The 72,089-nt window shown below is 44.0% G+C and overlaps 1 protein-coding gene across 1 annotated transcript; it reads left to right on the top strand.

Annotated features, from left to right (window-relative positions):
* Positions 1-23,377: 23,377 nt before the first annotated feature.
* On the top strand, positions 23,378-51,912 carry LOC310776341 (adhesion G-protein coupled receptor G7-like; the record flags this gene model as incomplete). Its single annotated transcript, XM_083636537.1, has 14 exons — positions 23,378-23,381; positions 25,574-25,659; positions 27,637-27,777; positions 33,438-33,514; positions 33,838-33,986; positions 36,781-36,965; positions 38,602-38,754; positions 39,161-39,273; positions 42,317-42,669; positions 43,410-43,491; positions 44,355-44,513; positions 45,257-45,425; positions 48,446-48,516; positions 51,909-51,912. 14 exons carry the CDS (start codon positions 23,378-23,380, stop codon positions 51,910-51,912), a joined length of 1,746 nt encoding a protein of 581 aa, XP_083492663.1.
* Between the last annotated feature and the right edge of the window lie 20,177 nt (positions 51,913-72,089).

The raw sequence follows: 72,089 nt of genomic DNA, 5'->3' as shown, positions 1-72,089 counted from the left end.
GAGCACTGAAGGAGTGCGTGCCCGTCCGCATGTCCTCGACTGCCCACCGCCCGGGTGGGGTCGTCAAAAGGGCCTTTCTGTGTGGAGTTTGCATGTTCTCCCCGTGCCCCCTGGGGGTTTCCTTCATATAGGAACCCCTCACCAAAACATGCAATATCCTGGTCGCTGAAGTGGTGCCTCCTCTGTTCATTCGGGGCGCCTGTTCGGGGGGAGGGGAACTCGTTGGAATAGCGTGATCCTCCCACGTGCTATGTCCTACCGGTGAAGATTCCCCTGTCAGGTGAAAAGAAGCGGCTGGCTACTGCCCATGTCTCGGAGGAAGCATGGAGCCAGTTTCGGCTCTCCCCAGATCGGCAGAGGGTGGAGCAGCAACCAGGATAAATAATAAATTAAAATGAACACTAATAGGGGATAAAAATGGGATACAAAAAAAAAAGGCCGCACAGCAGCCGAGCTACAGGCAAGGCAAGGAAAAATGTTGCTTTTGCCTTTCTGAGCTCTTTTACAACCCTGTTCCTCAGTGTGGTAAATAAACACCTCTCATGGTCCACCTTATTCTTGAGAGCCATCTTGAGAGCATGGTCCCTTTGCTTCAGAAGTGACCATATTTCATCATTTAACCATTTAGTCACTTTGACCTGGTTCCATAGGCGATTCTAGGCTTTCCAAAGGTAATAGTACTCCGACTGGGGGCTATCTAGGGGGGGCTGTGGCCCCCCTGGACAAAGAAATGTTCTACATTTTAAAGTAAAATGCATTAATCTGGTGCACTCTGAGAGCAAAATGAAGAGGCTAGATATGATACTTGTCGCAGAACATCAATTTTGGTTTATTTGGTAAAAGTGGAACTGTATCCCTTCTGGTTTTCTTCATTGTTCATGATTTTGTGGAAAGCATTCACTAAAGAGTCTATAGTGAATGCTGCAATTAACTTGTGTTTACTTTTGCTACTAAACCAACATCAGGACATCCAAGCAAGTTCTGACAGAGAGCAATGCCATTGGACCCATTGGACAAACACATTTGCATATCCCCCAGCATGCATTGTTCCTTCCAAACTTTTGACCACAAAGTAAAGTAACCACATTAAATAAGTGGTGAGTGGAAATAATCATTAGCCTATTCTTAGTTAAACATGCAGTTTTGGAACATTCAATAAAGACAAATAAAAAAATAGACTATGACTCGACACCCTAAGTGATACACACATCATGTTATGAGAGTGGTATATATACCTATCACACTAATATCCGTTTTAGTGTAGAATGGTTAGTTCCTTGCTCTGCTCTCCCAAGGCCATGGCACACCAATCAAACATTCTCAAACGCACGCCAACAAACACCAACAGACAATTGTCTGTGAATGTTGGCAGATGTTGGAGATTGTTTGAAAGCATGGCACACCGACCAAACATATTCAGCACAACAGTCCCAAACATGTAAAAAAGAAACACCAGAAAAATAGAAACTGCACTGTGTTACAGCACATAGAAGATGGCTCAGACTGACAAAGTTAGTTATACATCTGTCAAGTAATCCAATGATACACCCAGTTTAATTCTTTTGTAGCGACAGATGGCCTTAAACGCCACACTCACGTGACGCTTCTTGAGAGAGAGGTGAGGTAACTGCATCTTTCTGCAGACTTTATCGAGGGACCATGAAGGCGTCATGTGACAGGCAACGCTAGTTGAAGCCTGGAGGTCCTGCTGATGGCAGCTGCAACAGTGTTTTCTCTGCTATCAACCTGGTTAATCTCGCTATATTCTTCATCACAGCGGGTCATTACCCACTGTGCACTTAATCGTGCACTAGTTCTGCATAAGCACCTGCAGCTCTCTCCTTATTTTACTGACGTTCTCAGTGATCACACGGCTGTTTACATGTGTTTCTGAACGGCTAGCTAGTTATTAGCATAGCTCGCTGTTAGCCGTCATGGATGTTCTCTCTCTCCCTCATTATGTAACCTTGCTGCGCATAACATTACTTATTTGCGGGAGTGCATGGGAGAAGTCTCCCGCTAGTGTTGTTGATGCCCAGTGTGATGGCACATGGTTGGCAGAGAAACGTATGTTTGCTGCGTCGCGTGTAACGTTAGTTTAGAGGAGGCTCTGCATCTGACCAAACTGACCAGACAACCGCATGCATTAGCCGCGCATGCGTGAGCTCCGTTTCCATGGATACGCGACTGAAAACATGGGAAGTTACCAGACAACAGCGAACAGCGAACAACGCCGGATTGAACAAGTCGAATCCTGGCAAACATGACAGAACATCGCCGAACATCGCCAAACACGAACAGACAAGGACAGACAGCTATGGCACACCAAACGAACATTTGTCTTTGTTCGTGTTTGTTTGTGTTTGTTTGAGAATGTTCGTTTGGTGTGCCATGGGCTTAAGAGTGCAACAGACAAACAACCATGTCCAAACAACCATGTCCAACCCTGTATGTGGGAAAAGGAGGGGGCGCACACCAGTTTGTTGTTGTTTTGTGAGGGCTACAGAGCGCCCTAGCCGAACTGGCGACCCAGGCAGGAGGCTGCGTCGCCTGTAGCGTGAGCCGGCCCTCATCAACTACCGTTTATATGTCAACATAAAAAATCATCTGGCCACTAGGGGTTGCACGGGCATCCGGTGCACCAACGTACAATCGCCTATGCCTGGTTCTGACGGCTTGCTATCTGAGTTCTCTATGACTTCTTTATTTTCCCGATACAATAGCCCAGTAATACTCAACTTGCGGCCACCCAAAAACCATCTAATGCCACCCACAAAATACTCGACATCCAGACGAATCCACATGTTATGCTAGCTCGCTGGGAAGCGGGTGTAACATAGCTCCAAAGTAGGCACAGTTTTTGACAAATGTAAATGGCATGACTACTCAATTGGGTCCCTTGACCTCTCACATCAAGATATCTGAATGAAACTGGGCTAATTAGAACCACATGAGTCTTAGCTTTACAGCCATGTCTAACATATGTCAGCTACATAGGGTATATGAGCTCCAGGGTCCTAAAGACAGTATGCTGCATGCAGTGAAAATATGTTATTCTTGCCTTTTTTGTTTCCCTATTTCTGCACACTGTGGTGCCAAAACAGTCATGGAATTGTAAACTTTGGGTATGAGTCCTGTGAATCCAAAGAGCCCAATCACATGAATGTGTGGTGCAATATGGCCTCACAGTAACCATTTCAAAATGTGATGATACAATGTTTTTTACTTCTGTCTTTTTTACTGTGTAAAATGACCTATTGTGAGCTCTAGGATAATTTCATCCTGAACATTTACAAACAAAGTTAGGAAATTCCCCTTTTGTTATTTTATTATTTTACTTTGGTTTATGCCTACAAAGCAAATGTTACTTTGTACTTGAGTTCTCCCCTGGAAGTGATTTTGGTATAGTATTTTATATTGTATTTAAGCAAGCAGTATTCTATCTACCATTCTAACTGTATGCAGAATATATATAGCGAGACGATTATCTTTTCATCATTGTAAAGCAACAGAACAGTAAAGAGGATATTAATGTGATGTGTGTAGTTCTTCAGAGATGTAGCCTCTTCATTTTGCTCTCAAAGTACACCAGATTGATTCATTTTTACTTTAAAATGTAAACGATTTTCTCCGGGGGGGGCATGCCCCCAGACCCCCCTAGGGCAGTGATACTCAACTTGCGGCCCAGGGGCCAGATGCGGCCCGCGACAGGGTGCAGAGTGGCCCCCCGACCATTTTCTAATAATTTCACATTAGTTTTCATTGTGAATTTGAATCTAATTCACAATAAAAACTAACGTGAAATAAAGTTTGACTGAGCTCCAACTAAATTGTCAAATACCGCTATCTGCTCACTACCCAGGCACATGTATGTATTTAACCTAACTAACTTAACCTAACTAACTATCCGTGTGCACAACATTATCAGACTAAACTCCAGCTGACACTAGGCATGGGTCGATTTCCGGTTTGACCGGTCCGGTCCAGTGTGTACGAGCCGGAACCGGTTTGATTTCATGCAAAAGGCTTCAGACGGAGGTAGGGGAGGAGCTTCAAGGTTTGAGTGACAGATTGAGGGCGAATGGCATTACGAGAATGACTCACAAGCTTGTTTTAATGCTTTTCCATTGGTTGCATTTTGTAAAACCCACACAGAGACGTGAAGGGTGACCAGTGGCATTTGTTTCATTCTGCTCCGTCTTGTCTCTATGACCCTACAGAATGGACGGTTAAAGCTCTCTTTCTGACTTTAAAACTGTTATCAACAACATATATATAACATAACATTCGCTCTAGTCTAGCTGGTCTAGCTGCTGATCATGAGGATATCCGACTTGTGTCACACTGTCATTGTTCCCCGGAACAAACTAACTAGGTCCCCCCCCCCCCCCATCAAATTTAATAAGTTAATATATATATATATATATATATATTAGAATTGTCGAATTAGAATAATCGTATTGGACAGTCGAATCCGATGTCGACTGGCAGAATCCTGAGTCGAGGACAGCCCCTAGTTACATGTGACAAAGGTCCTAACCTGACGCTGCCAGATGGACGGTATAGCTCCACATAGGTTTCACTAAACCAGTCGATCTGGGTTTGAAGTCACCAGACCCGCTGACGGAGGCGGGCACTTTGTCCAAGCTACTTGGCAGGTGATTGGATGACCCATCTGTCTATCACCGCTGGTGGGTGTTAACTTCAACCAATCAGATCGCGGAAGGTGCCTGTGGATGATCTCCGTGGTATTCATTGATTGAGTCCTCGCGGTCGTAAAGTCACCTTCGAAGCATTTAGTTAGATTATAACGAACTAGTTGTGTGGCTTAGCCTTCCCAAATGTTGAGGGTCGTTTTTTAGAATTTAATACATAGAATTGGGAACATTACATTCAATTTCATTCAGACTGCCTGTCACTTCCGCGATGTTGACGAGTGAAAAGAACTACAAAGACCATGTACCCACTACTTGCCCAGACGAGCCTGCCCGCCTACGGCCGCCGCTGATTCGTCGGCCCGGCATGGCTCGACCAATCATCTTAAACTGCCTGTGCGGGTCCAGACCGTCACGGAGAACCAAATGAAATGTGAGTTCACGTGACGGGCGGTTTACCAGGCTACAACCCAGCAAGCAAAATTACGTCATGATAACGTTGTGATGACGTGTTCCAGTGACGTTCAGGACTAGGCCAGATGACATGGTGATTTGGGGATGATTTAGACGTCTACGCGGGAATGTCAAGCTGACGTCGAAATATGACCGTTACCATGAATGGGCATGTTCAGTTATTCTGCTATGTACACAGTGTATATTCAGCAACTTTATACATAAAGCTATAATTATGTCCAGATTAACAATTTTATGCTACATTTTCAAAAAATATAATACCACCCGTGTGGGATTTGAACTTCAGGCCGGCTATTCTACCGCTACGCTAACTGTTCGCTGAAATATTCTGCTGTAGGTTGGAGTAATATAGCCTACTGTCGCAGCACATAGAGACCAATGTTATTTGTCCAGCTCGGAGGATCGCTCATTTAGGTGAAAATGAGGTTGTAGCTCGTTGTCTACCTTACTAAGATGGGGAGGCGTCGTGTGTGCAGTACACGCTTCGTTTATGAGCTATTGATCCGGGAAGTGCAAATCTGTCAATATATTTCCAACTTTACCGAACTTTTGTGGATCGCACATCACAGTGTAACAGTTTACAATCTGTAGCAAGCAGAACCCCGAAACACATGCTACAGCATGCAACTCCCAACTCAAATATTTACGCCTCGCAGTGTATTTTCTCTCTTTCAAAACAATCTGGCAACACGATATGCAAGTGAGACAATTGCAGGATTCCCCCGCAATTCATCTCCTCGTAGTCCCACCTCCACGAATAAACAGTTTGTTAATCAGCAGATGTCCACACGTGCTGATCACTCGGATTTTGGATAAAAAATAGCCCAGGCTGAGAAATACGTGATTGATTGCAACCATTTAGTTATCCTCATGGATATTTCAGTGGTGAGTGAAATTAGTTGGATAGTGATACTTGGGCCAGATCTGACCCGTCATGATATGACTTGAGCTGGCCCCGATTGGGCTCTCTCGATTCGTCCGGGTCCGTCCGTGCTTGCTGGGAAAGGTCCTGGGTCGGATTCAAACCCACAACGTCACACACATTTTCAAAGCAAAGTATTTAACTCTGCTTTCTCATATCAACATGATGATGTTATTATTGTGTATCCATACTAAACCCTACCAGGTCACTTTATGATGCTCTCACATCAGTGTGCCATCTCCATATGATGATACTACTGAGCCTTGGAGTCCTCTGTACTGGGTGTGATAGGTGTCACCTGATCAGCATCTATTAACAGTTGTGTTTGACACTGCGCTCAGCAGCAAGATGTGTTAGATGTGTAACACGACCAGCATTATGGCAGCTGGTGATCAGCACTTGTCATTCTGAGGAGTTTGAAGCTTAACCACAAAATCCACTTTTCCTCTTGGTACTAAGATCCTCTCTGTTTGACTTCACAGTGGAGCTGAGATGATGCAAATGTCAAACTGGTTACAGTATGGGAAATGTAGTCCAGGGGCCATATCTTCCTAACTTGAAAATCCTATCTTAACTGTTTGGCAACCATGGTAATTAGAGTTGGGACCTGATTTAGGAAAATACCCATTACAGATGAACAGTTCGTAAGTCAATATCCCCATCCTAATTTAAGATAGGAAGAATGTTTTACAGAAGCATCCTAACTCCCCAAAATCTTCAAAAAGCTCTTCTAACTTTAAGATACCCGCTAGGCCAGGGATACTCAACTTGCAACTAGCGGATTGTAGGTCTCAGACGGAGTTTAGTCTGACAATGTTGTGCACACCGGATAGTTACTTAGGTTAAGTACATACATAAGTGCCTGGGTAGCGAGCAGACGGCGGGATTTGACAATTTAGCAGCTAAATCATAGATTATTGAAAGATATTCCATATTCCAGACTGAAATGCTATAACAGAAGTGGAGTATTGGCTAGAATTACATGAACATTTGGACACTTATTCAGCGGGTATCTTGCATGTTGCGTTCAGGTGCACTGTAAAAAAAAATGCAATTCCATCGCGGGCCACATGCGTGGCCCATGTGTGGCCCGCAATGGAATTGCATTTTTTTTTTTTTACAGTGCACCTGAACGCAACATGCAAGATACCCGCACGTGGCCCGCGTGCCGCCAGTTGAGTATCACTGGGCTAGGCTGTCCTAACTTCAACTTGAGCTTTATAGTTAGGCTAACTGTTTGGCGTTTTGCTAACTTGAGTCTCTAACGTTATGGCTGTGCTTTTATTACATTTACAAAACCAACAAAATGTCAACAGGCGTAACTTGCCGAAAGGCTCATGCTGGACCCGAATGGTGTGCTGACAAAACGCTCGTTAATAGATACTTACCCCGCTAGCCGGGCGCTTCTCGCTCATACTGAGCATTAGCGCCCGGCGACCATCAACGCATTTCCAATCAAACAATCGTGCCGCTCTCACGTCTAGGTATAAAAAACAACCCTTACCTGAACCTGAACCCTTACCTGAACCTGAACCTGTGATGTGCTCTGTGTTACAGTGGTACAGCCCTATCATGTAAGTGTTTGTGAATGTGATGTGGTTTGTGATGTACTCTGTGTTACAGTGGTACAGCCCTATCCTGTAAAGTGTTTGTGAATGTGATGTGGTTTGTGATGTGCTCTGTGTTACAGTGGTACAGCCCTATCCTGTCATGTGTTTGTGAATGTGATGTGGTTTGTGATGTGTTCTGTGTTACAGTGGTACAGCCCTATCCTGTAAAGTGTTTGTGAATGTGATGTGGTTTGTGATGTGCTCTGTGTTACAGTGGTACAGGCTCAGGATGACTGGGGAGTGACTTACACTGCTACTGAGATCTGTGCCTTCAAACGATCTACAGTGGACATAAGCTGCTCCTACACACACCCAGCCTACCTAGATCACCTCACTGTCACGGTTAAGGAAACGCTGTGGTTTAAAGAGGAGGGTGGTAAACCTGTGGATGTGACAACAGACTCAGAGTATGCCGGTCGTGTGGAGTATGGTGGTGATCCGAAGAACTGCAGCCTGAGAATCACAGACCTGAGAGAGAGTGACTCAGCTGTGTACAAGTTCAACTTCACAACAAACCATCCAGCTAGGAACTATATGGCTTCACCTGGAGTCACTCTGACTGTCACAGGTAACTCTTTGATCACACCATGTGTTACTTCAGTTACAAACAACTCCACAATCAAGTGACTGAGGGGACAATTATTTCTATATAGTAAATCCCTTATTGTAAATATAGGAAAGCCATACTGTATATCCCCTGAATGCCCTACTGTAGGTCAGGGAATACTTTATCAGAGGTTTTCAAAGTGGGAGGCAGGCCTCCCCAGGGGGGCTCCAAAAAGTTTCAGGGGAGGCTCAGTGAATGGAAGTGAATAAATATTACTTTAGTTATTACAAAAGGAGATGACTTAGAATAGCTGAAATTACCCCTTTGAAAATGGCTATGGCAGTTTTTCCCTCGCTTAGCTTAGCTTCACTCTAGCTTTCAAAATGTGCCCGGTACAGGCCACCACCGCTGTGATGCCCCCAGTTCCAAATGTTTGTGTTTGAGAGAGAAAGTAAGAAAGTACATTTTATTTGTATAGCACTTCTCACAGAGAGGACTCACAAAGTGCTTCACAGGTTAAAATACACACAAAAAATCAATGCAAAACTAGTAACAGTAAAATACAGAAGACAGCACTGTAACAGTCAGAGTTACAGAAATTCAGTCAACACAAGTCTAAACAAACGCCTGTCTAAACAGAAGCGTTTTTAGCTGCTTTTTAAAAAATGTCCACAGAGGCTGCAGCTCTCAAATCCCAAGGAAGAGCGTTCCACAACCTATAGGAGCTACAGACTCAAAGGCTTTGTCACCTTTGGTTTTGATCCTGGTGCGGGGAACAACCAATAGGCCCTGGTCAGCAGACCTCAGTGACCTGCTGGGGACATGTGAGTGGAGCAGGTCACACAGATATGTGCCTGACCATGCAGGGCCCTCTATGTAATCACCAGAACCTTGAACTGGATCCTGAAGTGAACAGGAAGCCAGTGCAAGGAGGCCAAGACAGGAGTAATATGACATGTCCTACTTGACCTGGTCAACAATCTGGCAGCAGCATTCTGGAGCAGTTGGAGGCGATCCAGAGATGCCTTGCTGAGACAAATAATAAAAAGAGAATTGCAGTAGTCCAGACGTGATGAAACAAACGCATGTCTGATCATTTCCAACTCATGCTGGGAAACAACAGATTTGAGCGTTGCAATATTTCTAAGATGGAAATAACACGTACGGGACGAGGACTTGATGTGTTTGTCAAGGTGCACATAGCCTGATGGAAGATAACAGCAGGATTTATCAGGTTGGAGCACATTAGAGTTAAGGGAGCCAATCTTAGCAGCACTGCTATCAGCAGAGACAATCACAACTTCAGTTTTCTCAGCATTTAGCTGAAGTTACTGGGCAATGGGCATCCAATCCTTAATTGCAGACAAACAATCATGCAATACATTAAAATCTCCAGTCCTGTCAGGTTTAAAGTAAAAGTACAGCTAAATATCGTCAGCATAGCAATGGTATGAAATACCCTTAAATTTGCTGAGAGAGAGAGCGAACGTTTGTCTGCTCTATAGGGTGAACGAGCACTGCACTCCTAAATGCTGGAGGTGTGTGTTTGTCTGCTCTATAGGGTGAACGAGCTGCACTCCTAAATGCTGGAGGTGTGTGTGCAGGGTTCAAGTTATCATCTGAGATAATTGTGAGGGTCCCTCAAATCTGTGGCCATTTTTCTCAAATTGTTGAAGCCAGATTTAGAGCAATATCTCGTTTTAAATGAACATTAGGATTAGATTAGATTAGATTAGATTATTAGTGATGTCATTATTCAGTCTTAAGGTGCGTTCACACCGACCTATTAAAGTTAGTCGCTGGCGTCGAGTTTACATACAAAGTCAATGCAAACGAGCGATTGAGCGTATATTCGCCTGGGAGAATAATCGCTGGGCGTCCGAGCGGCAGAGACAGAGCGACAGAGCGAAAATACGCTCGTCGCCCGAGATGAAATATTCCAACTCGAGCGAAATTCGCTGCCACACAGTCGCTTGCCGCTCAACGCTCATTGGCCGGAAGTGGGTGCAGTAAACACCGGTGCACACCTTCTAGAGACGCACAACATGACAACAGTTGATATCGATAAGCTGATTGTGCTCGTCTCGTCTCACAGAATTCTGTGGGACCACTCGATCAATGACTATAAAAAAACACACAAACAGGACATTGCATGGCGGGAAATCAGCGGACAGATGGGGGTTGATGGTAAGTTAAAAAAAGTAATTTGTTTCTTCAATTGGAAGTAGTTAGCGCCTGCTAATGTTAGCTAGCGCCTGCTAATGTTAGCTAACTGTAGCCTGCTAGCTGGGCGAGTATTTATTCATTCTTGGGATCGGGGGAAAACGCAGTTGTGTTGTTTGCGTTTTCATCCTGTCTAACGTTAGAGCTGTGTGCTGCTTGTTTCTTGACAGTGAAGAACTTACAAACTAGGTGGAAAAACCTTAAGGACACCTACAGGAGGCGGGTAAAAGAATACAAGGAGGAGGGGAGGAGTGGGTCTGGTCAGAGATGGAGACATTTCACGGTCCTATCTTTCCTCAAGCCCCTTTACGTTCCCCGAACGACCTCGGGGAACATGGAGCTGGGGGTTGAGGAACACAGGCCCGCATATGACAGGAGTTCAGAGGCAGCGACAACAGACACTGACATAGCAGGTTGGTTGGGCAGTGGTTGTTCAATATTATTATGTGGTCTCATCCAAAGCACGATTTTCATTGCAAGCAGAGCAATCAATATTTCAGCAACAACAACAATGAACAAACAATACAACTACCTCTCTTTCCATGGTGGAAGATGAACTCCAATACTTCAATTAATTATAGCACTATAAAGAGTAATTAAAGTATTTGGATGAGAATATATTAAAACACCAAAGATAAAAATACTCACAATCATCCATTTATTTGGGGCATAGATATGATGTTTTTTGTTCTTTTCAGAGAGTGATGAGGATGTCAGTGCTGCTCTTGCCGCCTCATTTCACAGCCTGTCTCCAACCCCAAGGTACATAAATGCATAATTTGTGTCTATGTATGTATATCTGCGTGTGTATATCTGCATGTGTGTGTGTATATCTGCATGTGTGTGTATATCTGCATGTGTGTGTGTATATCTGCATGTGTGTGTATATCTGCATGTGTGTGTATATCTGCATGTGTGTGTATATCTGCATGTGTGTGTATATCTGCATGTGTGTGTGTATATCTGCATGTGTGTGTATATCTGCATGTGTGTGTGTATATCTGCATGTGTGTGTATATCTGCATGTGTGTGTGTATATCTGCATGTGTGTGTATCTGCATGTGTGTGTGTGTGTGTATATCTGCATGTGTGTGTATCTGCATGTGTGTGTATATCTGCATGTGTGTATATCTGCATGTGTGTGTATATCTGGGGGCGACACAAGTTTCATTGTGGATTCAGCCCAATTGTTCAGGATTGGTAACATTCCTAAATATAGCAGAGGATTTCCCATTTTGTCAGTATATATATATTTTGGAGACTGAATCATAAATCTCAGAAGGCAGATACTTACATTTATCATTTGTTTATTATGCCTTATCCAAAAGAAATAATTACATGATTAAAATTAAAGACTTGTATCCTTAAAAGTTGAGGCAGTGTTTCTGGAGAAACACTTGATATTCAAACTCAACGACCAAATAAAACCACACCTCTGCGGATAGCTCGTATCCTTAAAAAACAATAACAACTGGTGTTTGTATACAGATTTGGCTGTGAAAATTTGTAATTTGCATATGTTAATTGCATATCTGCTGTTTTTTTTAATAGTCAGATAGATACATAGATAGATATGTCTAGTTGTAGTTTCACAAAGCACTGTTTTTTTCCCTACAGTGTGGCAGACAGAAGAAGTGCGGGCGCCGCTCCTGCTCCCGCTGGTGCCCTGCACACCATGGTCGCCACCCCCACCCTGACGGAAATTGGTAGCCTTTTCTCTGGCTCTCTCTCCCTGATCCATGGAGAAATGCTTCCCCCAACCATGCTTCCACCTTCAAAGTACACGCATACTTTGTGTTTGTGCATACATGTAGATATGTGTAGATACTTAATGTTTTTATATGGCTTTTGTGTCACATAAGTACTGTCTTCATTTCAAACAGCATGGCTGACAGTGGGAGCCAGTACTACGGCTCCCTCGCTGGTGTTTATCAGGAGGACCTTTACCCGCCTCACCCCACCCCTCCACCAAGGTATGTACCTGCATCATTTTGTATGCATTTATAAATGTGTGTACGTGTGTCACCATGTATGTATGTACAGTGGGTTCAGAAAATGTCCAGACCCCATTCACTTTTTGTTATGTTGCAGCCTTTTGTTGTAGAATCATGTTACAAAAGATACTCAGTTGGACCGGGTGGCCAGCTCTAGGAATAGTCCTGGTTGTTTCAAACTTTTAAGAATTACGTTCAAGAATTACGGAGGCCACTGTGCTCTTGGGAACCTTCAATGCATCAATTTTTAATACATTTAGCAAAAGGCTGCGACATAACAAAATATGAAAAAAAGTGAAGGGATCTTAACACATTGACTGCCAGCCGTTTTTTTTTTGCTGTAGGTAGCTTCTGCCAGGCCGTTTTTTGAGGATTCTGGCTCATTTTAAAAGAGCCGAGGATTCTTTTCTGCTTGGAGTTTGTGAACACAAAGTTCAGAAAAGTACTAATAGAATGTGTGCTTTCTCTGTCTAAAAGAGTTAGTTTGTAGAGTTAGTAGTTATGTAGATATTAGCCGTTGAGTACAGCATGGTTTCAGCTGTCTGAGAGTGAAAGCTGAGATAATCGCAGTTTTGTGAAATTCAATCAAACAGGCAGAACAGTCACTTTAACGATTTATTTTTGGCATCAGTGAGAGATCAGACATCCAAACAATATAGTTCCGAACGCCCTCTCCTTCAACTCCTCCCTCCGTGGGCGTGTCTAGTGGCTTTCAGCCTGCGTTTGTCACAAGCGAGTGCTCTGCTGCTGCTGCTGCTGCAGCGAGTTCGAGCAGCCTCCCTCCCTGGCAGCGAGTTTGAGCAGCCTCCCTCCCTGGCAGCGAGTGTGGATAGGGCTCACTCGTCTCTTGGGTTTGAGAGCCCTGATGAAGCCCCGTGCGACTCTAGGCTTATGCAAATTTGCAATCCCCCATGTGCTGCTGCTGGCGCGGCCCGAGAGCGGCGAGTCTGGTGACTGATGACTGTAAAATCGGCAAGCCATTTCTTTGAGAATGGAGGAAGCAGCCGCGGGAGGCGGCTGCTTTTGGTTGACTTTCTCTCTGTCGGGAGGGCACCGTCGCCACCTAGCTGGTCGGTAAAATAGATTATACACATTCAATACTTCCAATATCTCCATAGGAGACGCGGGGGGCATTGATCCACGTAGCACCGTCAAAAAAATATATATTTTTTTTTTTGACGACTCAACTCGTCGTTGGCAGTGAACAGCTGGATTGTGTTTGACGACTCAACTCGTTGTTGGCAGTGAACGCCAATCCTCCTGGTGAGTACGTGCATATTTTTCGTGTGCATGTAGTAGGGCTGTGAATCTTCACTGGCCTCACGATTCGATTAGATTACGATTAATCTGTCAACGATTCGATTTGATTCACACGTCCGCATCGCGGACATTTTCACACCGCTAGCATGTATATGTGTTGTGTACAATTTTACAATGTAAATGTAACAATAACTTGCTTTACCAATCCAGTGGAAACAAAATGTGAAGTCACAGAGGGTGCCTGCCATCTAGTGGCTCTCTTGGGCAACAGCACTGTGCACTTCTACACGCATATAGCATAGCTTACAAACTGTGGTCTTCTTGTCGACAACGCGAAAATTGTCGACGTAACGGTACGTTCACACCTACATTTCTTGTGGGCGATCAACTCGCCACTCGCCCCGCTGGCCGCTGCTGCAGCTTGGTTGGCTGGCTTGCTGTATTTCCGTGTTCAATTGGTCCATTCAAAATGGTCCCTCCTTCCGTCGCTGCTGCAGCTCGCTCATCGCCTTGCTGGGATACCTACGACAGCGAGGGAAGGAGGGACCATTTTGAATGGACCAATTAAACACGGAAATACAGCAAGCCAGCCAACCAAGCTGCAGCAGCGGGACGCTCACCAGGAACGCAAAATATTTCCCCACCAGTGATTTCACAGAAGCAGGAGGGGGTTCAAGCTTGGATGATGCATATATATGTTCCAAAATCAAATGTGGTGTTTATTTTACATACAGGGAGAAAGAGACTGCAGAAGCAGAAGCACACAGAGGAAAGTCTACCAACAGACAGGCCACTCCACCCTCCCGGTATGCACATTTACTGTGTGCGTGCACACAGGCACATACTGTATGTAAGGGTTAATCAACAAATAGGTGTGCTTTAAATGATTGTGAGACACGACGTGGAAGCAAAGAACCACCCTCTGAAGTGCCTCAAAACTGTTTAACGCACACCTACTCGTTGATTAACCTGCTTATACCATGGTCATTTGCCAAAGAAACTGAAATACAATCATTAATTAATGTTGCTTTTCAATATATTGCACTCCAGTACACCAACACCACCCACTACAACCTCAATAATAAACAAAGTATAATTATCACCTTTCTGACAATGTCAACAAACTGAAAATGTAAAAGCTTCATAAAAGTAGATAATATGACAGAGCTGTACCCCCATTTGAGAAACACTGCTTTAGGAGGCATTCCCCTTCTTTATCCCTAAATAGAGCTCTTAAAGAGTGATACTAGTCTGCTCTGGTCTCTCTTAGCTTTCTTTTTTTACCCTGAATGAGATTGCAACCATGTTTATAGAGTATATTACTGTAATTTAACTAAAATATGGCATTTTCAATTCATACAGGTAGGAAGAAGAACAAGGTGGCCATTGATGACACAGAGGTCGCGATTCAGCAGCTACTGACGGAGCTGCTGAATAAGCGGGCCAGTGCAGCACCCTCTCCACCTCCACAGCCACTATCTGAAATTCAGATTTTCCTTCAATCCCTTGAACCTCTCCTGCAGAAAGTACCGCCTGAACATTTGGAAGAATTTAAATTAGAATTATATACATTTGCATACCATAAATTAAAAGCTTACCAATATATGTAAGATTAGGTGGGACTCTCTGCAGGAGACGATGCAGGGATTTCAGGAAGATTCTGTGAATCTGATTTATGAGCTTTAACAATGTATTTTTTTCTTCTCCAAATTCAGTGTTAACATGTTTTTCAGTATGTATAAAATGTGATTATTGTTACAGATCACATCGACATTGGTAAAATGGCCATAACAGCCATGTTAATATCTGTTATCGGTTTCGGCCAACATTTTCATATCAGTGCATCCCTATTTATTTTGGTAATGTTGTGCTGCAGGAAGTCAGCAGTCGAAACTCAGGTTACATACTAGTCTATGAACAGTATATTTAATATTGTGTTGTTTTTTTGTATAAAGCACTTTGTGTTAAAAGCACTTGATTATTTTATACGCTCATTTTAAGGGTTCAAATTTGAAAATAAATGCACAAATTACTTGCATCCATTCTTTCCTTTTAGAACCTAGTCTAAAATGTCTGGTTTTCACCATTTTTGAGAGAATATCTGGGGGATGAAGGCAAAAAAATGGCAATGTAGTGTAACCGTAAAAACTGGTTCAAAATAATTTTACTTGCTTAAAAAAGTATACATTTTATATGCCTTTAATACATTTTCACTGCACACAATTTTGTGGGAATTCAACTCTTAGGTTTGTGTGGGTGGCTCTTAAAAGAGCCGTTTAGGGGGATGCACATTCGTGCTATGCAGTATGTTGCCAGGGGACTCTTCCTTCTGCGGAGAAGAAGGCTGTGAAGGCCTCCCTGACCCCAAGGGCATCCGTTCCAGCGTTGTTGGCACCAACTCTTCTCAGATCTGGCAGGGGGTCCACCTCTCCAAGCGTGATGCCTCCAGCCTGGGTTGGGGCCGTGCTCTGGATGAAATTATGGAGGACACAGGTAGCCTTCACACAGATCTCAGCCACCTCTGGACGGACCTCGATGACACGCCTGTACATACTCCACTGGGAGGAGAGGATGCCAAACGCGTTCTCCACAACAAGCCGAGCACGGGACAAACGGTAGTTGTAGATCTGGCGCTCAGCTGTGGTCAGGCTGTCCCTGGAGAATGGCCTCATCAGGTGTCTCTGCAGTGGAAAGGCCTCGTCTACGATGAACACATGAGGCTGGGGTCCCCTGTGGTCAGCTCCTGGCAGTGGCTGGTCAGCGGGCAGTTGGAGCGTGCCAGCCGAGAGTGCACGACCAAAAAGGGAGTTGGCCAGAACCCCAGCATCATTGGATCTACCAAAGCCCCCGACATCAATCACCCGGAAGCGATACCGCGCATCCACAACTGCCAATAGAACGATGGAAAACGTTCCCTTGTAGTTGAAGAACTGGGATCCTGTGTCATCGGGGGCTTTGATGACCACATGTTTGCCATCTATAGCGCCACAGCAAAGAGGGAAGTTCCACCGCTCCTCAAACTCCATCGCGATGGTCCTCCACTCCTGTGTGGTGGGCACAGCCATGAACTCTCCCACGAGGCTGTCCCAAATTGCACTGGCAACGTCATGGACAATCATGGACACTGTGGACACCCCAACACGGAAGCTGCTGGCTATGGTCCTGTAGGAGTCCCCGGTGGCTAGATATCTGAAGGGGGGGGGGGGGGGGGGGGGGGGGGGGGGATGGGGGGGTGGGGGGTGGGGGGGTGTAGATAGAGATGCAAAATGGCCAAATTGAGAATTTACAAGTAGCTTACCTACCAACAAATAAATAATGACAAATACATAACATAGGGAGATATACATGAAAATGTGAGAAATAATGATAACAAACAACAGCTTTCGGATGAAAGTATTCATGCCTGGTGGGTACCCTCTAGAGTCTAGAACTCCCTCAAGTACCCCCTTTCAATTTGTTATAACAATGTAAAAATAGCAGATCTAGGCTACACAACACATTGTGTTATGAGCTTGCAGATCTGCAATTAATGTCATACATTAAAGTTTATATGGCTAATGGATATGCCTTAATTAAAGAAAGTTAAAATATTTCTCCATTTGCAACTCAATCCCTGTACTGTACATGTTTGAGAAACTGCTTGGCACTTACTACACCAACAACAAAGACAGTTTATTCTCAGCTGTTATTACTTTCTATTGTGTAGTAACCTTGATGTTAACAACATGCAATGCTGAACTCACCATCTGGCAGAAAGGAGGCTAATGTAGGCTATAGGTTAATTTTTGGTCCCTAGAGTGGGCCTATCTCAACTGAGACCAATGACTGAGACTCTTATTTCAGTAATGTCATTGTTATAAAGGACAATGAAAGAGCCACTCACCGGAGACAAATAGCCAGGCGCTCCGCAGGTGGAATGGAACGCCTGTAGTTGGTATCCACCCGGGCAATCCTGCCTCCGATCCTCGCCAACAGGCCATCGAACTGGGCCGTTGTCAGCCGCGTATACCGCTGAAAGCGGTCTGCATCCAGACGGAGCTCCTGGATCAGCCGGTGGTATTCACCCAGGTGGTCCCGCATCTGGAGGATGTTGTGGACCCAGAAGCGTCGACGCTTGACCATACGGCGCTTGTGGGACTTCCACAGCAGATACAAGCCGCCAACAACGATAATGTCATTGTCGTCAGACATGTTGGACAGCAGAGAAGAAAGCGCTCGAGCTGGATCACTCACACACTGTCTCTGGCAGTCACTTGGGATCTCCCGCGACAAGTGATTTCCCCGGGAATCCCAGGCCGGCACGCAATCGCTCCGATGACGTCATACAAGCGAAAAAAAAACTAGTCTTGAGAAGTGCCTTTTGACGAGCGATTTAAACAGAGCGACAGAGCGATTCCAAAGGGTTGACTTGAGCGACAGAGCGAAAAATAAATATCTCGGTGTGAACGCCCCTTTACTCTTAACCATCAATATTGGCTCCTTTTCTCACTCACCTTCTTTCAAGCAGCTATAGTGCTTTAAAAGTGCTTTAAACAGGCTATGGCCAGCCTATTCTCCAACAACAGATGTGAACACATCACATGACATGTTTATGCGTTCCAAACACAATAACAATAAAGTTAGTTGTCTTAGTTGTTAGTTGTCTACTTGTCTAGTAGAACAAATATACTGAACCATAGTAGGCTGGCTACAAAATGACTGGCTGATCTGAACAAAACATGATGTTACAATAAGAGCACTAAGGAGAAATAAAAACATTGGATTGATAGCCTAATTTAATGTTCTTTGTAATAGGCTATAGCAGCAGAGTGTTTAGTGAAGACTAAATAGCCTATCAAAGACTGGATCGTGGTGAGAAAGATTTGAGGCTTCAACTGTCTTCAATTGTGCCAATTAACATCTGATAGCTTTGTGCAAAGATGCAGGCATCAGAGAGAGAGAGAGAGAGGGGGGGGGAGAGAGAGAGAGAGAGAGAGAGAGAGGGAGAGAGGGAGCACGCTAGAGACAGAGAGAGAGGGTGCACGCAGGAAGAGAGAGAGAGAGAGAGAGAGGGGGGGGGAGAGAGACAGAGAGAGAGGGTGCACGCAGGGAGAGAGAGAGAGAGAGAGAGAGGGGGGGGGGGGAGAGAGAGAGAGACAGAGAGAGAGGGTGCACGCAGGGAGAGAGAGAGAGAGAGGGGGGGGAGAGAGAGACAGAGAGAGGGGGGGAGAGAGAGACAGAGAGAGAGGGTGCACGCAGGGAGAGAGAGAGAGAGAGAGGGGGGGGGGAGAGAAAGAGAGAGAGGGTGCACGCAGTGAGAGAGAGAGAGAGGGGGGGGGAGAGAGAGACAGAGAGAGAGGGTCCACGCAGGGAGAGAGAGAGAGAGAGAGGGAGAGCGCAAGAGACAGAGAGGGTGCATGCGAGGGAGAGAGAGAGAGACAGAGAGAGAGGGTGCACGCGAGGGAGAGAGAGAGAGAGACAGAGAGAGAGGGAGCACACGAGGGAGAGAGAGAGAGAGAGAGAGAGGGTGCACGCGAGGGAGAGAGAGAGACAGAGAGAGAGGGAGCACACGAGGGAGAGAGAGACAGAGAGAGAGGGATCACACGAGGGAGAGAGAGACAGAGAGAGAGGGAGCACACAAGGGAGAGAGAGACAGAGAGAGAGGGAGCACGCAGGGAGAGAGAGAGGGGCGGGAGAGAGAGAGAGGGGGGGAGAGAGAAAGAGAGAGAGGGTGCATGCAGGGAGAGAGAGAGAGAGAGAGGGGGGAGAGAGAGACAGAGAGAGAGGGTGCACGCAGGGAGAGAGAGAGAGAGAGAGGGAGAGCGCAAGAGACAGAGAGGGTGCATGCGAGGGAGAGAGAGAGAGACAGAGAGAGAGGGTGCACGCGAGGGAGAAAGAGAGAGACAGAGAGAGAGGGTGCGCGCGAGGGAGAGAGAGACAGAGAGAGAGGGAGCACGCAGGGAGAGAGAGAGGGGGGGGGGAGATAGAGAGAGAAGGAGTGCGCAAGAGACAGAGAGAGAGGGAGCGCGAGGGAGAGAGAGAGGGGAGGGAGCTCACGAGAGAGACTAATTACACCCCCCCCACCCCCCCCATAACTTGAACCGTGTGTGTGTGTGTGTGTGTGTGTGTGTGTGTGTGTGTGTGTGTGTGTGTGTGTGTGTGTGTGTGTGTGTGTGTGTGTGTGTGTGTGTGTGTGTGTGTGTGTGTGTGTGTGTGTGTGTGTGTGAGATTGAATGTTTAGTCCCTATGACATTTTTGTTCCATGTTCCCATATCAGATCTCCAGGTGCAGGTGAACACAACAGTCAGAGGTCCTGATGTAGATGTGAAGTGTGTCAGCAGATGTCTTCTAGCTGCTCATCCTTCCTACGTCTGGTACGAGGATGGAGCCAGACACAGTGGAGAAACTTCTTCTTATACAGCCCACCTTCATCCTGCATTCAGCTATTCCTGTGCTGTAAAAGGACTTGAGGAGTTCCACTCTCCTGTAGTGTGTGAGTTTACTCCACAGTGTGTCACTAACATAACGCCACCTGCTGGACACCTTTACCTAATGCACTGTAGCATGACTGCATGTATTTAAAAGATGTCATTCTAACAGTGATGTTTAAAAACTCTTTTATCTTTCAGGTGTCAGAGGTCAAACCTGCAGGAGAGTGACTTACAGCAACACACACATATGTGCCTTGAAGGGCTCATCAGTGAACATTTCCTCCACCTACAACAGTTATGATGATGTTACATCTACATTGTGGTTCAGTCCCACACATAGTGATCGATGGCAGCGTTCCCGGTGGCCTGAGGACCTTAGTAAGGACTCAGAGTTTGCAGGTCGTGTTCAGCTGATTCACACAGAGGAGACAACAAAGAGAGGAAGCTCCACTCTGACAATCACTGACCTGAGAGAGAGTGACTCACAACAGTATCGCTTCACATTCCCAGGGTGGGGAAAAGATTTTCCTGGAACAACTCTGAGCGTCACAGGTATGTTAAACACAAACTGATATATACAACAGCATGGTACATTTAAACTAACTGATGACATCTGAATGTGGACAATACTGTTGAATATGGTGACAACAGTTTCATGTCAAATTGATAGAGATTATATGAATTTGTGTTCAGCTCATTCAGAGATTATTTGGACGATCAATTTAACTCACTAACAAATTAAGCCCAATTTATGCTTCGTCTGCCGACACTTTTGAAACGGTCGCCGACAGAAATGACGACTTAAACGACACTTTCAAGTGTCTGCGAGCAGCAGTGTCTGCTACCTGGTGAAATGTCTAGTGTCGCTGACTACGTCATAGTATCGCGCAAGTCTGATTGGCTATATAGACGGCACGCGCTTGGCTTCCTTGTTTTGGTTTTCACTCGAGTGAAATGAATGAACGTGTCTCCGCTATTTTTATCAGCCTGTTCTTGATGTATGACTTCGTGAAAATCACAAAGAACATTGTGCATTTCCCAGAGAGAGAGACGAGGTGAGTTGTGTGTCGTTTATATGCGGATGCAGTCAAGTACGTTACATCTTGCCTCCGATGTGGTTTCACTGTGCGTTCCTCTTCTCTTGGCTGTCAGCATTTAATAGCGTTCGAGTGTCACGTGACCGTTGAACAGAAGCGAACGTTCACTGAAGTATAAATGCAACACCATGAACGACACTTTCTTTTTCGTCTGCGACCATGTGCTGAGCGACACTTTCTAATAAGTATGAATTAAGCTTTAGTCTACACTAGATAGATACTGTGTAGAGTCTATACACTACAGTATAACATAATGGTATTTTGACTATCGTGTGTGTGTGTGTGTGTGTGTGTGTGTGTGTGTGTGTGTGTGTGTGTGTGTGTGTGTGTGTGTGTGTGTGTGTGTGTGTGTGTAATTGAAGGGTTTAGTCACTAAACCTTCAATGACTAAACTTTAGTGTCTAATGACATTCTGTTCCATGTTCACAGATCCAGATCTCCAGGTGCAGGTGACCAGATCCCAGTTCTCTACCCAGGCAGAGCTGAAGTGTCACAGCAGCTGTCATCTAGCTGCTCATACTTCCTACGTCTGGTTCAAGAATGGACAGAAAGTTATGGGAGAAACTTCTTCTTCTTATCCAGGCAACGTTGGTCCTGAAGACAGCTATTCCTGTGCTGTAAAAGGACTTGAGGCTTTCCCCTCTGCTTCAGTGTGTGAGTTTACTCCACAGTGTGTCACTGACATAACACCACTTGGTGGAGCCAGATAAAATACATGATAAAACACATGCGTAATCTAAACAGACAACAAACAAACAAACAAACAAACAAACAAACAAACAAACAAACAAACATCTTTAATCTGTCAAATTATTTTAACCATTATTAACCAGGGAAAGGTTTAGCTGAGTATTTTTCCTGCTTCACTTTCACAACTGGGAGCTTCCCAGTACAACCACAATGTGTGACTAGTTCACTGAGCAGCTCCACTGCAGCACTTGGAGATGAAGTGCCTTGCTCAAGGGCACAGTGACAGTAGATGTTGAGGGACAGGAGAGCGTTACATATTCACTGTTCAAGATCTTCCCAGCTGTTCTGGGGATTCAAACCATCAGACTTCCAGTGACAAGCCGACTTCCAAATGTTCAGATGCTGCCTCTGACATCTTTAGTACTAATTGTTTAATTACAGTATGTGTCATTGTTACAACACATTTTATTTAATTAATCCATGTTAATCCATGTTAATCCATGTCCTCCAGATGGTCCCAGGAACACCTCAGTGTTGGTGAGTCCCTCTGGTGACGCAGTGGAGGGCAGTTCAGTGACTCTGAGCTGCAGCAGTGATGCCAACCCAGCAGCTACTTACAGGTGGTACAAGAAGAATGACGCCTCTCCAAAAGCATCAGGACAGACCTTCACCATCACTGACATCACACCTGAACACAGTGGAGGATATTACTGTGAGGCCCAAAACAGCAGAGGGCGCCATAACTCCACCTTACAGCTGACTGTTGTGGCAGGTAAGGTCGTCCATTCACCTACCTAACACACGCGCGTGCGCTTGCATCTGGCAACACTGGTAGTCAAACTTGTTCCTACTCCGCCTGCCCCCTCCCTGCTGGACACTTCAGCTGGGTGAGATGAAACACGTCAAGAACTCTGCGCCGCACGCTTGTGATATCTTTCTGTTCTTTTTAGTTTGGGGGGCTATAGACACTTTAGACACAAGCTCATAAATGATGCAATACAGAGAGATGCAAGGGCTTTCATCAATGAGTCATAGGCTCAATCACCATTGTGTTAACTCACTTGATGATATAAAGTGACTTTACAGACATTTATTTATATGAAAATCTTCCGTATTATCACTTTAAGTTTGAGTGTTTTAACTACAAAGCATGCAATGCTATCACAAAAATAATAAGTAAAGAAAAAATACTTTCTTACCTCAGAATTAGCTTTTTCCTTCTAAAATTGAAACTGTTACAACTGACCCATGTTACAACTATATTACCCGGTATCTCCTATTTGTCAAAACGTGTAGCCACACCCTGCCAGTAAAAAGGACCTGCCTCTATGGGACTCTGCTTTTAATTGAAGTTGTATGGTATTTAAATGAGGTATTATGCATACATTAGATTGGCCCTTCCCCATATGCAAATGAACCTCCCAGTCCATCATTGACAGTCTTGTCTTACATCTTAGTATATCTGTAACAGTGCCAAAACGGTAATAAATACACCATGGGTAGGAGCACCTCAGTAAGTATGTAGGAGACAGGACACAGGATAGTTTTGACACAATGCTTTACTCAATCCCAAGGAACAATATTACAGTACAGGCATTAGATAAAATCCGGTGGGCAGTCCACACAGCACATACTGAACAGGCAATAAAACACACAAACTGAGAAGACACTATTAACACATTCACTGCCAACAACGTGTAAACACGTTTTCAGAATCCAGCTGTTGACTGCCAACAACGTGTAAACACGTTTTTGGCATCGATTTTTTTTTTTTAACGGGGGGTTGTGCATCTAACCCTTTTACATATCTTATATAAGTATTGGACGTGTACAACGTGTACAACCCATTCCACCGACCCACTAAGTGGCGACAAGGAAGTAGGAAGGCAAGCAAAAAGCAGTGTGATCCATTTCCATTCTCATTAAAATGGATTGGCGGAGGCGCTTTCGTTTTCGCGTTGATTGCTGGCGGTGCGGGATTGCAAACTTGCATCGTGGATTGCGGATGGAGCACACTTTGAGGCACGCAGCGTAAATATGACCAGAGTCGCAGGGGCTTCATCGGAGCTCTCGGCCAGGGCTCCGGGAGGCGGGCGAGTCCAGCCGGGCTTCCTCAAAGAGCGGCCGCACAGACAGGCTCACACCCGCACAGCAGCAGCAAAGCAAACTGGTGACAAGCGGGGACTGCCCCCTAGTCCGACACCAAATTGGAAACAAATCCCATTCTAAAAGGCTTTTAGAATGGGATTTTCAACCCATTCTTTTTTGTTTCTTTTTCGCTATAATTTAGAGTAATTTAATTTCTATTCAGAAATTTATTTGAGAGGTCGAGAGTATGAGAAAGTGCATTTGCAAAGGTAGGAAAGTGCTTGTGACATGGCGCTGCAGCCAAAAAGAACGCCCACAGGAGGGAGGAGTTGAGCAGAGGGAAGTTTACTGCTGTTATGGAGGAAATTACTGTTCAAAACTATTGTTTAGGTCTTACTGATGCCAAAAATGAATGGTTAAAGTGACAGTTCTATCGAATTTCACAAAAAGCCGTTTATCTCTGAATATTTTTTCTGACGCTAAAACCATGCTGTATTCAACTGCTAATGCTTACATAACTACTAACTCTACAAACTAACTCTTTTAGACAGAGAAAGTACACATTCTATTAGTACTTTTGAGATATTGTATGTTCACAAACTCCAAGCAGAAAATAATCCTCGGCTCTTGTAAAATGAGCCACAATCCTCAAAAAACGGCTTGGCAGAAGCTACCTACAGCAAGAAAAAAACGTCTGGCAGTCAATGTGTTAAGACTCAGGTAAAATAAGGTTCAGATGATGGTGGGTTATATGCACTCAAAACACACAGGTTAGTAGTGATCGACGTTACAATGTTCCTTGAAATATAATAAAAGCACATCCAATACAGCCAAGTAAATCAAAGGGCTAAAAGGCAACAATATAAATAGCAAAATACAAATTAGAATCAAGATGCGTGCACGCAAAGATCAGCGCCCCAGAGTGACAGGCGGGAGGACAACTAGGTAAGCAGGAAGAATCTCTCTGCTATGGAAGCAAGGTTTAACTCGATGGCCCAGCACCATAAGCTCACGATCAAGGAAAGGTTTGTTCTCAAAGTCAAAGTTTACAATACCACCAGGAACAGATGCACACAGCCTCCGCCTTACTCACTCTGGAACCCTGCCGACAGTCACTGCTAACAATCCTTTAATAGGGAAGACGCCGACTTGATTGTCCCGATTTGCCAGAGCTGTGGCGCAGCTCACCGGCCGACCGGAAGTGAAGGAGAGAGAGCGCACATTACTGAGTACCAAAGTAAAAGTCATACCAATGAAACAAAACATCCCGCTGCCCTCGTTACATATCTACCATTATTGTTGATTAGCTTCAGGCTGTTCAATCTAACCAGATCATCTGCATTCAAATTACATCTGTTTTCTTCCTGGTTTGATTTGACGTTCTGCCGGCGCGCTGCGTTTCAACTTCTAACTCGCATTACTTGACATAGTAACTGATATAATATTACTGAAATCCTATTGGTAATGCGTTATATTACTGTGTTCCCTGTCATTAACCTGGACTTCCACGACAATTTACAGTGTTCCTTACTGACAAAAATCCCACTTTCCCAGCAGCTACCACCAAAGCCACTCCCACTCCCAAAGCCACTCCCACTCCCAGCCCCCTGGTTTGTGTTCATGGAGGACAGCTGCTGGCTGGTGTCTGTATCTGTCCTGATGAATGGACTGGAGAGACGTGCTCAGCAGGTAGGGATGGGTGTGTGTGTGTGTGTGGGGGGGGGGCTTATCCTGTTCTGATATTTAATTCAATGTAGAACCATATGAAGATAAAGAGTAATAATAAGAACCCTTAAAGGAACACTCCGCCGATTTTCAACCAGCTTTGTATCATTACAACATCAGCAGTACATCAGAAAACTGTAAACAGTTTGGCAGTCATTCATTTAGTTTGACAGTTATTGTTGAGAGTTGATTTGAGTTAAGTTGAGGACCAGTGATGACATTCATGCACAAATAATGTCATCACTGGTCCACAACTTAACTCAAATCCACTCTCAATAACTGTCAAACTAATGAATGACTGCCAAACTGTTTACAGTTTTCTGATGTACTGCTGATGTTGTAATGATATAAAGCTGGTTGAAAGTGTTCCTGGCTTAATAGATGGTTAGCTAGAACCTTTCAACCTCCTGTATTAGGAATCGTTCAATAAAATTCACCACATCACAAAGGCTTTATTTAATTCAAATCTGAAAGCCCAAAACAACACAAATCTAATTTTCATAAAATCATGTTTCTACACAAACACGCCAGCGTGACATCATACTAATTTTGATGGTTTGGTAGAGGATAATCTTTAGGGAAGACAGCCATCGCAAACTACGGGTTGCATATAATGACTGTTTTAGGATTCTCTTGAACAAGCCCAGGTGGAGTAGTGCCAGCGAACTATTCTGTACGGCCAGAATTCACACCTTTGAGGCTCTCCTGAGGAAATTGATGTATAAATTTATATGCCGTCTAAACGGGTCTATGAACTATGTAATCCAGGTGCTGACTAACACCAAGTTTAGCACTGTCAGATATGGTTCCCAGCTTTGGACACATTGGTATCAGTGCCTTGTACAATGAGTTTTTTGTTTTTTGTCTTTTATGTCCCTGTGTGTTTTTTTAATGTTGTATGTACTTTTTATGGACCCTGAGTCTGCTCAAATAAACTTGATTGATATAGAACCTACGGTTCGTATATAGAACCCTAATGAACCTTGTGTGTGAGTGTGCGTGCATTGCAATAATAACAATTAATACGAATAATTGTTATGTAATAAGATTGTCCTCCTCTTCAAGAATATGACTTTAAGATATACAAAATATAAAAAAGTGTGTTTACATTTGAAGGACGCTAAAAAAGTTGCATAGTATACCTTTAATTGTTTAATTAAACTTGCCTTTTCCTCTTAGAAAATTTCTGCCACGCGGAAATAATCGGCATATTCAACTTTCCACGCACCCCTATCGGCTGGTTTGGATATGCTGAGGAAGTTTGTCCTAAAGGAACAAATAGTGGTAAGTTGATCTCAACCATGACACTGTAGATACCTACCATCCATCTATAGGCCTACAGTTAGATCTACAATCTATTCACCCATCTATCTATCCATCCATCCACTCATCCATTCATTCACCTATTCATCTACCTATAATCTAGCTATCCATTCACTGACCCAATGTGTCAATCTATCCACCCATCCATAGTTTTACTTTTCAGTTCTTCTGAAATGATGAATAGAATATGAGGTTCTCTCTCCCATATTGATGATTAAAGGGTATTTCTTTGTGTCCAACACCTTTCCTGTCTAGCTGGCATCCCGCGGGCCTCAGCAAGATGTACAAACCAGACAGGATTCCAGAGTTTTGAGGAGCTACAGTGTAACCTGACGCTCAGTGACATACAAGAAGCTGTGAGAACACATGCTCTCCTCCCTTAAACCCTCAAATACCCTCTCGCTTAACATGTACTGTTCCTGGCCATCTACTGGCAAAAACAAGTGATCAAATCCCAAAACAGACAAAACTGTACTTCAAGTGATCGCACTCCATTGGCACATTTCTTTTTCATGTGTTTTAAGAATTTTTTAAAGATTAAATATGAGAATAAATCACTTGTTAGGAAGGGTCATTTTTGCACATCTCTAAATAAAACAAATATCCTTAATCTCTCAGCTTACCAGCCAAGCCGATTTAGAGAAGTTAGCGGCCAGCACTCAAATCCTGACCTCCAGACCTGATCGACTGATTGATGAAGACGTCATCACTGCAGTTGAGATCGCCAACACACTCCTGCTGTCTCCTAACGCCACCGAGGTATGAAACACCTCTTCCACCACTGCAACAAAGAAGAGACAGACACCTGCACATTATTAGGGGTTCAAGAGGGGCTAACATCTCTTGTTTTTCAACCGGTTTGTTTACTGTCACTATTTAGGGGTCCAAGCACCGTGGACACCGCCAGACCAATTCGCAATGCAAGTGCATCTGCAGCGCAAATAGAAAACGAGCTTGCAGATTTGTCAGGTTCCCAGACTACATGGGGATTATTTTTCTGTGCTAAAAGATGGGCACCTCAGAAACCGTGAGCCCCAGAGCAACCACATTTGGCAGGAGGGTTCCCCCCACTACTCAGGAAAGGCCGTAACCCCATGCCGACCAGATGGTGGCGCTATTCCAACTTATAATGTGATGCCATATCTGGCGACTTCTAGCAATTTTCTGAGCAGCCGATTATGTTTTCCTTGGAAAAGATTGTCCAATCCAGGGCTCGACATTAACGGCTGCCCGGTTGCCCCGGGCAACCAAAAAAAACATGGGGCAACCATTTCTTGGTCTTTGGTTGCCCCAGGGGCAACCACGATTTAACATGCAACAAAATATGTACAGCAGCAAACAGCAAAATATACACCAAATAAATGTTTTAATACTTGTTGTGAGTGACATATATGTGACATTTTATTGCTGTTACAATCGAAATGATGTTACTAATTACCAGTCGGAACCTACGTGATGCATGCTGCACGTGCGGTATGTTTAACGAGTACTGACTCGGACAGGTGGGGCTGCTCGCACACAATCACAGCGGCTGCAAGACGCAAGAAGAACCGCGTCCGCCCGCAGCCCCGCACAGAAACAAAGGACGAGGAAATTGTCATTGAGGTGAAATACCCGTGCGTCTTTGAACGGGACGGAAAACGAATGCTATACTGCAAAGCATGTAGCCTACAACAAGCTCTTAGGTCTCATATGCTTCCCGCATCAGCAGACGCGCCCCTCCACAAGGCTGCTGTGCAGACGGTTTTCGCCTGGCTGTGCACACCCCGAATTGTGTAACTACGTGGACGCGGCTGGGCGGACAAAGTGGAGTTTTCAAGACTCCAGCTCACTTCCGCGAGCAGAAACCCACACAGTGTATAAACGCTCCACACGTTTCCTCGTCAAGATTCAGTGTCTCTCATTTCCGTGCGACAGTCCAAACTTCAAGCATAATTCCAGCATAACGCTATAGGCTACTGCAAAGCATGTAGCCTACAACAAGCCTACAACATACACCTCGACCAGGACATCCTTCAAAAACGTTTTACCACCGCGTATATGTGCTGAGGAATGATTTGCATCCCTGGCCTGTCAGCCTCTCATACGGGGTGAGAGAGAAAGGGATTGCAGGGCCGCTTCTGGGCCTTTTGGGGCCCTATGCAACATCAGAGTGGGGGCCCCAAACCACTGTCATCATAGTATCCCTGAATGAACATGAGGAGGGCAGGCCCGGCGTTAGGGGCGGGCCTGACCGGGCCGGGCCCCCCCATTCAACAAACTGGCCCCCCCCATTCAATTTTTTTTTTTTTTTTTTTTTTTTTTTTTTTTTTTTTGCTAAAAACGTTTTTCCGTTTTTCTGTTTTAAAGTTTAACATGGAATCTGGCTGTCATTAGGCATTGATTAACTCAATGCTATTGCTAACTGTTACTTTGAACATCCATTTGCAATGATTCTGGCTGGATATTAACTATTGTAAATTTGTCACAATGAATGCAATTTGTGCACAATGTGTAAATACACTTAATATTAATTGTTTAGGCCTAATTATTTGTAAAGTCACAACACATTAGAGATGTGTGTAGTTCTTCACAGATTTAGCCTCTTCATTTTGCTCTCAAATGCACCAGGTTGACGAATTTTACTTTAAAATGTACAAAATCTTCTTCCGGGGGAGAATCCCCCCGGACCCCCCTTGGGTAGCTTGGCCCCCCCAAGCTAGGGGCAGGCCCCCTCTGTAACTTGGGTCTGGAGCCGGGCCTGGAGGAGGGTAGGCTACTTAATTATCAATAACGCTTTTAATTAATAAATTAAGCACAATATGAACAATAACTGTTAAAAAATATATGAAAATGAAAGTTCACAAATATTAGTTAAATCCTTTCAGTGCAAATGCATTATAAAAACAAAAAATAAGATTTGTTTAGAAAATGAAATGACACAAATTTATTATTATTATTATTATCATTATTACTACTACTACACCCGGTGCGCACACTGAATAGGCCTATTATACTATATACTATAGACTATTATACTTACTTTTCTGTCACATCGTCATTATTAAGCCGGCTTTTGACTGCATAGTATCTTAATTACTCAAAATATAAGGCGACTAAAATTGGGCAACCATATTTTAATTCGGGCAACCAAAAGCTCTTGCCAGGTTGCCCCTCCGGCAACCACTTTTAAAAGTTAACGTCGAGCCCTGCAATCATCACAAAACTGGCTGAACATGTTCAGATCATGTGTGCAAAACTGTTGTCAAATTGAATATTAGTAGGGGCACCGCAAATGCCAAAAACATATATATATTTGGGATTGAGTCACGTCCTCAAAACCACAAACACATGCCAGGCTCAGCACCATAGCTCCTGCATCACATCTCTAAAGCACAAACACATGCCAGGCTCAGCACCATAGCTCCTGCATCACATCTCTAAAGCACAAACACATGCCAGGCTCAGCACCATAGCTCCTGCATCACATCTCTAAAGCACAAACACATGCCAGGCTCAGCACCATAGCTCCTGCATCACATCTCTAAAGCACAAACACATGCTCAGCACCATTAGCTCCTGCATCACATCTCTAAAGCACAAACACATGCCAGGCTCAGCACCATAGCTCCTGCATCACATCGGTCGCTTAGTCCTTGGCAACCGACAACCCGAGGGGAAGTAAGCAGTTGTGAGCAGCTAACACAAGCTAACGCTAATGTGCTGGTGTTGCTGTATTAGATAGCGTTAGCTTGCTAACTAATATGTAATATAGATAATCAATTCAACACCCAGAAAGTTCGCTAACGTTGCGTCTTGTGTGGATAATGTAATAGTCGTAAAATATGCCTAACGTTACTTACTTCCGTTATGCTTATGGAACATTGTTTTGACTGCAGTGCATCAACTTAGCTCACATCAGCCCCAGGCATAGACTGTAGGATGGTGCGTCTATGTGCCGACAGCCCACAAGCAGAACCAGCTGAGCGAGGCGGCGTGCAGCGTGTCGGTGGACCAGCTAGAGCTCCTGCACGGCTCCAGCACGGTGGACTCCAGCCCTAACCCCTAACCCTTGACCCTAACCCCTAACCCCTAACCCTACCGGGCTGTTGGCATTGCGGGCTGTCGGCACTGCGGGTGGTCGGCATAGCGAGCAGACCCTGACTGTAATAGGCCCTATAGCTGGCAGTTAGCTCCTGGCTCATGCTAACGTTAGTATCCACCACTTCTCCACAGCCAATGCAAGCCAAAACATGACCAAACATGCCACAATAGACGAGTTTCCTGGGCACTTCCGGTTTGCTTCCGGACTCGGCCGCGATCGTGTCTGTCGCTTCCGGTGTTTGTGAATACGGAGAAGCGTAACGTACTACCGTAGTAGCCATAGTGACCGCCAGAAAAAATGCAAACTTGGGATCATTCTCTGAGTCTCCTATCTAACGAAAGAGTGTCTATCCCACACCCGTTGACAGTGGACACATGGGAAGATAATATGTGTAAATGGCCGAACGTAACTACAGGCAGGATTATAGCGTATTTTGAGGAATCAATGGCGGTGGACGGCAACGCGATGACCTATCTCAAAAGCTCCGAAGCGTCAGCCAGACTAACGTTAGGTTACAGTCCTCTCCTCTGTCGCAGTCAGTCAGACTAACGTTAGGCTACAGTCCTCTCCTCTGTCACAGTCAGTCAGACTAACGTTAGGCTACAGTCCTCTCCTCTGTCACAGTTAGACTAACGTCAGTCAGACTAATGTTAGGTTACAGTGACAGTACTCTCCTCTCTCACAGTCAGAATAACGTTAGGTTACAGTCCTCTCCTCTCTCACAGTCAGTCAGACTAACATTAGGTTACTGTCCTCTCCTCTGTCACAGTCAGTCAGACTAAAGTTAGGTTACAGTCCTCTCCTCTGTCACAGTCAGTCAGACTAACGTTAGGTTACAGTCCTCTCCTCTCTCACAGTCAGTCAGACTAACGTTAGGTTACTGTCCTCTCCTCTGTCACAGTCAGTCAGACTAACGTTAGGTTACTGTCCTCTCCTCTGTCACAGTCAGCCAGACTAACGTTAGGTGTCTCTCCATTCGAAAACAACCCAGTTTGCCTTGATCACTGCAAAACATGACATGCCGTGTGTAGGCTCCACACAATAGGGCTACACATGGTAACTCATGGTAAATACGCAGCACAATACCTGCCGTGGTAAACAGAAGAAGATTGGGATATTAACTTTAAGGCGACTCACTTCTAGACTTGAATGAAATTGTATTCACTTACTATCTGCTCCGTGGATTACCATTTTACAATTTCGGAGACGAAACTGTAACATAGCAACGTTGGTCCACAAACGTTGCTATTTAAAAAAATTTTTGGGAGATCGGGTTGGGATTATAACGTTAGTTTGCCGAGTCGTACCTGGTAATCCAGAAATGGCGTTATGGTACCTTTGTCTACTTGTAGATCATCAAGAAACTTTAAATTAATAACGTTAGATGTGTTTAACAGAGCTGTATATTGGGTCTAGCAGCTGATCAGCAGCTCAGACAGCCTCAAACACGAGGTGATTGTCAGCTCTATAATTCGCAAAATAGCAGTGGATGGAAACGCGCACTGTTTTGTGACAGCCACGCACTGCACAATGTGTTCCAGAATAACCCATTGTTAATAACATCTGCTAACGTTAGTGTAGCTGACGTTATCGATCGTTGTAAAGAAGTTTGGATATTTCGGCTGCTGCCTTCTGATGTGCTCGCTGCTGTGGACGCAATGTGGACTTAAACGGAAGCCGGGGACACGAAAGGCTGCTATGGCGCCGCCCTAGGAACGGCCCAGGAAACTCGTCTATAACATCTGCTAATTTGTCGACACAAAATGGCCCCCAAAGGGTCTATCGTGTTGCGAGACCAGGCTCCATTAGTGCACGTTCACACCATACAGTACGCAAAAGCCACGCAGTTTCAATTCAGCGTCCTTGTTAACAGGCGAGTCCGTTCACACCGGCCGCACACCACGCTGACGCCACGCTGATCCGATCAGCTTCTGTTCTATTTTCCAAACGTGCTGCGCGCTGATCCCGAGCTGCCAGGCAGACAGTCAATGCAATTTGTGAGGGGTGGGAGGGGCCTGTGAGGGGTGGGAGGGGCCAGAGCAGCAGCTCCGAGCCGGCCGCTGAGGAAAAGAGACTGGTGTGACCGCTTTGGTGTCAGATCAGCTTGAGTCTGCTTCAAGCTTCAGTTCGGCTTTGGCGTCTGGTGTGTTCGGCCACTAAGGATAACACTTTCACAGCCTCAATTCTCAATTTCAGAGATGTTGAATTGAGATCAAGTAACAGGTTTTTTTTCACTGATATTGGTTTGTAAATTAACTCAACTGTATTTTTATTATGGGAGTACAATGCTTTCTATGCTGTTCTCTATCCTCCTATGCTAATGTTTGTGTTACAGAGAATTAGGGTAGCAGCAATAGCTACAGTCAGCCAGTTGATGGATTCCAGTGTACCGTCTGCGCCTGAACATCACAGGTACGGGTTGGGCTATAGGGTTTAAAGTGACGTTGAACTTCGGTAGTGTCTTGGGCTGCGTAGCTTTCTCCGTGATAAAACGTTAGGGTTGTCCAACAACCCAGGATTTACAGTTGAGAACGAGGATTTGCTATCGTGTCTCCATGCACGACTTCTATTCCATGCACCACTTTAACTTTACGTCCCTTGCAGACATTTAGGGAAGGGAATAATTCAAACATTACATGCTGTAAATTTGTGGTAAAGAATACGCCTTGTCTGGTTGCCTCTATGTGCATGTCTGTTATGTGTGTCTGATGCACGTGTCCACTATCCCCGCCCAGCATCACAGAGACCCTGGAGCAGCTCTCTCTGATGCAAAGTGTGGATCTGAACATGTCTCAGTATCAGGTGGTCCAACCCAACCTGGTCATCCAGTCGGCCCAAATCCCTGCTGAAAGCACACAGGGAGTCCAGTTCACTTCACTCAAAGGTGAGCTACTGGTCCTATAGCCAATCACAGGTGAGCTACTGGTCCTATAGCCAATCACATCACACGTTAGTCTCTCTCAGAATGGAAAAGAACATGCTCCATCAATTTCCCTGTTTATATAGGTTGGTTTAGGTGTAAATACGTTACACCCAGGGGTGTAGTGATAAATACAGAGGTGGGTAAACTATCCAAGGTGAGTAGTTTACCCACCTTGTCCCTCCTCATTGATTGATACAGGTGATCTGAAAATACTGTAGGCACTAGGCGAGTAAACTCTGCCTCATTTCAAAGAGGAGGGTAAACTATGTTGTGTTTGCCCTCCACTATGGACCCTTCTTGAACTAATCTTCTTACCGTTATTTAAAAAAAAAAAAAAAATCAACAAATGCTACCTATTCCTTTTGAAAGTCTTAACTGTATGTGATGCACAGTTAGTTTAACTGTACTGTTGACAAAATGTACTATTGTAAGTTGCTTTGGACAAAAGCATCTGCTAAATGACGTAATGGAATGTAATGTAATGTAATACATAGTCGAATCTGATTGGACAAGTCGACTGAGCGAGGAATCTTTTTTCTCTCATGAGATTGACTTCCATTTTTTCCACACCAGACAAAAGAGCTGAAACACTCAAATAAACTTGGCATAAGAATAATGACTCCCATGATCCTTCAACCATTCCTATAGTAACAGCTAGGGCATTCACGACTACTGCATTTCAATAGTCATCGACTAGGCTACTCCCAAAATGAAGTCGACTATTCATGCGAGATATATTTAATTTTTTCCACCTAATAAAAATGATAAATTCTCATCAAAAAGGTCTCAAAACAGCCAGGGTTGACTCATATAGGCGGGACCAACCTGGAGGTATGTGAAATAGCAGAGTCCTGATTGGCTCTGAGAGGCTGTTCACAAATGAGCCTCTAATCCCCAGCAACTTGTCTGAGCCTGGAGGCAACTGAAGTCGACTAGTCGCCTACAGGTTGACTAGTCGACTCCAGTCTGTGAAACCTCTAGCTCTAGCTTTCTATGATCATCTAATCATGACCATCATCATCATAGCAAGTGGACTCTGTGATTTTTGTCCTGGAAGTGATGTCACCCAACTGGAAGTGATGTCATCAGTGATGTAACTTGTTCATTCTACATCATGACATCACTGATGAGGTCATCTGTGATGTCATAAGACTGATGTCATCAGTGATGTCATAAGAGCAAAATCATCTTATGACATCAGGGCCGCTGGAAGTCACTTTAAGCACGGGAGTGCTGGGAGGAAGGGACTCTCGGTGGGGCCCGCAACATTGACTCCTGTCTTTGCTGTATAGTGGGAGGTGCATTTTTGAGTAGGCTATTAAAATAGCATGTCAAGTTCACATTTCTTTATTGCCAGATTAAACAATTCGTATTGGTTTAACTTGTTGGTTGGTTCAACACAACATGTGCGCTCATGCACGCTTCTTCTTCTTCTCTAGCCTGCAAGCATGTAACTTCCTTAATTGTTATTGTTGATAATTCTATTTAAATAGGCTACATTTTCAGTATATCAATAATGCAATCATTTCCCGAAACATTCCCAAACAAGAAAGGAACATAGTGCACTGCAAAATATTTTTAATTACATTTGTAAAAAAATATATATATTATTATTATTATTATTTTTTGGAAAAAAATCATCTCGCCACTAGGGGGTGCTGCAGCACCTGCAGCACCCGTACTTCCCGCGGCCCTGTATGACATAGGCACTGATGTAACATCAGTTAAGGCTCCTTAGAACAAATTGCCGAATCGTTGACTATTTGGGGTCACCCCTAGTAATGCAATGTAAATAAAGGTTATGGTAATAATACTAACAATTCTGATTCCCACTGTTTAGGAACTACTGGCAGTTTTGTGGCGGGCCGAATTCAGCTGAACACCAATACTTCAGAAATTGTGGTGGAAAACGAGTCCCTAGTCGACGTTCTGATATACATACGATTCCCCCACGGTGAGAAGTTTTCCCTCTATTTGGAAAAGTCACAACTTTGTCATCCACATTACACAAACCATCCTCCCACTGCAAAAAAGACACTTCAGACTCTGAAAACCACTAGTACTATTAAAAAACAACAATATATTATTACATACTGCAGTTTCTACTGCTAGTGCTTCTATCACCACAGGAATAAGTACCTGTACTACAGTATTATTATTATTATTATTATTATTATTATTATTATTACATTGTTGTTGTTGTTGTTGTTGTTGTTGTTGTTGTTGTTGTTATTATTATTATTCCATTGTTATTATTGTTATTGTTGTTATTACTAGTTTGGTGGGACTCCGGCCCCTTGTTGTGTGTGTATGTTGTTCTTGTTGTGCTGTGTCAGTAAGGAGGTGGCCCCTCAAGGGTTAATGTGGTATGAGCTGGTGCCTCGGGGGTTAATGTCGTATCAGCTGGCACCTTGGTGGTTAAGTGGTCATTTTGACCACTAGATTCCAAACTCTATAATCTCTCATGATAAATCCCCAATTGAGAGATTCAATGTCCTATGAGCTGGCACTTCGGGGGTTAATGTCGTATGAGAACATCATAAACAAGTCAGAATATCACCAAATTCACTATGCAGGCTTCTTGGACTTACCTTTTACATTAAAAGCAGCTCGGAATCTGCTTGTAATATTATGACAATCACCACTACTGCTACAGCTACAACATCAACTATCATTCATTACTATTACTACTATGAATACTACTAATAATAATTGACATTCCTCTCTCTCTCTGTCTGATCTCTTGCGTGTGAAGAAGCTATGGCTGGACAGCGAAAGCCATCACACGTCTCTGTGGGTTTTGTTCTCTACCAGAACGATCGTTTCTTCACATCCCGGCTCTACAGGAGGCAGCAGTCCACCTCCATCAGGGTCCTGTCAGTCAGGGTCAAAGGTCACGACCGCGCTGTGTATTATGTGGAAATGCTGTTCACACCCACAGTAAGATAACTAAACTGTCATCACCTTTACACTATTTGGAGATGTTATCATTATTCAAAGGGGCATATCTGAGCCTGACCCTGTCCACTTCCAACAGTGTAGGACTGTAGCAATATTACAGTTGTTATGGAATTATGAATTACTAGGCATCTCGCGCGCTATGCACGCTCGTTTATTATTATTATTATTATTATTATTATTATTATTATTATTATTATTATTATTATTATTATTATTATTAACTCATTGAGTGCCATGGACGGACATGTTCATCATTTCAAATAGTAACGTAGAGTGCCAAGGACGGACATGTTCGTCAATTGCGTTTTTTGACGGTGGGGCGTCGATCAAAGCCTTCTGCCTCTCCTGTACAAATATTATAGCTATTGGAGGTCTATAACCTATTTTACAGAACCCTTAGGTGGCGACAGTGCTCTCCACATAACAGAAAGGCAAGGAAAAAACAAAGAAGAAGTCGTTATGGAAACGGAAATCGCATCGCATCCGTATGCATCGATATGCTGAAGCACGTTACTGCAGCTGTGCCTGCAGCAGCCAATCTGCTCCCACAATTGAGCCGCTCCGTGTCGGTTGCGACAGCACATCCGCACATCCACACCGTGGAGTTGTTATTATTCTCAACTGGAAGCATCGTTGCCGGTGACAAACACACGCGGAACGCTGTAAAAAAGCTGGATGTCGCGCACAGCAAACTCAGCAGAGAGCCACCACAGACAGGAGGAGGAGTGTGCAGTTGAGGCGAGGCGGGGCGGGGGGGGGGGGGGGGGGGGGGGGGACACGCAGAGCAGCACGCAACACCCAGACAGACCCAGGCAGCAGGACAGGATTGACAAACGCAAGCCAGAATATCCGATGCCCACCAGCAGCAAGCTTTAGAGTCAGTGATGTGCTTGAAATGTTTAATTTCACAAAAGGCCAATTATCTCAGCTTCTAGAAAAAAATTGCTGTTTTTGGATGAATCAAGCTATTTTCTCCGGCTCATAACTAAAGAACGGAAAATGGGATCAATAAACTTTTTTTTGCAGATGATAGAATAGAGTCTCATCGTTCTTTGTGCGTGTTCAGTGTTTACATAGTAATATCACACAATATTCTGTGGGCCTCGAGAAATCACTGAAAACGCTCTGAAACTCTGGCACTGGGAGCGTCCGTTCTCCAAAAGTGGCTGGCACTCAATGAGTTAAAGGGAATGAGAGATGGGAATCTGATTGGTTTGATTGATGTAACGCCCAGCCGGCCCATGGCTACACCGTAATTCTTAAGCATGCCCATTCAAAGCGCGTTCCTCTTACAAATGCTCCACGTCAAGCATGATCCGTCGGCTGACATTCAAGTCATATACGGGCCTCTGGGCCCGGCTGGGCTCCTGGTTCAGCACTTCTCAGATGACATCACGATGCTGCAGCTTATATCTGATTTTATTTAGTTTATCATGAAAAAAAATGGAAGATGACCATACACATATCCCACAAACGTTCTTTTGTTTTAGTATGTGCTGGAGTAAAGTATAATTGTAAACACTGCTGCTTTTGTCGAAGTACACAGTAGTGTATCAAAATTAACCTTAATGTCACAGAACCCGGCAACATGTATTTATTGTTGTTGATGTTTTAGATCATCACCAATGCAGCGCTGTATGACTACGCCTGTGTGTTCTGGGACTACAAACTGGGTGATTGGAGCACTCACGGCTGCACCAAGGGCAACGCATCGGATGGAGTTCTGCGATGTTTCTGTAGCCACACCACTAACTTCGCTGCACTCATGGTAACGTGCTTTGGCTCTATTGTGGCAATTTCATTCAAATGTTGTTGTTTTTTTACCAAACCAACATTACAGATAGGATGACGGTAAACGGAGAAATATGATTTCTTTTTTCTTATTACTGGATTGCAGATAGCACCAAAACTGTTTGCACTAAGGCTTTTTTGTTCAGCCTTTATAATGGGACTCTATGGAGTCAGCCTTGAGTGTCTCACTGTTAGCAAGGCTGTACTATTTACTGAATTCACTCAATTCTAAAAATTGCAACCTTTAAGTTACTGGTGCAGTGGCACCCAGAAGTGCTGTTCTGTTGTCGTGATGTCAAATATAAAAGTAACATACTTTTAATGTGTAGAGAAATCACTGTTTGATTGTTTGATTCTGTCCTCTGATTTTGTTTCTCCAACAGATATTCAGGGAGAATTACAAATATGCAGAAGCCCTGAGCTATATGTCCGTCATTGGACTATCTTTCTCTATCATTGGCTTAACAATAACAATCATTCACCACATTACGGAAAGGTAACACCTTATTTTCCTCCACATGCAGAAATTAACCTGATCTCAAGACACAGACATTAGGACATTAACTCATTGAGTGCCAGCCACTTTTGGAGAACGGACGCTCCCAGTGCCAGAGTTTCAGAGCGTTTTCAGTGATTTCTCGAGGTCCACAGAATATTGTGTGATATTACTATGTAAACACCGAACACGCACAAAGAACGAGGAGACTCTATTGTATCATCAGCAAAAAAAAGTTTATTGATACCATTTTCCGTTCTTTAGTTATGAGCCGGAGAAGATAGGTTGTTTTGAGCAAAAACAGGCGTTTCAAATTAGAAGCTGAGATATTCCGCCTTTTGTGAAATGAAGCATTTCAAGCACATTCACTGAGTCTGAAGCTAATATTTTCTGATGTAGTGACGTGGTGTAGTTGTGTGGTGCCCTGCGTGCCCCACCTCCCTCTCCCCCCCTCAGCTGCAAACTCCTCCCCACACTAACACACAGCCTCACGCACCCAGCATCTATTTTCGGAGTGCTCCGTTTTTGTGCGCCGGCTCCCAGCGCGACACGGAAAAGCCAAACCGGACTGCTGAGAATGGTTTGGCCCTTCGGCGTCGGGTGCTGCTTTTCTGGCGGCTAATCGTGTGGAGAAACTATACAGCAGAGACAGAGAGGCTCAGTTGTGGGCGCGGATTGACTGCTGTTCGCAGCCAACGTCAGCTCCAGCCAGAGCAATCTATATGGCTCTGGCTGCAGCATGAGCGGTTTCTCTTTCATCATGGGGCTTTTTCCTGCTGTTTTCCTGACCTTTCCCTAATCTGGAGAGCACTGTCGCCACCTAATGAGTCCGTAAAATAGGTTATACACCTTCAATAGCTACAATATTTGTACAGGAGATGCCTGAGGCTTTGATCCACGTCCCACCGTCAAAAAACGCATTTGATCGACGTCATTTGCACTGAACGTTACTATTTACTTTGACGCCGATCGACGTCATTGGCACTCAATGAGTTAAGACAAGGCATAACATAAATACTGAAATATAGCCACATGTGGATATATATATATATATATATATATATATATATATATATATATATATATATATATATGACCATTACAGGAGGTCTTTCGTGCCCACAGCAATAGACACAGGGCTCTATCGTTGCATCGGCCTATGAACTGCGCCCAACGCCAGACGCAGGGCAGATTAGGGGGCTTGGACCAGCGCACATATTTTGGTATCGGCGCTACACGCAGCCTTAAGCATTATAACCACGCCTTTTAAGCGTAAAATTGTGCACAATCTGCTCATTGGAGAAGTGCAGTAAACAAATCACAATCTTCCCTTTTAAGCTCCAATTCCACGGAGCGATCCAGTCCGGTCAGAAAAGCCAAGCGCTCTGAGCTCCCCCCCCCCCTTTCATCCCCGTCTGTCTCATATATTATTCCATATTATTATGCTTCTCAAACCAATCGAACTGCAGTTTAAATACTGCAAGCATGTAAATACGCTACACTATAGCAGATCAAAGTGAAAAGAATGTTCTAAACGCATTGGCTAGAAAAATATAGCCTATCCCATGTGGCCTATGTCATGATGAGATTAGATTGGTGAAAGTTTGTCCAGATTAGAATGATATCGTTTTCTCTCGCTTCCTTTTCTTCTCCAGTGCTGCAGATGATGCACATAAATATAGCCTACATTATGTAAAAGTCATTGCATAAATGTGTTTTTATTGTAAAAGTGAATGTGAAGTAGGCGAAGCCAAGTCTTGCAGAGCGGAGATCACAGTAAGACATCACAGTAGAACCGTGTTACGGTTGTCACTCATCTCTAAATCACGTTAAATCTGCAAGGGATATTTATACCACCTGGATTACATATATGTTTCACATAGGGTTGTGTTTGGATTTCTGTTTTATTTTTCGCCAATATTGAAATATTTGAGAATTGCATGTTGTGTGAACAGAAACATTATTTCTATGTACCACTTTAGGCAGTTTAGACTGATTTGGTTGATATTTCCTGTCGAAATGGATTAGCATCAATGCATGCTGGGAGATTTCACATGTGGCTCAACAGCCTCTGAGGGAGTGAGAGAGAGAGAGGGACTGTCTAATGCGCGAGAGAGAGGGAGTGTTTGAGAGAGAGGGGGAGAGAACAGCCTCTGAATGACAGGGGCTCAAAACTACGATATAACAACTTTTTTCCATTGGTCTTTGTGCCTGTCTGACGCACGAGAGAGAGGGAGTGAGAGAGAGTGTGAGGAGGGAGAGGAGAGCTGCGCGTAAATACCACAGAATATCCACGGCGCACTGAATAAGGCCTGATTTTGAAAAGCGCTAAATAAACGCCAGGGGGGAAGATATCGTTAGGCCGGTATTTAAGGCCGAAACGCCCATTCTGGCCTATTCTGGCACTGCGCCACGCCTCTTTGGCGTAAAGCGCATTTCGGGGCCTAAAACCATGTTGCCATCTTCCCGAGGCAGGCGCAAGGCACGTTTTTTTGCGTTTAACGCCAGTTTTTGCGCCCAAGGCCTGTACCAAGATAGGGCCCACAATCTGCTGTGGTAGTTTTTCTCCAGCCTAAGCATAATTACAGATCAGAATTTGTTATATTCACAATAATACAACCAATTGTACTTTATATTGTACTGTATTGTCTGTGGTAGTTGGCCAATCATGCAAATTTGGATGTGGGGACGTGGTAGAAAAGCAGCAGCCACCAAAGTAAACTGAGCACTGCTAAATAAAAAAAGGTATCAAATTGACTATTTTAACTGAAATGTGATAGCTGTTCACTAAAAATGTTAAATGCAGCGTGATTGTTATTGTGTTGACGTATTTTAATCGCTTTTTGGGTTTAGCTGTTACAGTTTGCTTTGGCCATTGAGGGTATGGACAGCGTTCCTGACAAAATAGAGCTATGTCAAGCTCTACAGTGGCTTCACTGATTTGTTTTAACACAATCAATCTTTATGATGCTAGGTCAATGAGGCCCAGGAGGTTCAAACTAACCAGAAATAGCCTTTAAGGATTGCTTTTCAACTTCTTCAGTTTTCAAGGAAAAGCTCAGCAGACCCGGAAGGCCCGGATCACCACAATTGTGAGTATCTGCATCAGTCTGCTGGCCTTCAGCATCATCTTCCTCTCCGGAGTCAACAACCCCAATGAAGCGAGCAGCGCCCAGGTGGAAGCCACCAGCACCCAAACCACCGTCCCTGATTCAGACGTCCATGTTGAGCCAGATCAGGGCCGCTGCACGGCAGTGACGGCTCTTCTCCACTTCTTCCTGCTGGCGACCTTTGTGTGGAACGCTGTGTTCGGCACGCAGTTGATGTTTCTCATCCAGAAAATGCGCCTCAGTCTTCCACCTGCCTTCATCCCCCTCAGCATTACTATTGGATGGGGTATGAGATTCAACATTCAAATATTTGAAATGAATGAAGATTAGGAGCACAATGGTACCGCAGGAAACAATCAATAGGTGCTCTTTACAATAGTGTTTGTTGGGATAGCCAAAATGTATTCGTCTTTGTGTCACACGGGTAATGAAAAGTTCAAAGTGACGGACGCATTTCAGGCCAAATGAGCTCTCATCAGGGTGCTCCCACATTGGCCGGTTTTGTGAAACTACTGAAGTGAAATGAATGGTTTTAATGTTTGCATTTTCAACAGAACGCCTCCGACACCATTTGAATTTTAATTCATAAAAAAGTAGCTACTGATTGATTTTCGATTGGAGGGGTGAGAAGGGGGAATGGCTAGCGGGTGTGGGTGGTGGGAAGGGGCGTGGTGAGGGAAAGGCTCAGGGAGAAGCTAGAGATAGGAAGGTAGTAGAGGATAGGGATACTGTAGGGAGGTCATAGAGGCTCAGGGTTTGTAGGGTGGCTAAAGAGAGTGGCCAGGGGGATGTGGGTCTGCATTGAAAAGTGAATATGTGAGAGTGAGCAAGAGCCATGTGGACGTTTCTTGGTTTATTGCTTACCTTGACAGAATACAGACCATAGTAGCATAAAAACAAACTGATAATTTATAGCTTGTTTATTTAAAAAGTATCCTACGTTGTTGCAGCACGAATCCTTCTTCAGCGTTGTTGATATTGAATTTAAGCCACCTGTAACTAGTTTGATTTCCTGTGTGATTTTAGGAGTACCAGCTGTCATCGTGGTGATCACACTAGGAGCTACCTACAGTGTCCACACACCTTTGGGATACAGACGGGAGGAATTGTGGGTCAATTACAGTCTTTTACTGTCTCTCTGCACTCGTATCTTCTGTCTGTCTCTCTGCCCTCTTGTCTTCTGTCTGTCTTCTGTCTGTCTCTCTGCACTTGTCTCTTCTGTCTGTCTCTCTGCACTCGTCTCTTCTGTCTGTCTTCTGTCTGTCTCTCTGCACTCGTCTCTTCTGTCTGTCTTCTGTCTGTCTCTCTGCACTCATCTCTTCTGTCTGTCTTCTGTACTCGTCTCTTATGTCTGTCTCTCTGCACTCGTCTCTTCTGTCTGTCTCTCTGCCCTCTTGTCTTCTGTCTGTCTTCTGTCTGTCTCTCTGCACTCGTCTCTTCTGTCTGTCTTCTGTCTGTCTCTCTGCACTCGTCTCTTCTGTTCTAACAAATAGGTTCCCTTTGGACACATCAGGTGTCGCCAAAAAGGGCAATAAAAGTGCTAAAAGCGCAAATATTTTGCCTTTATTATAGATGTTGCTATGTTAGTTATCCCCCGCCAAAGGGGGGGCCTCTTCGTTAGTTTGTTAGTCACACTGTAATGTCGACTTTGTGCCGCTAGAGGGCGGCATTGACAATGAATGTGACTGAATCAAGAGTGGAACTACGTCAATGCTCGGGGACAACATGTTTAATTTTCTTACATGTTTATGTTTTTCCTTTTCACTTTGTGATTTTAAAGATCGCGTGACGTCCAGATATTTCCAGGAGCTACAGTGGAGTTTGATATGAGAAAATGTTTCATGATGTAAAATATCTGCGGTAAACGTCCGATTTTGGTGTCAGTCACTCAGAATCAAAGAGCTCTTATTAATTTTACGGTACTGTCACTATTTTATTTTTTATTTTATTATTTCTTTTTTTACCCTCAAGTTGCTGGCTTGCAGCTCTGGACAGCGACGGACGCTTTGACTTTGGGAAACCAATGTTTTGGGGCTTCCTCCTTCCAGTTGGCCTGGTCCTCATCTACAATGCTGTACTGTTGTTTTTCTTTGTACTAAAGACATGCAGAACAAATCCCAACCTAAACAGGTAATGTTGGACGCAGATTGATCCTGATAATTCTCTTTAGCTAACTCTTGTTTGAAGGTATCTTATTGCTCTGTTTGAACCACCCACCTAAATAATATGGACAAACCACACTATCTTTTGGACTCACGTTTTGCACCAAAGTGTTGTGAGTCGCCATCTTGGTGTCCTTGCACAGCTCACGGGAGATGGGGGTTTCCCATGAGCCGCAGCTCCGCTCTACTATTGGTCCATGATCGGCAAGCTGCGCGATCACTGGACAGGCGACCTGTCAATCACCCCCTTTTATATTGTTTATTTTACTCCAAACGGGCGAGTTATATAAGAAATGAGAGAAATACGAGTGGGAGGGTTAGGGTTAGAAATACGAGTGGGAGAACATGATGTGTGAATGGGGGAAAGGGGAGGGAGGGGAACAGACACTGCACTAGTTATATAAATGTGTCACAAATTTGGTTACACGTAAATATACTTGAGTGTCATCAGCATAGAATTCAATGCTGTCTTCTGATGATATAACCTAGAGGGAGCATACATATTTAAAAAAGAAGGCCCCAGTAAGTAACTGTCACTATAGTCATGTAGTCATATTTTTTATATTTTTGTAATCAATATTATCAGCATCGGACAAGAATTATTGATAATAGCCATCATGCAGTATCAACTTTTACATGTATTTATCTGCAATGTTTTACTTTATGTTTTACTAAAGAATAACGGCCAATCCTACTCTTTCTGTTGTGCAGTACCAAGCAGACAAAGTCTTTGGGGAAGAAGTTCCTCACTAGTTTTTCAGTGGCTGTGTTACTGGGCCTTTCCTGGATACTGGGCTACATGGTGCTCAGTACCAACCATGAGCAGGGAGTGGCCCATCTCATCTTAAGCATCGTCTTCTGCCTCTGTACCACCACACAGGTAGGTTACAAGAATACAACCACTTTGTGGTACAATATTATTTAGAGTACCTACCTCTCACTGGCTTCTGGTTAGTTTTAGAATTGATTTTAAGATTTTATTGATGACTTACTGTATAAAGTACTAAATGGCCTGGCTCCAGAAGATATTTGTGAAACTCTATCCCCCTCTGTACCAATTGTTACATAGCAGTGCCCAGTTATAACAATATCCATATTCTGGCTCGTATTCTTCTGTTTCTGGGGGTTAACTGGCATCAATGGACAACATTAGAACCAATTGGAACCAATTTCCTGAAGAAATGTTTGGCTAGCCAATAGCCATGTATCTCTTTTATACCTTTGGTTCCTCCTCATCTTCTTTGGACCAACTTTACTGTTTCTATGTAGGTGTGTCACAGAGAAACAGGCACTGTGTTTCTGTGTAGGAGTGTCACAGAGAAACAGGCACTGTGTTTCTGTGTAGGTGTGTCACAGAGAAACAGGCACTGTGTTTCTGTGTAGGAGTGTCACAGAGAAACAGACACTGTGTTTCTGTGTAGGAGTGTCACAGAGAAACAGACACTGTGTTTCTGTGTAGGAGTGTCACAGAGAAACAGGCACTGTGTTTCTGTGTAGGAGTGTCACAGAGAAACAGGCACTGTGTTTCTGTGTAGGAGTGTCACAGAGAAACAGGCACTGTGTTTCTGTGTAGGAGTGTCACAGAGAAACAGACACTGTGTTTCTGTGTAGGTGTGTCACAGAGAAACAGACACTGTGTTTCTGTGTAGGTGTGTCACAGAGAAACAGACACTGTGTTTCTGTGTAGGAGTGTCACAGAGAAACAGGCACTGTGTTTCTGTGTAGGAGTGTCACAGAGAAACAGGCACTGTTTTTCTGTGTAGGAGTGTCACAGAGAAACAGGCACTGTTTTTCTGTGTAGGAGTGTCACAGAGAAACAGGCACTGTGTTTCTGTGTAGGAGTGTCACAGAGAAACAGACACTGTGTTTCTGTGTAGGAGTGTCACAGTGAAACAGACACTGTGTTTCTGTGTAGGAGTGTCACAGAGAAACAGACACTGTGTTTCTGTGTAGGAGTGTCACAGAGAAACAGACACTGTGTTTCTGTGTAGGAGTGTCACAGAGAAACAGGCACTGTGTTTCTGTGTAGGAGTGTCACAGAGAAACAGACACTGTGTTTCTGTGTAGGAGTGTCACAGAGAAACAGGCACTGTGTTTCTATGTAGGTGTGTCACAGAGAAACAGGCACTGTGTTTCTGTGTAGGTGTGTCACAGAGAAACAGGCACTGTTTTTCTGTGTAGGTGTGTCACAGAGAAACAGGCACTGTGTTTCTATGTAGGAGTGTCACAGAGAAACAGGCACTGTGTTTCTATGTAGGTGTGTCACAGAGAAACAGACACTGTGTTTCTATGTAGGTGTGTCACAGAGAAACAGGCACTGTGTTTCTATGTAGGTGTGTCACAGAGAAACAGGCACTGTGTTTCTATGTAGGTGTGTCACAGAGAAACAGACACTGTGTTTCTATGTAGGTGTGTCACAGAGAAACAGACACTGTGTTTCTATGTAGGTGTGTCACAGAGAAACAGACACTGTGTTTCTATGTAGGTGTGTCACAGAGAAACAGGCACTGTGTTTCTATGTAGGTGTGTCACAGAGAAACAGGCACTGTGTTTCTATGTAGGTGTGTCACAGAGAAACAGACACTGTGTTTCTATGTAGGAGTGTCACAGAGAAACAGGCACTGTGTTTCTATGTAGGTGTGTCACAGAGAAACAGACACTGTGTTTCTGTGTAGGTGTGTCACAGAGAAACAGGCACTGTGTTTCTGTGTAGGTGTGTCACAGAGAAACAGACACTGTGTTTCTGTGTAGGAGTGTCACAGAGAAACAGACACTGTGTTTCTGTGTAGGTGTGTCACAGAGAAACAGGCACTGTGTTTCTGTGTAGGAGTGTCACAGAGAAACAGGCACTGTGTTTCTGTGTAGGAGTGTCACAGAGAAACAGGCACTGTGTTTCTGTGTAGGTGTGTCACAGAGAAACAGACACTGTGTTTCTGTGTAGGAGTGTCACAGAGAAACAGGCACTGTGTTTCTGTGTAGGAGTGTCACAGAGAAACAGGCACTGTGTTTCTGTGTAGGAGTGTCACAGAGAAACAGACACTGTGTTTCTGTGTAGGAGTGTCACAGAGAAACAGGCACTGTGTTTCTGTGTAGGTGTGTCACAGAGAAACAGGCACTGTGTTTCTGTGTAGGAGTGTCACAGAGAAACAGGCACTGTGTTTCTGTGTAGGAGTGTCACAGTGAAACAGACACTGTGTTTCTGTGTAGGAGTGTCACAGAGAAACAGGCACTGTGTTTCTGTGTAGGAGTGTCACAGAGAAACAGACACTGTGTTTCTGTGTAGGAGTGTCACAGAGAAACAGACACTGTGTTTCTGTGTAGGAGTGTCACAGAGAAACAGACACTGTGTTTCTAGGAGTGTCACAGAGAAACAGGCACTGTGTTTCTGTGTATATGTGTCACAGAGAAACAGGCACTGTGTTTCTGTGTAGGAGTGTCACAGAGAAACAGGCACTGTTTTTCTGTGTAGGAGTGTCACAGAGAAACAGACACTGTGTTTCTGTGTAGGAGTGTCACAGAGAAACAGGCACTGTGTTTCTGTGTAGGTGTGTCACAGAGAAACAGGCACTGTTTTTTGCAAAAAGTATCACAACTCAGAAGGTTCGATACATTTACATGTATGAACTTGATACATTTACATGTATGAACTTGATACATTTACATGTATGAACTTGAATGATCCGGTTGTTTGAAAAGAATGGGCCTGCCCATCACTAGCTCCACCTGGTGGCCACTGATCACCTCCACTGGAGCAATTGGTGGTTATGTGCCTTCCTCAAAGGCACGTCAATTTCTAGGGAACAGCAGAGAGTCACTTTTTCATTTCCTGAGCTAAGAATCAACTCGAGCAATAAGAAAATAAGAGTGATCCTAACCACTTTCTTCATGCTCACTCTCCAGGGTTTTCAGATATTCATCTTCTTCACAGCAAGAACACCAACCTTCAAGAAAGCCTTCTGCACGGCCATCAGGCATACCACTTCTGCCTGCACCCAGAGCAAAAAGAAAGAAAGAAAAGAACAGGAAACGCAAAGCACTGGCATTAACTTAATTCAAATCAACTCGAGTGCACCCTGCCCCCAAGCTGTCTGCCCCCAGGGTGCCACTGATGCGGATGTTGGCTGTGGGGGGGAGGGACAGAGAGATGTGTCTGTCTGTCCCTAATGGCAATATAGACAAGTTTCCTGGGCCGTTCCTAGGGCGGCGCCATAGCAGCCTTTCGTGTCCCCGGCTTCCGTTTAAGTCCACATTGCGTCCACAGCAGCGAGCACATCAGAAGGCAGCAGCCGAAATATCCAAACTTTTTTACAACGATCGATAACATCAGCTACACTAACGTTAGCAGACGTTATTAACAATGGGTTATTCTGGAACACATTGTGCAGTGCGTGACTGTCACAAAACACAGTGCGCGTTTCCATCCACTGCTATTTTGCGAATTATAGAGCTGACAATCACCTCGTGTTTGAGGCTGTCTGAGCTGCTGATCAGCTGCTAGACCCGATATACAGCTCTGTTAAACACATCTAACGTTATTAATTTAAAGTTTCTTGATGATCTACAAGTAGACAAAGGTACCATAACGCCATTTCTGGATTACCAGGTGCGACTCGGCAAACTAACGTTATAATCCCAACCCGATCTCCCAATTTTTTTTTTAAATAGCAACGTTTGTGGACCAACGTTGCTATGTTACAATTTCGTCTCCGAAATTGTAAAATGGTAATCCACGGAGCAGATAGTAGGTGAATACAATTTCATTCAAGTCTAGAAGTGAGTCGCCTTAAAGTTAATATCCCAGTCTTCTTCTGTTTACCACGACGGGTATTGTGCTGCGTATTTACCACGATTTACCGTGTGTAGCCCTATTGTGTGGAGGCTACACACGGCATGTCATGTTTTGCAGTGATCAAGGCAAACTGGGTTGTTTTTGAATGGAGAGACACCTAACGTTAGTCTGGCTGACTGTGACAGAGGAGAGGACAGTAACCTAACGTTAGTCTGACTGACTGAGAGAGGAGAGGACTGTAACCTAACGTTAGTCTGACTGTGAGAGAGGAGAGGACTGTAACCTAACGTTAGTCTGACTGTGAGAGAGGAGAGTACTGTCACTGTAACCTAACGTTAGTCTGACTGACTGTGACAGAGGAGAGGACAGTAACATAACGTTAGTCTGACTGACTGTGAGAGAGGAGAAGACTGTAACCTAACGTTAGTCTGACTGTGAGAGAGGAGAGTACTGTCACTGTAACCTAACATTAGTCTGACTGACTGTGACAGAGGAGAGGACTGTAACCTAACGTTAGTTTGGCTGACGCTTCGGAGCTTTTGAGATAGTTCATCGCGTTGCCGTCCACCGCCATTGATTCCTCAAAATACGCTATAATCCTGCCTGTAGTTACGTTCGGCCATTTACACATATTATCTTCCCATGTGTCCACTGTCAACGGGTGTGGGATAGACACTCTTTCATTAGATAGGAGACTCGCAGAATGATCCCAAGTTTGCATTTTTTCGGCGGTTGCTATGGCTACTATGCTACGCTTCTCCGTATTCACAAACACCGGAAGCGACAGACACGATCGCGGCCGAGTCCGGAAGCAAACCGGAAGTGCCCAGGAAACTTGTCTATACATTGAGAAGTTGAGAGGGACAAATCCCCTGCTCCCAGTGCTCCTAGGGGAGAGCAGAGCATGGAACTAACCATTCTACACTGAAACGGAAATTGGTGTGACGGGTATATATACCACTCTCATACCATGTCTGTATCACTTAGGGTGTCAAGTCTATTTTTTATTTGTCTTTATTGAATGTTCCAAAACTGCATGCTAAGAATAGGCTAATGATTATTTCCACCCAGCACTTATTTCATTTGGTTACTTCCATGTCAAAAGTGTGTAAGGAAAGTTTGTAAGGAACAAGGAACAAGGCATGGGGAAATATGCAAATGTGTTTGTCCAATGCTCCAATGGCATTGCTCTCTGTCAGAACTTGCTTGGATGTCCTAGTAGCAAAGGTAAAGGCATAAATTAATAGCAGATGAGCAGGGTTTAGCAAAGCCAGATTGCAGTGTTCAAAGAGGACAGGATGATGATATATATTATTAGATATATGGGAGTGAGAACAAGTTGGATAAACTGTCTAAACTAAAGGCTAAACTGGTTTGGTCTGTCTGGGCACAAAATTATTGTGTAATCAGAGGGCTTAACTCAGGGCAGCTGGGCAGGGAGAGGTGACACAGAGGTGAGGGAGAAAAGGCGACTGAATAATTACATCACAACAGTCTAATCTATGTTAATATTCTTCTAATCTGGCTTCAAGTGGCCATCTTTTGGGGGGTGGCGGCGGCCGCCACACTATAGCATTGGGGGCGGGGGGGCTTGTGGCTTGTGTTGGCATGGGCACCCACTGGCAGAAACATAAATCAAGTAAAGTAAAGTAAAGGTAAAGTCCCACTGATTGTCACACAATGTGTGAAATTTGTTCTCCGCATTTGACCCATCCCCTGGGGGAGCGGTGAGCGGCAGCGTGCGCCGCGCTCGGGAATCACATGGTGATTTAACCCCCCAGTTCCAACCCTTTGATGCTGAGTGCCAAGCAGGGAGGCAAATGGGTCCCATTTTTATAGTCTTTGGTATGACTCGGCCGGGGATCGAACTCACGACCTTCCAGTCTCAGGGCGGACACTCAGACCACAAGGCCACTGAGTGTCACAGAGAAAGGAGTGCCTCAGCGCCTATGGATGTTGGACATGTGATCTGATACAGGTGTTGGACATGTGATCTGATACAGGTGTTGGACATGTGATCTGATACAGGTGTTGGACATGTGATCTGATACAGGTGTTGGACATGTGATCTGATACAGGTGTTGGACGTGATCTGATACAGGTGTTGGACATGTGATCTGATACAGGTGTTGGACATGTGATCTGATACAGGTGCTGGATTTCTCTGCTGGGGCGTTGAAGTGGGGTGCAAAGGTTACCTCCCTGAGTGTTTGGGATGCAGAAATGGCCTTATTGAATCAAAGGAGCAATGAAAATTGATGGTATAAATGATTATGCCTGTTCACTTTAATCTCTTTATGGGTCAGCCATGCAGCATAAACACAGTTTATTGGAGGGCCCTTCTTGTTGAGGGCCCCTGGGCACTTGCCCATATGGTAGATCTGGCCTTCCGTTTGGCCAATTAGTCATTTCAGTCTTGCGGGCTACTTCATTATATCGTTTTTGTTTTTTGTTGTGATTTGCTATGCATGTACACATGTATGACTACTTCCGCTCCAACACAACGCGAGTGTGAGAGATCTCAGATATCAGTCCCACCCTACTTGCTCTGTGTCTCTGTGTGCTCTCACTCAGCTGAGAGCAGAGGAGAGAGAGGAAAGCATGGCGGAGACGACTGCACAATAAGTCAAAAGGTCCACTGAAGTGGGCGTCAGGGTAGTGCAGCGGTAAAGCGGAAAACATACTTGTGCGTCAGCCTCAACTTTAATTTAATTTTTATTTTATTTGCTGTAGTTTTAAACATGTTTTCCATTGTTCTCACGTGGGACATGGCCCAAAATGATCACTGTAAGTGGAGTATTGATCACTATAAGCAAGTTATTTGTGTGTATAGGAATGATTCAGGACGAAGCTTTTTGATCAATATAAGCGGTTGATCACTATAACCGTGATCACTATAAGCGGATTCCACTGTATCTATTTTATTTTTGGTTATCCTGTACTTTTCTCCTGCTTTGTGTGTAACAAAGTGAATGTTTATTCTCCTATCTGCTTACTGGCCATGCGTACATGCAGACAGCATTTATGTTTCTAGTACAATACTTAACCCTGAAGAAGACTTCTGTCAAAATGTTGTATTATATTTTACCATTAAAAGAATATTCTTGCATCGTGGCTGCGAGTTTGACCCCCCCCCCTCCCACACACACACATACACACTCACACACACACACTTAGTGGCACGTCTTTTACAGTAAAGATGTCAAATTAATTTAAAATAATAAATAATGGCTATAATTCTTAATTACAAAAGTTCACCACCAGGAAAGTTGTTGTGCTGAAAATGGTGGTGTCTTATGATCCGGGGAAGGTCATGGGCAGTGTGTAAAGTGGAAACCATTGGGAATGTCCTGACCATCATTTCCGGGCCAATCACAAGACGCAGTTGTATTTGTATTGTTGTGCCTATTTAACCCGGGCATTGCTAGTAGTTGCTCAAGTGCCCTTGAGCAACACACACACTGACCTGACCAACTGCCCTCTGACTTCCATTCATGCATGAGAAAACAGGGTTTCAGGTTTCAACCAAAATCCCCAAATATTTTTCATAATATAGGATCACGGCAAAACCAGCAATCCACATGATATAAATGGACTCTCTCATGGACCTCAAATCTAAAACCCACTTTGATAATGATGAGATCTGAGTGGGCAACAATAGAAAAAAATTCTACGTGCAATAACTGCTACTACTGCAATTTGGGCAATAGTCAAATATCCTGGCTGTTCATGTAGCTACTGGTCATCTTATTCTGACGGTGCAATAAACTAATGTAGCTACTGGTCATCTTACTTTGACGGTGCAATAAACTAATGTAGCTACTGGTCATCTTATTCTGACGGTGCAATAAACTCATGTAGCTACTGGCCATCTTACTCTGACGGTGCAATAACCTCATGTAGCTACTGTTCATCTTACTCTGACGGTGCAATAACCTCAGCTACTGTTCATCTTACTCTGACGGTGCAACAAACTCATGTAGCTACTGGTCATCTTACTCTGACAGTGCAATAAACTCAATGTGCAATAACTGCTTAACACTGCAATTTGGGCAATAATCAAATAATCCACACTGTTACTGATTCATGTCACTGTTCATATTACTGACCAACCTATAATGCACCCTACTCTTTATTAGTATTATTATTATTACTATGACTATCACTCACACTGCTGTATATATGGAAATAGTATGCACCTGTATATAAGGAAATATTATGCACCTGTATATAAGGAAATATTATGCACCTGTATATAAGGAAATATTACGAACCTCATAAATCTCACTCTTTGCTAAATGGTACTTGATAAGGACTGAAGGCAGCACATAAATTGTGCCACTTAAGTAACTCCTATTTTGTTTTATGGTATATTCCTACGCCTCTTAAAATGTTTTGATGTCTATATTGTTTCCACGGGTGTAAGCAACTGCAGCATGACTCAATTTCTCCTCGGCATCAATAAAGTTATTCTGATTCTGATTCTGAAAATAGGAATGTCTGCTAATTATGTTTATGGTCCCAAAAAGTAGAATTTAAATGCATCATGTTTGCTTGAAACGTTACTGTCATAGTTTTATTAATAAATAATTACACTTTTTGGGAGATTATTATTATTACAATATCCAGCTTTCTGTGTTGGTCACAATAAATGTAGACACGAGTCTGCAATTTCCTAGAACTGTTAATTTCGTAGGAAGTTTCCTGGAAATAACCATGAAGCTGAAGTTGCCTTCCCTAATTGCAGGGAAAACAAAGAAAGAGTTGAATGGTACTGTAGTTGTGAGTTACTCCTATTTCTGTTGTTTCCAAAACAGAACCATCAAATTATGTAGCAGTTGTATAGAAAATTAGAAATGAACAAAGATGAATAATTCAATGAAACAAAACTGTATTATGTAATCATATGAATAATAACTTCTGATAATTGACCTCTGCCTATCATGTGTCAAGTAAGTACAGTAGTTTGTTGTTTTGTCCTTTCCATGAAAGTTATGTGTATGAATGAAATGCAGTTGAAATGATAGACTGAGTTCCACTCTTTGCTGAAGCTTTATTAAAAAGCACAGAGAAAATCACAGAAACCAGCCACCAGTGTCAAACAAAACAAAACAAAACAAAACCTCAGTCATCATCAGCGCAAAGAGAGGGTCAGAAAATGACACGTTCCTGTGTTGACAAAATCACTTTGAGTCTTGATAGATTTTCATTTCATGTTGTTGTAGATGTAGCAGAATGAACAGCAGGTGGCACTGTGAGTTCCAAGCACTTCAACCCAAGGGTGGATATTTCATTTCACTGTTGGGGGTGGACATTAAACAGAAACATTTCTAAAGAGCAATTCCTGAAGGTGCCACCAGAGGTACTGTTGTATTACATGTATAGGAAACCCTTATTATAGGCTACTATACGCTACAATATATATATACCGGTATATATATATACATCTGAATAATCACTAGGTAAATATCTTAAAGGGACTCTGGGGAGACCATGGAACATTTCACACAAACCAAAAAAAAATAAAGAAAAATAGAGGTTTATATACACGTGTGTCTGTGTGTGTGTGTGTGTGTGTGTGTGTGTGTGTGTGTGTGTGTGTGTGTGTGTGTGTGTGTGTGTGTGCGTGTGTATATATATATATTTCTACAACAGCATGAGTGAATACTGGATTCTGATTGGCTAGCAACAGTGGTAAATAGGCCAACAATCTACAGTTCGGCTCCAACCGCAGTATCACTCCGCTCCCTGATGAATGAAGAACACCTGTGCTGACTCCGCCCACTGTTAGCCTGTCAGTCTACAAATCTCTAACAAGGAAATGTCCGATTTCGTAGTAACGTTTGATTTACTGGGTGGATTGAGTTTTGAGCAGTGGTTAGATGAACAAAGAACGTGAATCCCGTTAAGGAATAGGTTAGTTGTTTTTTGGCTCAAAGGCAACTAAATGTTTAGTGCAATCATTGATCTTGTGTATGGAACTATATTCTGTGGCGGAAGGATAAATGTATTCTGAAACCAGTAATGATTGTAAATAAATGAATTGAATGTTACAATTGTGTATTTTTTATATTATGTGGTAGCTTCGCCTCGTGCCACAACCCTGTACCAGTGGTAAATGTGGCCACAACCCCCTTCCTCTCGTGGTAAATTTCTTATATATATATATATATATATATATATATATATATATATATATATATATTCTTTCCCTCAAGTTTTGGTCAGAGTGGAATGTTATATATTAGTCTCTCCTGAGTTGAATATAGCTGAATTGCTTGGTTTGACCAAGTGAAAACTATTTTTATAGCATTTTACGAAATATTTGGATCTCTCTCTGGATCTTTGGATCTCTAGTCAACACAAGTCTAAATAAGAGAGGGCTCGCCTCTTCATGTCATAACACTGATCAACCAAATCTCCTGAAACTTACCTGAAACTCAAGCCTCTGTGTGAATGTCCATGCCTCTGTGTGCCTGCAGGCCTCTTCTCTTTCTTCCGTTTTTACCCTTTGCTTTCCCCTTGGCTTTGGCCCCTTGGTCCTAATGACACCATTCAAAACATTTTCCATTAAGCTCTTCATTCCTTCCTCATCAAGATGTTATCAAAGTATGTTCGATATTAACGGCTCTTTCTACTTACTTGGTTTGATCCACTGGCACCGCCACTGGAAGATGGGTCAGCTGATTTTCCGACAAAAACACACACACACACACACACACACACACACACACACACACACACACACACACACACACACAGACACACACACACACACACACACACACACACACACACACACACACACACAGACAGACAGACACACAGACACACAGACAGACACACAGACACACACACACACACACACACACACACACACACACACACACACACACACACACACACACACAGCATGTAGGTTATTCAATGTGTTGCTGTCAATGTGTAACAGTCCAGAATGCTATGAAGCCTGAAAGAAACTTTCTTAATATTTTAATTTACATAGTTTGTTGTCATTATGTCTCTTCTATTTATTAATGTCTTCATGTTTATTTCCAAAATTATAAACAAAATTAGTGGCACTCATTGTAAGAAAAACAGAATATGCTTACAGCCTAAGTACGTATGGGTACAGTTAATCTTAAATAGACGATTGTATCATAGAAAAATTATACCATATACAAGTGATGAAGTATTGTGGTACGCATTTTTAATTTAGGCTCTCATAAATACGGGTCAGGCTATTTTTACTATTACTATAGTTGTTATTACTGCACTGTGCATTATTATTACTAGTTGTGTTTTTTGACTTTTATTAGCCTGTGATTGTTATGACTGCCGCTATTATGCAGCTCACCTCATTGCTCATGTGAGAAATGTTTCAATTGTTGTGTCTAAAATAAAGACCTGGGTCTTTTCCCTGCTGTGAAAGCGTCTCCAGATCACTTTTGTTATATGATTCGGATATAAACATATAAATACACTTGACCTGACTCGTCTTGGACAAACACAGCCGCACCACAGACATGTGATGTTACCATGTGAGAGAGGCTCCATGTTACTACACAGTAATACACACACAAGAAGGTGTTTCAGATCCGCTGAATTGTGGAGTTCAGTAAAATGAAAATGGTTGATTCTCAAAAAAGAAAAAAGGCTTGATTCTAAAAAAAGAAGAGAGGAAGAAGAAGAAGAAGAAGAAGAAGAAGAAGAAGAAGAAGAAGAAGAAAGGGAGAAGAAGAAGAAGAAGAAGAAGAAGAAGAAGAAGAAAAACCGATATGAAGCTTAGCGTAAGTTCTAAAGGGAAGACTGTTTCACTCTCACTCATTCCCCCTTCTCCTGCAGGTGCCCTGCATTCAGCTGATTAGGGGGGGCTTTAGCGCTTTTGCTAAACCAATCACAGTTAGCCACATCTTCCCTTTCAGCCAATCTCAGCCTTACGCCTCATGCACATCTACAATGGCAAAATCGCTTTTCCGCTGTGTCGCAGCGTTTTGTGGGCGTGGAAACCAGCTTCCAGCATGGAGCTGTCTAAAGGTTTTCAGGTAGATGTACACAGAAGGGTGGAGGGAGGAAATGTGTAGGAAGAGCTGTCATTGGGTATCTTAACGAAAGGTCCCGCCCTAGTCCCGCCCGGCGAGCGTGAAGCCGCTCAGAGACAAGCCGCCTCTAGTCTGCGACAGCGAAACACTGGGCGGTTCCTGCGGCAGGGGGCGCAAGGTTGAAATGGACCAATCAGACGTGGAAATAGAGCAAGACAGCCTATCAAGATGCAGCGTCAAAGAGGCTTTCACAGGAGGCATGCCGCCGAGCGTTTCATGGTGTGCATTGTTAGCGGCAAGCTTAAAGTCGAGCTGAACCCAAAAATGACTTTTCTTTTCTTTTAGTTCAAATACCTGGGTATGCAGTGCACCTATTTAATAATGTATGCCAAAAAAATCACAAAAATCTAATTTCTTTAGTTTTTCACACTTTTTGTAAAATAACATGTCAAATTTTGGCCTTTGGCCGGCCGCCCAAATGGGCCCGGCCTTTGGCCGGGCATCTGCACCCCTTCCTATCTAGGATGCATCCCTAGTCATCTTGTTCTGGAACCGGCCCTGATGGAGTCATGATGGAGTCTAATCGCCAAAGACTTTGAACATTTCATAATTATTGTTTATTCATAATCATTGTTTATTCATAATCATTGTTCACGTGTAATTAAATCATTGCTCATGTTAATAAAGCATTGTCAACTAGTGTCCCCTGATTGAAATATACTCACTGGCTGTATTCCACCAATCTTTAGGAGCAGCATTTTTCATGGTGTTCCTGAAAATAGACACATTTTAGGTTGCATTTCCATACCCAAATACAAATTAGCAAATTGTATTTGTATAAATTAAACATAAATTACACTTCAAAATGAATAATAATAAAAATACTATACACAGAGACATCAAACAGTACAAAAACAAGTGAATGAAAGAATGAGTAAATCAAATAATTCAGTGGGACAAAAATTGAAACAGAGAACAGAGAAACATTGCCCACATGCTCCCTTTTATAATAAGAAAAATAGTTAGTGCTTCATTGATGAATGTAACTGGCAGTTCTGTTGTCGTGAAGGTAACTTACACATGTATGTATCTGCAAGTGAGGGCTTTGCTTTTGTCGAGGTCTTTTCTCAGTTGTTTCCAAGTTGTGTGCTCACACGTGTTTTCATCCCTTCAGGAAAATGCACATTTATCCTCACAATGAGACTGACTATTGGAAAATGAATCACAACACGAGACAACACAACACTTCCTCCTCCCCCCTTTTTTTAGTCAAAGGGATGTTCAGGAAGTGCAAAAGCATTAACTTTGTAAACACGACGGGGGGGGGGGGCGACGACACACGGACACGTTAACACATGTTAAGCTGTTAGAAACAATAATAACCTAGAAAGAACTAAAAGTAGTGAGTAGTGAGACATAATGTAACAATGTGTTTGTATTAATCTGAGGATTTAAAACCACACAATTAAGCACATGGTAAATATTGTCTGTAGTTCTGTTCATTAATATGCCGACATGTTGTTAAATGTACTTACTTATGCATGTTGACCATTATCACACGCAGCTCACTCACATCTTTAGACATGTTCGGCACTTCAAACTGAGCAAGATACATGTAACTTGGAATAAACAAACAGAAACAGGAAATGCATTTCATGTGAATTACTATTGTTAGGTCTTTTTGCAGACAGACAGACACGCACACACACACACACACACACACACACACACGCACACACACACACACACACACACAAACACGTTCACGCTCACTCCGGACTTCGGACTTGACGGCTTTGGCATGTGCCTTTTGCGTTTGACGTAACCCTAGCACATATACCTCCTGTTTGTTGTTGCAATAATAGCCATGTAGCTTCCGACCAGAGTGGCGCAGTGGACCACTGTGATGGGCGCACCGGCACATCACACAGAAGAAGGCACGGCCTGTTGTGTCTCTGTGTTTCACTGGCACTGGATTAAAGTTAGGCTGGTGCTATTTGCACCTGGGTGTAAATAGACAATGTGGCTATATACTCGATTTACACCCGGGTGTATATATCCCATGTGCCTATTTGTGTATTTATTTAGCACACAAAAAATTAGGGGGGGGGGGTGATATGCCTCACATGGGGGGGGGGGGGGGGGGGGTTTATAGACTTTGGGGTGGGGGGTTAGATTTTGGGGAGAGAGGATCCGGTGTCTTGTCCTTCTCACTGAAAATATATATGTTTCACATTATGTTGGAAGCCACATATAGAATATATTAAAAGTAAACTAGCTAAATCTGTTGGTATTCTGTACGAAACTAGGGATCTGCTGAATAAGAAATGGTTGCATATATTGTATTTTTCACTTATAGGGCCCTATTCTCCCACCGGCCTTAGGCGCAAAAACTGGCCTTAAACGCAAAAAAACGTTGCCTCGGGAAGATAGCAACATGGCTTTAGGCCCCGAAATGCGCTTTAGGTCAAACAGGCGTGGCGCAGTGCCAGAATGAGCGTTCCGGCCTTAAATACTGGCCTAACAATATCTTCCCCCCTCGCGTTAATTTAGCGCTTTGCGCTTTTGAAAACCAGGCCTTATTCAGTGCACCGCGGATATTACACGCACAGCTTCTCCTCTGCTGATCTCACAGTTTATAAATAATAAAAATAGGAAAGTTATGTAATATTTGGCAATGAATCGATGAATTGACTAATTGTTGCCGTTCTTTATCAGTCTTTATAAAATGTATTTTCATGTATTTTCAAAATACAAAATACGTATTTGTATTTCAAATACATTTTTCAGACGAGTATTTTGTATTTGTATTGTGATACATGTTTTGAGCAAGTATTTGTAATTTGTATCAAAATACTTTTTGTTGTATTTTCGCCCATCTCATAAGTAACACCCACCTATAGGTGATGCACAGCAGCCATGTGCAGAAGGCTCAGCACACCTCAGATATACAGTGTAGAGAGGACATGTATGCTGACATATAAGTAATACTAGCATTGCCATATGGGCTCATCCACTCATCTCATACACCCCCAAAGTGTAGGTGGTAACAGCAGCTGATCTAGGTGTTGTGGCTCTACTGTAAAATCTACTATAACACACTTAACCCCTCTGGCTCCAAGCCCTCAACCTGCTTCACTGGAAGATAGAGGGAGAGAGAGGGAGGGAGAAAGAAAAGGGAGAGAGAGGGAGGGAGAGGGAGAGAGAGGGGGGATGGAGAGAAAAAGGGAGAGAGAGGGGAGAGGGTGGAAGAGGAGAGAGAGGGAGAGAGAAAGGGGAGAGAGAGTGAAAGAGAGGGAGAGGGAGAGGGAGGGAGAGAGAGGGAGGGACGGGGAGAGAGAGGGGGGATGGGAGAGAGATCAGGGAGCAGAGAGAAAAAGGGGAGACAGAGGGGGAGAAAGAGGGAGAGCGAGGAGGAAGGGGAGAGAGAAAGAGGAGACAGTGAGAGAGGGAGGGAGGGGGAGAGAGGGACGGACCCAAAAACCATCTGATCCCACCCACAAAATACTCGACATCCAGACGAATCCATAGGTACATGTTGTGCTAGCTCGCTGGAGTCTACTCAAGACTACTCAATTGGGTCCCTTGACCTCTCACATCAAGATATCTGAATGAAAGTGGGCAAATTAGAACCACATGAGTCTTAGCTTTACAGCCATGTCTGACATATGTCAGCTACATAGGGTATATGAGCTCCAGGGTCCTAAAGACAGTTTCTGCATGCAGTCAAAATATGTTAGTCTTGCCTTTTTTGTTTCCCTATTTCTGCACACTGTGGTGCCAAAACAGTCATGGAATTGTATAATTTGGGTATGAGTCCTGTGAATCCAAAGAGCCCAATCACATGAATGTGTGGTGCCATATGGCCTCACAGTAACCATTTCAAAATGTGATGATACAATGTTTTTTACTTCTGTCTTTTTTACTGTGTAAAATGACCTATTGTGAGCTCTAGGATAATTTCATCCTGAACATTTACAAACAAAGTTAGGAAATTCCCCTTTTGTTATTTTATTATTTTACTTTGGTTTATGCCTACAAAGCAAATGTTACTTTGTACTTGAGTTCTCCCCTGGAAGTGATTTTGGTATAGTATTTTATATTGTATTTAAGCAAGCAGTATTCTATCTACCATTCTAACTGTATGCAGAATATATATAGCGAGACGATTATTTTTTCATCATTGTAAAGCAAGAGAACAGTAAAGAGGATATTAATGTGATGTGTGTAGTTCTTCAGAGATGTAGCCTCTTCATTTTGCTCTCAAAGTACACCAGATTGATTCATTTTTACTTTAAAATGTAAACGATTTTCTCCCGGGGGGGGCATGCCCCCAGACCCCCCTAGGGCAGTTAGATTCAAATAGGGCAGAATTTGAATCTAATTCACAATAAAAACTAACGTGAAATAAAGTTTGACTGAGCTCCAGCTAAATTGTCAAATACCGCCGTCTGCTCACTACCCAGGCACATGTATGTACTTAACCTAACTAACTTAACCTAACTAACTATCCGTGTGCACAACATTATCAGACTATATATATATAGGGCTTTAGGCGAGACCGGGTGTGACGCCACCGAGAGGCGCCTGTGCGTTTGTAGTTCTTTCACTATTCAACATGGCGGCGGCTACCGAGGCTATCTCCAGTGAGCTACTCAAACATTCTATACAAAACAATAAGCTAATATAAACGTTAAACACTTGATCTTACAGTGAGTACGAAACCGTAACTGTATTGCTCAGGATATAACAATCAGTTTATCTGATATTTTCCCCCGTATGACGCTTGCATACATTATACTGTGAAGTGTGAATATAGGCTCTTACAAGCATATAGTAGTCCTTTATGTCTGATATTTTGGCGCTGTTACTCGAGAAATTGGTTTATCGATAGAACATAGCTTAAGATTTTGCACTTGTACTTTAGATAGGGGGTAAACAAACGGCATGGGAGCCAATACTAGGAATAAATCAACAAGGAACCATTCTTAAAGTTTGAGATTATATCCAAATACATGCTGCATGGTGTAACCTAACGGTGAAAACACACTGCACGCGTCTCCTGCACATAAGCTGCGTGGCGCGACCATTTGCGACCTTGTGCGCAGCCAGTTTTCATTAGGACACCATGTTAACAGATCTGTCAGTCCACACTGAATTGCGCGCAGCGCGCCGCTCAGCTCAGCTCAGCGGCCGCTCAGGGCCGTTCAGGTCAGCCTGGAGTTCTATTTTCCTGCGCGGCCGTCTGCGCCCGTGAGCTTGACTCTGTCAAGCTGAACAGATCAGATAAGGGCAGACAGGAACTCCGAAACCGGACATTCGTCAAATAAAACCAATTTCAAAGTAAAATAATGTTTATTTACATTGTTGATTGCCCCTTTGGAAGTGTGAAAAGAGAGAAAGAGCAGTGGGAGAGGGGGAGCGGCTTCTAGGGGCTCGTTGCCTGCGGAGCAACAAGTAGAGAGCTAGGACTCGCCTTCTCTCTACAACAGCACGCACTGGGAAAACGGGAGGAGAACAGACAAATATGATGCAATTGCATTTTATAACGAAGGTAGCCATTAACTGTTATCCCAAACATATTACTTTAGATATTTATGTCGTCATTTACTTGGCCATGATAACGAAGACAGGAGATCTGGGGCAAAATATATAGCGGACGAGCAGAGCGCGCAAAGTGAGCTGCGCTCTCTGTGTGGACACTTTTAAGCGACTTCTGCATGGAGGTGCGCTGCGCGGCGCATGCGCGCAAGTTTCGCGTCCGGTATGTCCCCAGCGTAAGGGTGTTTTTCCTCTTCTCTGTTGACGTCCTCTGGGCTCCAGGCAGCTCCCTTTCGCAGATTCATCTGACATCAACATCTTTATTTACATCATCTTGATGATATTGTTTTTGATACACTCTGGTGGTAACAGCAGTGTGTCATTGTAGCAAAGACGTGTTGCAGAAGATCTTAGCTTTATCAAGATGTCTCTGGTGTAGCTGAGCAGGTGTACGGGGGCCACTGTTTGTGTACGTGGCCACACCAGGCTAAAGGAGTGTCCAGAATCAGCAACAAAATGACTGGAGCCATCTTCATCCTTTACTTTCATCGACCATGAGTTTAAAAACGTAGTTCATTTAGATGAATTGTTAAAACTGCAGTTTTAACAAATGGTAATTGGTAAATGGACTGCATTTATATTAGCAATTATTATATTATTATATAGCAATATAGCGCTTTTATCCAAAGCGCTTTACAATGTGTCTACATTCACCCATTCACACACCGAAGGTGGCCAGCTGCCACGCAGGGTCCTAGCACAGCCATGTGGACTGGACTTTCATCTCGTTCCAGATTTCCAATGCCGATTGAGAGTTGATTTAAGTTACGGCGTGGACCAGTGATGTCATCTGTGCATGAATGGCATCACTGGTCCATGAATCAACTCTCAATAACTAGCAAACTAAAAAAAGTAGCTCATTTAAAATGCACTCAGTAAAAGTTACTTAGTTACTTCTTTTTTTCTCCTATGCAATAAAAAGTACAAAAACCTACTGTATATAAAGCTCAAACTAGGTTATTTTTCTCATTTTCGTCGAGTTCATCCTCAACTTCAATCAAATCTGATGGGGTACAAAAACTCTCCAGCAAAAATGTCACCCGTCACTTCTCAAACCTCTCCAGTAAAAATGGTCCCTATTGTGAGTCTCAACTTCTACCAATGCAAGTGGACGATCAGAGCCAGAGTCAGCAACAAGTCCAGCATCTGCACCTGGAGTAACTCTGGAGGAGAGGGCAAGATCTTTTCCTTTGAGATTGTGGATGAGAGTGGGGAGATCAGGATAACAGCCTTCGAGGAGGTGGACACGTTTTTCACTTTAGTGTAGCAAGGCAAGGTGTACTAACATCAGTAAGGCCACGCTGAAGCTGGCCAACAAGGAGTACACAACGCTGAAGAATGATTTATGAGATGATGCTCCATGTGAATAGCTTCATCGTGACCTGCGTTGACAGCCAGGGCATTGTCACCATGCAGTGTGACTTCGTGTCCATTGCCGAGCTGGAGAACAGAGACAAGGATGCCATCATCGATGTGATTGGAGTGTGTAAGATTGCAGAGGAGGTTTCCTATATCACCACTAAGACCAGCAGAGAAGTCTCAAAGAGAGCCTGACAGCCACACTGTGGGGAGACTGTGGGTGGATAAGTTTGATGGCTCTAATCTGCCTGTGGTCACCATCAAAGGAGCTCGCCTGTATGAGTTTGGGGCCAGATCTCTCTGCTTTGTTCAGCTCAACAGTCATGGACAACCCAGACATACTTGAGGCCTGCCCCACAATCATCAAGTGATGTCATACCCACTGATGCTATGGGTGACATGGCATGAGTTGACCTGAATTTGGTCACACCCACAAAAAGAAAAGAAAAAAAGTGTGTCCATGGCACATCGTCTGGGGTCAGGACAGAGAGAGATGGAGAGAGCTTGTTGACAGATTGTCTGTGGTGCCAACGACCTTCCGGGTTATGGGATAGGTGAAGGTGAATAGCCTATGTCCATTGTCCAACAAGTTTTCTGACTTAATTTCTCTTTGCGATGTGATAAAGGTTTCTCAGTGAGTTATAGTTGATTGCCTCACTGCATTATCTGCTAATACCCAATTTTAGCAGCAGAATTTGATGTCCTGGCATGGCAAGGCTGTGTGTAATGACTGTGTTTTTAAAAGCTCGCAAAGTAATTGCACACTGCTGACGAAATGCCTGGTTTGGCATGTGGGACGCCTATGTCCAGTACAATAGACTACTTGCACAACTCCACTACTTCCTGAAATGAGTAGGGCATCTTGGTTTCCTGTCCTACACTATTGGATGAACTGATTAATGTCAGGTGTGCCTGACTGCTGCAGTCACAACAGCAGTGATCAGGCACACCTGGCATTAATCAGTTCATCCAATAGTGTTCACTACTATACGTACTATACGTACTTCAAACGTAATTCAAACCTACCAAATAGTCACCCTACCCATAGGGTCACATTCTTCATCTGTATCTTATGAAGCATTTTTAACATTCATTTTGAAAGGTGCTATACAAATAAAGTGTATTATGTCATCTTTTCTTGGTCCATCTGACTGGGGGCAGTCCTGCTTCTCTGACCTGGAACTCTGCATTACTCAGTCCCCTCGGATCCCACTCCAGACCTGCTTCCTCAGCCCCTAACTGTCCCCAGCCTCAGCTCCTGGCTCTCAGCTACCAGCTGAAGCGCTCCCTTCCCTACCCTGCAGCCCATCTTCCCTGTGCTCTTATTCCTTATCCCTGTCTCCTCATCTGTCTGCACCTGGGTTCACCTATTCTGCAGCCACATGTAACCGTAATAGTAGTATTGGTGTTGGTCTATGAAGTTGTTTTGATAAACATGTTTATGTGAAAATGTGTCAACCACAGGGATGTGTATAAGGTAGATATACATCGGCGCGGCTTGGGGTCCTTCAGGCTAGAGCGAGGTACTCGGCGCAGCCGAATGACGTGCAGCACACAGGCCTCCTTGAGGCATCCTCTTTGTCTATGGTGCGGCATAGTAGGATTGCTTTTGGGAGGGTCTGGTGAGACGAAGGAGGAGCGTGGCCTGGATTAACCCACAGAGCCTTAGCCCTCCATCCACCGAAGGGTCTTTCAATGCTGCGGTGTAGCACTAGCTCTATTGCAGCGGATTGGGCATGATCAACCCGTCCGCGGGCAACGTTGCAGACAGAGTAGGAAGGCTGATCCGTGAGCGGCTGCTTCCGGGACGCGGGTCGGGATCTTAATCGGCCTCGGCTGGGTCTACTGGGCGAGGGTGTATGATGTATGACAGACCCGAAACACCTTACGACCCCAGTCAACATCACTGACATCACTGTCCCAGCGCATGCTTTTTTTTTTTTTTTTTTTTATGTAACTATAGATAGATAGATAGTCATCTCTAATGCGCTGCGGGTCTTAAGTTTACCAGAACACAGTTTCCAAGAAGTGAAGTAGTTCGTTATCTTCTGATCTTCGCATCTTGAGAGAAGCGCACGTGTTGGTCCCTTATCTTGATGTATGACTGGGTTCTTTTTTTAGGACTTGGTGGTTTCATGTTTCTTTAAAATTTCCACTGACTGGCACGGTTGGAGAGAGAAATGTGCAGAGCTGCAATAGAGCACTGACTCTTCACTAGCCTTTGCCCCCTGGTTCAAAAGTTTTAAATCTTTACTATCCACCTTATTTTTGAATGCCCCGCTGTCAAAATGATTATGGGTGCAAGGTCCGGTCTAGAATGTGACTGATTGTTGCAGTTGGTTAATGTAGCCTACTTGGCCGAGGGTCTGCCTGCAGCGCTCGTACTCAGCACATTTCCTCAGCAAACTCAAAATCAAAAAAGTTGCTCGTCACAAAGAAATAACACTCGTTTGACAACTTATTTGAGGGAATCTAATAATGTTATCCATCACATCCGCTAACCTGTTGCTCTTCTATCAGCGAGCTGTTTGGCCAAGCTGGACGTGATTGGCTCCCTTCGCCTGCAGCTTTGAAACAACATTTACAGACGCGGACGGGCTCCGTGTCAGCAACATAACGGGGGGAGGGACCTGGGAGGATTACACCGGAAGAAGCTCCCATATTTCACGTAAGGCATCATGGCAGCTAGAAATAAGGTGGATAGAGACTGTATGGTATCTGGCAATATAAAACAACAACTTTAAACATTTCAGCCCTGCAAGGGACTGTGCTGCTCAGTGTTGCCATCTTGGCGACTTTGTCACTATATTTAGCTACTTTTCAGACTCACCAGATGACTTGATTTCTCAAAAGCGACTAGTGACAAATGTGCTGACTTTTTCTGACCATGAGAAGCAATGTTAATGTGTTGAATCCATAGTGTTTGGCAATAAATTGGTGCGGCTGCTGCCAGGGTTTCTCTCTCTTTCTCTCTCCCTGTCAGTGCTTCAGAATCAGAATCAGCTTTATTGACCAAGTATGTAGACATACAAGGAATGTGACTCTGGTATATGGTGCTCTCAATGTCCTGACAAGGGAAAAAAGAAAGGCAAAACAGGCTAAGACAACAAACAAGGATGTCAATCAAAGGTGCATGCATAAAGCAAGCTGGCTGCTATTTATATAAAATACAATAAGTATGATGTAAGGTGACCATTATAAATGTATAGGAGAAATAATACCTATGTACAAACTAAGCATATGTAAACAACACTGGATTGTAAACAGGCTAGATATTGCACAGTTGTTTATATAAGCAATGCTTTGGTACAGTAATTGCACAGTTATTGAGACACAGTTTTGGGAGAGTTATTACATGCTTATTGCACAGTTAACATGTTACGCATTAGGGTAGTGTGTTTGTGTGTGTGTGTGTGTGTGTGTGTGTGTGTGTGTGTGTGTGTGTGTGTGTGTGTGTTGTGTGTGTGTGTGTGTGTGTGTGTGTGTGTGTGTCGGGGGTGTATTTTGTGCATGAGGTAGGTGCAACAGGTAATATGATTCAGGGTAAATTGATGGAGTGATTAAAGTGTACAGCAAAGTGTTCAAATGAAGCGATCAAGTGCCTGGATTAGGTGTTGGGGGGCAGCGCTAGGGGGTCGCTTCCCGGCGAGCTTTTAAGCCAGTTTTAAGCTGTTTTTAACCCTTTAATGTTCCCTCCAAGAAGAAAGCAATGTACACATCTTTTTTTCTATTTCCTATGTTATTAGGGCACTAATAACAATAATAAACAGCCCCCATTGTTATGCCTCCGCCGGCGATAGCCAGGCTTGAGGCATTATGGATCCGGGTTGTCCGTCCGTCCGTCCATCCGATGTTCGTTAACGCGATATCTGAGGAACGCCTTGACGGAATTTCATCAACTTTGCCTCAAACATCGACTTAGACTCAAGGATGATCTGATTAAATTTTGGTGGTCAAAGGTCAAAGGTCAAGGTCACTGTGACCTCTCGAACGCCCTTCTCAAGCTTGTTAACGCAACATCTCAGGAATGCTTTGACGGAATTTCATCAGATTTGCCTCAAACATCAACTTGGACTAAAGGATGGACTGATGAACTGAACATCCACCTCTCTCTGAACGTCTCCAAGACCAAGGAGATCATTGTAGACTACAGGAGGGGGGGGGGTGCGCACCCCCCTCCCCAATCACCATCAACGGCACAGTGGTGGAAAGGGTGGACAGCTTCAAGTACCTGGGAGTCAACATCCACCAGGACCTGACTTGGGTCAGGTCACACCGCCACTGTTGTCAAAAAGGCCCAACAGCGACTACACGGACTCAGGCGCCTGAAGAAATTTGGGCTAAGGCCAGAAATCCTTAGGGACTTCTACAGAGGCACCATTGAAAGCCTGCTGACTGGCTGCTTCACCACCTGGTATGGGAACTGTACCACCATGGACCGCAGGGCGCTACGGAGTGAGACGCGCGGCCTAGCACGTAACTGGAGACGAGTTGCCAGAACTGCATGAACTGTATAACCAGCGGTGCCTCAGGAGGTCCCTGAAGATCACCAAAGACACAAACCATCCCCACAACAGCCTGTTCTCCCTGTTACCCTCAGGGAGGAGATACAGGGTTCCAAAAGCACGCACAAATCGCTTGAGGAACAGTTTCTTCCCGCAGGCCACGAGACTCCTTAACATACACAAATAGTGTAGTAGCCGTACTGTACCGTACTGTAGCTGCTACCATTACATATATCTAATGTTTAATTGTATGTTTAATAAGGTATATGCTATTTGCACCTGTATGTCAAAAACGCCGAATTTAAAATGTTTAAGCACGTCTAAAGTATGCACATGACATGTGCACCTATGTGCAGTGAATATGCCACTGTCTCTGACTTGTCTTATCACTATACTGCCTTATTGCTTGTTGTGTCTCTTGTTGTTTTTGCACTCATATGCCCTGTTATATTTGTACTATGTTGTAAACGGAGTCCACAGCACAAGAATTTCACACATGATACTTGTACCATGGAGTGACAATAAAAATCTTGAATCTTGAATCTTGAAACTGATTAGATTTTGGTGGTCAAAGGTCAAAGGCCCAGGTCACTGTGACCTCTCAAACGCCATTTTCAAGATTGTTAACGCGATATCTCAGGAATGCCTTGACGGAGTTTCATCAAATTTGCCTCAAACATCGACTTGGACTCAAGGATGAACTGATTAGATTTTCGTGGTCAAAGGTCAAGGTCACTGTGACCTCACAAATGCCATTCCCAAGTTCGTTAAAGCGATATCTCAAGAACGGCTTGATGGAATTTCTTCTAATTTGGCTCAAACGTCGACTTGGGCGCAGGGATGAACGGATTACATTTTGGTGATCAAAGGTCAAGGTCACTGTGACCTCTCCAACGCCATTTTCAAGTTGTTAATGCCATATCTCAGGAATGCCTTGACGGAATTTCATCAAATTTGTCTCAAACATTAACTTGGCCTCAATGATGAACTGATTATATTTTGGTGGTCAAAGTTCAAGGTCACTGTGACCTCACAAACGCCATTCCCAAGTTCGGAAACGCCACATTTCTCCACTGGTTTTCTCTCATTTCTCTCTCACCCCCCTCCTCTCTCATTAACATAATGTGGTAAACCTGCTGTGGGAGGAGACGTTTGGGGGGAGGCATTGCGCAATCATAGACTGATTGAAGTCTATGCGCTGTCCGTGCGCCGTCATCACCACCAACCAAAAGCCATTGTTTTTACCCGGGGGTCGGGAGAGGGAAATTTGCCTCAAAAATCGACTTACACTCACGGATGATCTGATTAGATTTTGGTGGTCAAAGGTCAAAGGCCAAGGTCACTTTGACCTCTCGAACGCCATTTTCAAGCTTGTTAACGTGTTAATATCTCAGGAATGCCTTGACGGAGTTTAATCAAATTTGCCTCAAACATCGACTTGGACTCAAGGATGTGCCAAGGTGCTATTGTGCGAATGCCTATAGAGGAAACAGTGGTATTGAACCCTGAGAGCATTGAGCCCTGGGAACATTGATAAGAAAGGAAAAGAGGGAAAAAGCAGCAGCATATTCAGCAATTAACATGTCTCCCTGTCTGCTCGTCTGCAATGAAACAATCATTTAATGAATCTATCTATCTATCTATCTATATCTATAAATTAGGCAATGTGGGCTCTGTTCGCTGTTTCACTTTTTGTCCCACTGACACACACACAAACACACACACACACACACAAACACACACACACACACGCAGGCATTGTGACATCACTGATGATGACACACACACACACGCCAAATAGGGCAGGCAAGGCCACCAGGCAGCCGAGTTGCAGGCAAGGCCGCGCAGCGGCCAAGCATGGCCAACTCGGTGAGCTGCAGGGCAGCGGCTGAGCTAGCGAGCCCGCACAGCGGGCGAGCCTAGGAATAGAGCGTGCATAGTGCGTGAAATGCCTATACGTTAGAGATGCGCGTTTGAGCTTTTATGCCATCCTAATCCGCGTGTATGTATGAACCGTCCGCCCGCCATAAATCCCCGCAAATTATTTCATACTATTTATAGAGCCGCGCCCGCCATGCACCCGATGATATAAACGCTATAAAAGGAGCGAACTTACGGTTTCTGCTGCCGTTGGTGCGATCGCTGCAGTCCAAGACTCCAAATAAACACGTCTTCAGCGGAGATTCCTTTTTTAGGGTGACATCATTGACCATATATGAACGAAAAGTGGAGTGTAGCGACCTAGCACATGGCTCTTGTTGTGTTTACGCCCGTGGGTCCTTTGGGGGACCTACAATAGGCGACTAAGAATGTGCCTGACGAAAAATGTAGCTTAAAATACGTTCATAGACTAGAGAACGTAATTAATATTATTGTTCCTCATTAATGATAGGCTACATCGTTTCAACCGCCCGCAACCCATCCGCTATTAATCAGAATGTTTATTTTTATGATCCTGCCCGCCCGCGGGGCGGGATATCCGCGGTCAGCGCGGTTATAACTGCGGCCCGCGCATCACTACTATACGTAATTCAAACCTACCAAATAGTCACCCTACCCATAGGGTCACATTCTTCATCTGTATCTTATGAAGCATTTTTAACATTCATTTTGAAAGGTGCTATACAATTAAAGTGTATTATGTCATCTTTTCTTGGTCCATCTGACTGGGGGCAGTCCTGCTTCTCTGACCTGGAACTCTGCATTACTCAGTCCCCTCGGATCCCACTCCAGACCTGCTTCCTCAGCCCCTAACTGTCCCCAGCCTCAGCTCCTGGCTCTCAGCTACCAGCTGAAGCGCTCCCTTCCCTACCCTGCAGCCCATCTTCCCTGTGCTCTTATTGCTTATCCCTGTCTCCTCATCTGTCTGCACCTGGGTTCACCTATTCTGCAGCCACATGTAACCGTAATAGTAATATTGGTGTTGGTCTATGAAGTTGTTTTGATAAACATGTTTATGTGAAAATGTGTCAACCACAGGGATGTGTATAAGGTAGATATACATCGGCGCGGCCTGGGGTCCTTCAGGCTAGAGCGAGGTACTCGGCGCAGCCGAATGACGTGCAGCACACAGGCCTCCTTGAGGCATCCTCTTTGTCTATGGTGCGGCATAGTAGGATTGCTTTTGGGAGGGTCTGGTGAGACGAAGGAGGAGCGCGGCCTGGATTAACCCACAGAGCCTTAGCCCTCCATCCACCGAAGGGTCTTTCAATGCTGCGGTGTAGCACTAGCTCTATTGCAGCGGATTG

Source organism: Poromitra crassiceps (assembly GCF_964638095.1).
Source record: "Poromitra crassiceps genome assembly, chromosome: 5".
Classification (NCBI taxonomy): domain Eukaryota; kingdom Metazoa; phylum Chordata; class Actinopteri; order Beryciformes; family Melamphaidae; genus Poromitra; species Poromitra crassiceps.
Note: the sequence above shows the minus strand (reverse complement) of the source record. Positions and strands in the feature narration are given on the sequence as shown.